Genomic DNA, 70,709 nt, shown 5'->3' with positions numbered 1-70,709 from the left:
GGGATGCAGAAGGACCCAGGTTCGAGACCCTGAGGTCGCCAGCTTGAGCGGCGGGCTCATCTGGTTTGAGCAAAAGCTCACCAGCTTGGACCCAAGGTCTCTGGCTCGAGCAAGGGGTTACTCAGTCTGCTGAAGGCCCATGGTCAAGGCACATATAAGAAAGCAATCAATGAACAACTAAGGTCTCGCAATGAAAAACTGATTATTGATGCTTCTCATCTCTCTCCATTCCTGTCTGTCTATCCCTCTCTCTGATTCTCTCTCTGTCTCTGTAAAAAAATAAATAAATAAAAAAGAAGGCATATGAAAAAATGTTCAACATCACTAATCATCAGAGAAATGCAAATTAAAACCACAATGAGATACCACCTCACACCTGTCAAAATGGCGCTCATTAACAAATCAACACACAACAAGTGCTGGCTGGGTGTGGAGAAAAGGGAACCCTCCTGCACTGCTAGTAGAAATGCAGACTGGTACAGCCACTGTGGAAAACAGTATGAAGTTTCATCAAAAATTAAAAATGACCTGACCAGCTGGTGGCGCAGTGGGTAAAGCGTCAGACTGGAATTTGGAAGACCCAGGTTCGAGACCCCGAGGTTGCCAGCTTGAGCGTGGGCTCATCTGGTTTGAGCAAAAATTCACCAGCTTGGACCCAAGGTCGCTGGCTCAAGCAAGGGGTTACTCGGTCTGCTGTAGCCCCATGGTCAAGGCACATATGAGAAAGCAATCAATGAACAACTAAGGTGTAGCGAAGAAAAACTGATAATTGATGCTTCTCATCTTTCTTCATTCCTGTCTGTCCCTATCTATCCCTCTCTCTGACTTTCTCTCTGTCTCTGTAAAAAAAATAATAAAATTAAAAATTAAAAATGGGTCTGCCGTTTGACCCAGCTATCCCACTTTTAGGAATATATCACTGATTCAAAAGAAGACATGCACCCCCATGTTTATTGCACCATTGTTTACAATAACGAAGGTATGGAAACAACCCAAATGCCCATCAGTGGATGAGTGGATTAGAATGCTGTGGTACATATACACAATGGCATACTACATAGCCATGAAAAAAAAGGAACTCTTACCTTTTGCAATAACATGGATGGGCCTGGAGGCTATTATGCTAAGTGAAATAAGGTAGGCCGAGAAAGAAAAATATCATATGACCTCACTCATATGAGGAATCTAATGAACACTGTCAACTGAGGAACAGAATAGAGGCAGGGGTGGGGTCAAAGAGACCAGGGGGAAAGGGGAAGAGAGGATGGGATCAGAGAGGGGAAAGAGATTAGTGAAATTATGTATACATAACACAGAGACAAAGAGAGCAGGACAGCCTGACCGGGCAGTGGCGCAGTGGATAGACTGTTGGCCTGGAATGCAGAGGACCCAGGTTTGAGACCCCGAGGTCGCCAGCTTGAGCGCAGGCTCATCTGGTTTGAGCAAGCTCACCAGCTTGGACTCAAGGTTGCTGGCTTGAGCAAGGGGTTACTCGGTCTGCTGAAGGCCCACGGTCAAGGCACATATGAGAAAGCAATCAATTAACAACTAAGGTGTTGCAAAGAGGAACTGATGATTGATGCTTCTCATCTCTCTCCGTTCTGTCTGTCTGTCCCTATCTATCCCTCTCTCTGCCTCTCTATGTTAAAAAAAAAAAAAAAAGAGCAGGACAGCCAATTCTGGAGGGAAGGAGGGAGGGCCTTGGGGGGAGAGGGCAAAGGGGGTAAGAAAGGGAACATGGGCCCTGGCTGTTTGGCTCAGTGGTAGAGCGTTGGCCTGGCGTGCAGAAGTCCCAGGTTCGATTCCCGGCCAGGGCACATAGGAGAAGCGCCCATCTGCTTCTCCACCCCTCCCCCTCTCCTTCCTCTCTGTCTCTCTCTTCTCCTCCCGCAGCCGAGGCTCCACTGGAGCAAAGATGGCCCGGGCGCTGGGGATGGCTCCTCGGCCTCTGCCCCAGGCGCTAGAGTGGCTCTGGTCGCGGCAGAGCATCACCCCCTGGTGGGCAGAGCGTCGCCCCCTGGTGGGCGTGCCGGGTGGATCCCGGTCAGGCGCATGCGGGAGTCTGTCTGACTGTCTCCCAGTTTCTGGCTTCAGAAAAATACAGAAAAAAAAAAAAAAAGAAAAGAAAAGGAACATGGGGGTAAGGGGAGAGGGAGATATATTCAATGGGACACTTAAATCTATGTAAACACTATAAATTTAAAAAAATATATATATATATTTGTGGGTATTAGAAGACCCTGACTGAATGAAGCATGTTTTCAACTTGGCTCATTTTTGCACAGCTTAAATGCATAGCAGAAGCCTCAATTCAAGCATCACAAAATGTTACGGCTGGACAAGGTTTTAGAGATAATCCTGTCAATCCTCTCATGTTGTGCATGTGAAACCTGGGCCCTAAGAAGGGAAAATGCCTGTCCAAAGTTATAGCACCAAAAAAGGCAGAGCATTGGCTCTGTTAATAACTCAACGTGTTTGTGGGGACTTCTGGAAAATTTCAACTTCTGGAAAGGAAGATCAGTTTTTGCATCTCCTCATTCAGTAATTTTTAGACCCTTAAAGACCTGCTTACTTTAATAAAGGTTAATTAATTAATTAATTAATTTAGACAGGGACAGGAACATTGAGTTGCTACTGTCTGTACCCTGACCAGGGAATTGAACCAGCAACCTCCATGCTCCAGAATGATGCTCCAACCAATCAAGCTATCTGGCCATGGCTTAATTTTTATTGATTTTTAGAAAGACAGAGAGAGGAAGGGAGAAAGGGAGGGGGAAGGAAAGCATTTGTTGTTCCATTCCGTCTGGTTGCTTTCTGTGTGCTCTCTGACCAGGGACCAAACCTGCAACCTTGTTGTTTAGGGAGGACGCTCTTAACCGATTGAGCTAACCAGCCAGGAACTAAACGTATGTCTACCCAGGAAAAAGATTCTCTACCTCCTCCACCTCCTCCTCAAGAAAACAAAAAACAACTCTAGCAGGGCGCTGCACACTAAAATATGGATCCCAGTGCTCAAAATGATTTTAAATGCAAGAGGCTGCACCTTCACCTCTAATTTTTTTTTTTTTTTTTTTTTTTTTTTTTTTTTTTTACAGAGACAGAGAGAGAGAGAGGGATAGATAGGGACAGACAGACAGGAACAGAGAGAGATGAATGAGAAGCATCAATCATCAGTTTTTCATCGCGACACCTTAGTTGTTCATTGATTGCTTTCTCATATGTGCCTTGACCATGGGCCTTCAGCAGATTGAGTGACCCCTCGCTCGAGCCAGTGACCTTGGGTCCAAGCTGGTGAGCTTTTGCTCAAGCCAGATGAGCCCGCGCTCAAACTGGCGACCTCGGGGTCTCGAACCTGGGTCTTTCCGCATCCCAGTACGATGCTCTATCCACTGCGCCACCACCTGGTCAGGCCACCTCTAATTTTTGTCCTTTACTACCACCACCTTCAACAGTAACAGCCACTGATTTTACTGTCTTACTATGTGTATGTGCTATGTATTATTTATTTCATTTAATCCTTATAACAATGTATCCACCTATGAGTTATATACTAGCTCCATTTTATAAGAGATTTAGAGAAATTAAGAAATGTGCTCAGCCTAGCAGTTAGCTCAGTCGGTTAATAGTGTTGTCTCAAAATGACAAGGTTGCAGGTTCGATTCCTGGTCAGGGCACACACGTGGAAGCAACCAAAGAAATGCACGACTGAATGCAACAACAATGCTTCCCTTCCCCCTCTCCACTCTCTCCCTTCCTCTCTCTTTCTAAAAATCAATAAAAATTAAGCAATGGCCAGATAGCTCGGTTGATTGGAGCATCATCCCAGAGCATGGAGGATACTGGTCCAATACCCCAGTCAGGACACATACAGGAGCAGCTTGATGTTCCTGTCTCTCCCACTTCTTCCTTCTCAGATATGTGTTACCTTAACCCTTTTTTCTCCTAAGCTCCAAGGACCCCTTTTATCTCTATAACTTGTCTTTTCTTTTTCTTCTTCTCCTCCTTTTCCTCTTCCTCCTCCTCCTTCTTCTTCCCCTCCCCCTTCCCCTTCTCCTCTTCCTCCTCCTCCTTCTTCTTTTTTTTCCAAGTGACAGGAAGGGAGGTAGAGACAGACTTCTGCATGCACCATCTACCTGGCAACCTCTGTCTGGGCAGATGCTCTGCCCATCTGCGACTACTTGCAACCAAGCTATTTTTAGCACCCGAGGCAAAGGTTACATGGAGTCATTCTCAGGGCAGGGGGCGGCGCGCTCAAATCAATTGAGCCATGGCTGTGGAAGGGGAAAAGAGAAAGAGAGAGAGAGAGAGAAAGAGACAGAAAGAGAGAGAGAGAGAAAGGGAAGGGGGAAGGAAGGAGATGGTCACTTCTCCTGTGTGCCCTGACCAGAAATTGAACCTGGGACATCCACATGCTGGGCTGTTGCTCTATCACTGAGCCAGCCAGCTAGGGCCTATAACTTGTTTCTTTTTTTTTTTTTTTTTCTGAAGCTGGAAACGGGGAGAGACAGTCAGACAGACTCCCGCATGCGCCTGACCGGGATCCACCCGGCACGCCCACCAGGGGGTGACGCTCTGCCGCGACCAGAGCCACTCTAGCGCCTGGGGCAGAGGCCAAGGAGCCATCCCCAGCACCCGGGCCATCTTTGCTCCAATGGAGCCTTGGCTGCGGGAGGGGAAGAGAGAGACAGAGAGGAAGGAGGGGGGGTGGAGAAGCAAATGGGTGCTTCTCCTATGTGCCCTGGCCAGGAATCGAACCCGGGTCCCCCGCACACCAGGCCGACCGCTCTACCGCTGAGCCAACCGGCCAGGGCCTATAACTTGTTTCTTGAACCCATTTCTTCTACAGCTCACATCTTCTATTTCTGTGACTTTTTTTTTAAGTGAGAGAGAGAGTGAAAGAGGGACAGACAGACAGACAGACAGGAAGGAAGAGAGATAAGAAGCATCAACTCATAGTTGTGGAACTTTAGTTGTTCATTGATTGCTTCTCATACATGCCTTGACCCCGGGGCTCCAGCTGAGCCAGTGACCTCTTGCTTAAGCCAGTGACCTCGGGCTCAAGCCAGCCACCTAGGGCTTCAAGCCAGCAACATTTGGGCTCAAGCCAGTGACCATGGGGTCATGTCTATGATCCCAGTCTCAAGCAGGCAACCCTGCACTCAAGCTGGATGAACCTGCACTTAAGTCAGTGACCTTGGGGTTTTGAACCAGGGTCCTCAGCATACGATGTCGACATTCTATCCATTGTGCCACTGCCTGGTCAGGCCTCTGTAACTTTCTAAATAAACTTTTTCAAGGAAGGAAGGGAAGGAGGAAGGAAGGAAGGAAGAAAAGAGGGAAGGAAGGAAGGAAGGAAGGAAGGAAGGAAGGAAGGAAGGAAGGAAGGAAGGAAGGAAGGAAGGAAATGTACTCAAGAGCCAACAGCTAGAAAACAAAAAAATCCAGAATCCAAATCAAGGTAATCAGTACTGCCAAACCTTTAAACATATTGTGGTTCCTCAAGGGCTATCTGCTTGAATTTGAGGCAGTAAAGAGTAAGAGGGAGAAAAATAAAGGTATTTTGTTAATCAATCATATGAAAACATACTCTAGAAGTAAAATGCCTATTATTTTCAAATTGTCACACTGAGCTGTTCTTATCAAGGTTACTAGTAATGTGGCTAAATCCAGTGGTCATTTAAAAAACTATTTTATTTATTGATTTTCTAGAGAGGAGAGAGAGAGAAAGGGGGTGAAGAGTAGTGTGCAACTTGTAGTTGCTTCCAGTACGTGCCTTGCCTGGGCAAGCCCAGGGTTTCAAACTGGCAATCTCAGCATTCCAGGTCGAATCTGCAACCTCAGCATTCCAGGCTTTATCCACTGGGCCACCACAGGCCAGTCTAAAATTTTTTTAACTGATTTTACAGAGAGAGGAAGGAGGGAGCGAGAAGCATCAACCCATAGCTGCTTCACCCTAGTTGTTCATTGATTTCTTGTTGCATGTGTCTTGACCAGGCAAGTCCAGGGTTTCGAACAGGTGACCCCAGCATTCCAGGTTGATGTTTTATTGACTGCACTGCAGGTCAGCCTATTAGTTGATTCTCGTATGTGCCCTGACCAGGGAGGGAACCCACAGCCTTGGCATATTGGGACCACACTCTAACCAACTGAGCTACCCAGCCAGGTCTTCACTGGTCATTTTCTTTTCTTTTAATTTTTTTAATTTTTTATTTATTCATTTTAGAGAAGAGAGGGAGAGTCAGAGACAGAGAGAGAAAGGAGAGACAGAGAGAGAGAAGGGGGGAGGAGCTGGAAGCATCAACTCCCATATGTGCCTTGACCAGGCAAGCCCAGGGTTTCGAACTGGCGACCTCAGCATTTCCAGGTCGACGCTTTATCCACTGCGCCACCACAGGACAGGCCATTTTTTTTAAATGAAGTATTTCAATTAGCAGGAATTTTATTTATTTTTTTTACAGAGACAGAGAGAGAGTCAGAGTGAAGGATAGACAGGGATAGACAGACAGGAACGAAGAGATGAGAAGCATCAATCATTAGTTTTTCGTTGCGCATTGCGACACCTTAGTTGTTCATTGATTGCTTTTTCATATGTGCCTTAACCATGGGCCTTCAGCAGACCGAGTAACCCCTTGCTTGAGCCAGCGACCTTGGGTCCAAGCTGGTGAACTTTGCTCAAACCAGATGAGCTTACGCTCAAGCTGGCGACCTCGGGGTCTCGAACCTGGGTCCTCCGCATCCAAGTCCGACGCTCCATCTACTGCACCGCCACCTGGTCAGGCTTCACTGGTCACTTTTGAATTCTTATCATACTTCACCTGTCAGCAGCATTTGACACTTCTGATCACTCCTTTCTTGGAATTCCTCCTAACTCACTTGGTGTTCCCTCTCGCTATCTGTCCTTTTTTTCTTTTTTGTATTTTTCCAAAGTTAGAAGCAGGGAGGCAGTCAGACAGACTCCCACATGTGCCCAACCGGGATCCACCCGGCATGCCCACCAGGGGGCGATGCTCTGCCCATCTGGGGTGTTGCTCTGTTGGGGCTGGAGCCATTCCAGCACCTGAGGTGGAGGCCATGGAGCCATCCTCAGCACCCAGGCCAACTTTGCTCCAATGGAGCCTTGGCTGCGGGAGGGGAAGAGAGAGACAGAAAAGAAGGAGAGGGGGAAGGGTGGAGAAGTAGATGGGTACTTCTCCTATGTGACCTGACTGGGAATTGAACCTGGGACTTCCACATGCTGGGGCTGATGCTCTACCGCTGAGCCAACTGGCCAGGGCTGTCCATTTTTTATTTTTAGGTTTTTTTTCTGTTTGTTTTTTTAAGTGAGAGGAAGAGAGATAAGAGAGATAGACTGCTGCATGAGCCCTGACTGAGATCTACCTAGAAACCCCCATCTGGGGCCAATGCTCAAATCGACCCAGCCATCCCCAGCACCTGAGGCTGACACTTAGACCAACCAAGCCACTGGCTTCGAGAAGGGAAGAGAGAGAGAAGGGGGAGAGGGAGGCTAAGGGAAGCAGATGGTCTCTTCTCATGTGTGCCCTCAGCATTCCAGGTCGACGTTCTATTCACTGCACTGCCACAGGCTAGGCTCACTTCCATGTTTTGAACCCTACATTGGCTCCCCCTGTTAGAGTAAAAGCCACAGGACTCAGTGGCTTACAAGAAGCGACAAGATCCAGCTCTCTCATCTCCTACTATTTATCTTTTCCAGACAGACTGGCCTCCCTGTTCTTCCTTCCAAGAGCTTTACTTTTTGCCTTTGCTCCAGCTGCTCACTGTTCTGGGACCATTCTCTCCCAGAGAGCCGCTTGGCTAACCCCTCACGACATTCAAGTCTTTGTTCAGCTCTCACTTATCATTAAGGCTAACCCTGATTGTTTTAGCTACTTGCAACTGTTGGAGCCCAAGGTAGGTCACCTCAAAATATCTCACAGTGGTATATTGATTATTTTGAATTAAAATCACTTTGAAGCAGCAGGAGCCAGAGGAGCTCTCAGACTTTCTGTTTAAATGCAGGAAATAGAAAAGTACCTTCCCTGCTATAGCTGGGTTAAGGAGCAATCAGACTAACAAAGAAACAGCCTTTTTACCAGAAGTAGAGAATTGAGAGCAGAGAAGTCTCTATGAACAAATCATTGTTAATTTTACTAACTTACTGCCCTAGCTTACATTCTAAAGCCATTTTTATTTTATTTTATTTTATTATTTTTTTTCAGGGACAGAGAGAATCAGAGAGAGGGATAGATAGGGACAGACAGACAGGAATGGAGAGAGATGAGAAGTATCAATCATCAGTTTTTCGTTGTTTGTTGTTCATTGATTGCTTTCTCATATGTGCCTTGACCGGGGGCCTTCAGCAGACCAAGTAACTCCTTGCTGGAGCCAGCAACCTTGGGTCCAAGCTGGTGAGCTTTTTGCTCAAGCCAGATGAGCCCGCGCTCAAGCTGGCGACCTCGGGATCTCGAACCTGGGTCCTTCCGCATCCCAGTCTGACGCTCTATCTACTGCGCCACCGCCTGGTCAGGCCCTAGCTTACATTCTAATTAAATTCCTTCCTAGCTCAGCTGCAAGAACTACAGAAGGGTACAAGGGGAAATTCCCTCTCCCAGACAGAACCTTCCTCCCACAAACCCCTCTCCTACAACTCTATTCCACTTTACCTTGCTCTATATTTTTTCTATAGCATTCTACACCTTCTTTTTATTTTCCACACCAACTTTTTTTTTTAAGTGTGAGAGAGAGAGGGACAGACAGACAAGAAAAGGAGAGAGATGAGGAGCATCAACTCCTAGTTGCAGCACCTTAGTTGTTCATTGGGGTTTTAAACATGGGTCCTCAACATCCTAGGTCGACACTCTATCCACTGCGACACCACCTGGTCAGGCTCTTTCCCCCTCACATAAAGATTTTATTTATTGATTTAACAGAAAGAGGAAGGCGGGAAGTGAGAAGCATCAACCCATAGCTGCTTCACCCTAATTGTTCTTTGATTGTTTGCTGTACGTACCTTGACAGGGGAAGCCCAGGGTTTAGAACCAGTGACCCCAGCATTCCAGGTCAATGCTTTATCCACTGCGCCAATGCAGACCAGGCAAAACGAGGCTCAGTCTCAAAAGAAAAAAACCCGAAGGGCTTCGACTTAAACCAGCTAAAGTTTGTTTTATAACTGTTTTTCACACAGTTCCAGCTGACCAGGAATAAGTTAAATATAGTTTTGCCACCTCAGCTGATGACAAAGTAGCAGCTTTCCAGAATGTGGGCCTAGCTTGCACTAGTTGCCAACATCACAGCACAAAATTACCAAAGGGGATTTCAGAACAGTTCCTATACCCTCACTCCTCTCAGTGGGAGGCCAGGCTTTACCCCGACCAAGATCAGTGCAGCACGCAAGCTTCGTTTATGTTTCTTATCCTGTGTGGTGGTAAACCAAGAGTCTAGAAACTTCTTGCTGCAGTATAACTTATTTTTTATAATGTTCATTGCCTTTTTTTTCTACCCTCTTCTAGAACATTCGCTCTGTGGGGCAGAGATCTGTAAACTATATTCTTTTTTTTTTTTTTTTTACAGGGACAGAGAGAGAGTCAGAGAGAGGTATAGACAGACAGGAATGGAGAGATGAGAAGCATCAATCATTAGTTTTTCGTTGATGACACCTTAGTTGTTCACTGATTGCTTTCTCATATGTGCCTTGACCACGGGCCTTCAGCAGACTGAGTAACCCCTTGCTCAAGCTGGCGACCTCAGGGTCTCGAACCCGGTTCCTCCGCATCCCAGTCTGATGCTCTATCCACTGCGCCACTGCCTGGTCAGGCTTAACTATATTCTTATACTTATTCCTAAGTACCTAGAAACTGTACTAAATATATTTGTGGAATGAATCTCAAAAGTGGAAAGGTCTACAAATTAAGACTAACATATTTAGCAACAAACTAAAATGCTAGTTATTCTGGATTTTAGAATACCCTGCCACACAATGGAAATTCCATAGCATATGATGAGTGAACTATGTGCTGTATTATAAAAAGGAATCTCTGTACATATTCTTCATGGCATCCATGTTGTGTATGTGAATTGGACTATGTCTCAAGTTCTGCCTATTCAGTACCCAAAACCCATTTTTGCTTTCACTTTGCCTTTTTCTACTTTAAGAAAAAGCCCTTTAACTTATATTCTGTATAGCAGTCACTGTTTTTCACTGAATATTTCCATAAACTTTATCACCTAGAGCTAGTTAAGGAATTTAAGAGCTAAGATAACATAATGAAATTACAGATAAAGACAGTTGAGCCCAACCAGGTGGTGGCTCAGTGGATAGAGCGTCAACCTGGGACACTTGAGGACCGAGGTTCAAAACCCTGAGGTAGCCAGCTTGAGAGCAGGTTCACCAGCTTGAGCATGAGGTTTCTGGCTTGAGCATGGGATCACAGACATGACTCTGTGGTCACTGGCTTGAAGTCCAAGGTCGCTGGCTTGAGCAAGGGGTCACTGGCTTGGCAGGTCAAAGCACATATGAGAAAGCAATCAATGAACAACTATGGTGCTGCAACTATGAGTTGATGCTTCTCATCTCTCCCTTCCTGTTTTTCTCTGTCTCTGTCTCTCTCTCTAAAAAAAAAAAAAAAGGAAATTAAAGAATGCTAAAGTGCTAAAGTCAGGGTGGGGAAACCTTTCCCTCACCCTGTCAGTTCTTCTGGCTGGTTGAATAATTCAAATGGCATATAGCTGATTAACAGGAGAAAATCAAATTTTAATATGAGTACACGGGGAAATCACAAAAGCATGAAAACTTCAAAGACAGTGAGGCAAGATGAGATATGTATGTCATTTTGGACTGAGTGGAAGGTTGGCAATACTGGTATACCAGAAAGAGCAAACATTTGTTAAACAAATTCTTGTAGAAACAATGGGATGCTGAGACCAGCTCGGCAATGGGGGTGCACAAAAGGAAGGTGCTGCAGGATTTAAGAAAAAACACACAAGACACAACATACAAAAAAGATGGATGGGTACAGGGGACTCCCAGCCTCTAGGACTGAGGGCCCGACTAACTGCAGCCCCATCACATTTATTCGCCTCTTTGCTCATTGAGCAAATTAGCAGAGCCTGGGTCAAATTAGTCTACATTGGATTCAGGTGCAGAGAAGGATGACCAACCGATGGCCCCCAGGCATGTAGGAAAATGGCTATAGGAATCTGCTGCTTCCTATAAACAATCATAGTAGTGCTTGCAACTGTCTGCCCCCGCAGGACTTGGCGTTCCAAAGTCCACACCAAGACTTGTCTCAAGGCTGCAGTTGAATCTCTCGGCCATTTTCCCACAATGGGATACAAAGGAAAATCAGCAAATTTGCTTTGATCCTCCCTGTTTCTCACAGTTTATTTTTGAAAAAAGATTTTATTTATTCATTTTAGAGGGGGTGGGAGGGGAGAGAAGGGGGAGGAACAGGAAGCATCAACTCTAGTATGTGCCTTGACTAGGCAAGCCCAGGTTTTTGAACCATCAACCTCAGCCTTCCAGGACCACACTTTATCCTCTGGGCCACCACGTCAGGCAGTCACACTAAAGTTTATGTGCTAAGGTGAATAGTCTAAGATTTCCTTCCAGAAGCAGGTTTTTCTATCTCAATATCTTTAGGTAGTAGTTAAGGGATAGGTAAAAACTCTTCTTTAGTTTGTTGGGCTTAAATTTTTGTTTGTTTTTTTAGCGAGAGAGGTGGGGGGCGACAGACAGGAAGAGATAGAGATGAAAAGCACCAACTCAGTTGTGGCACTTTTTAGTTCATTAATTGCTTTCTCAAATGTGCCTTGACCCCGGAGCTCCAGCGGAGCTAGTGATTCCTTGCTCAAGCCAGCAACTTCGAGGTTTCAAACCTGGGTCCTCAACGTCCCAGGCCGATGCCCTATCCACTGCGCCACCCCCTGGTCAGGCTGGGCTTTAATTCTCTTCAGCTCAAAATAATCTGCATGCCAGGTGGCACATTCTAGGGAAGACTCACTCCCCATCCCCACACTTCTGAGAAATAAAGGTAGCAGGGATGGTCCAGCTGTGGTGTAACCTTCAACTAGTTTAATAAGTCCTAGTTTCCTCCTCTGTAAAATGGGGGAAACTCACAGGGTTTGTTGCATGAATGAAATGTAGTTAAAACCAAAAAATGGGCCCTGGCCAGTTGGCTCAGTGGTAGAGCATCGGCCTGGCGTGCAGAAGTCCCGGGTTCGATTCCCGGCCAGGGGACACAGGAGAAGCGCCCATCTGTTTCTCCACCCCTCCCTCTCTCCTTCCTCTCCGTCTCTCTCTTCCCTTCCCGCAGCCGAGGCTCCGTTGGAGCAAAGATGGCCTGGGGCGCTGGGGATGGCTCCTTGGCCTCTGCCCCAGGCGCTGGAGTGGCTCTGGTCCCAACGGAGCGACGCCCCGGAGGGGCAGAGCGCTCCGGGGCAGAGCGTCGCCCCCTGGTGGGCAGAGCGTTGCCCCTGGTGGGCGTGCCGGGTGGATCCCGGTTGGGCGCATGCGGGAGTCTGTCTGACTGTCTCTCCCCGTTTCCAGCTTCGGAAAAAATTAAAAAATAATAATTAAAAAATAAAAAATTAAAAAAAAAAAAACCAAAATGGAAGCTATTATTATAATGAACTGGGGAAAAAACCCGCTTTTGCACTAAGGGAAAACGATTGTTGTTAGGAAGCCAAAGGTTCATTTTTTAAAGGAAGCAAGAAAACGAGTAGGGGAAAACAACTAAGAGGTTGAGGCTTCAGGCAACTGGTGGTAATGAAAACCTGCAAAGGACAACAAGCCTTCTCTCTTTCTTGGACATTCTTCAGGCCCCCAGAGCTCGGCGAGGCGGAAGCAGCCGGGCCGGCGGCTCGCAAGCCGGGCGCCTAGCTGGAGGCCACGCGTGCCCTCCTCGGGGGTCCTGGTCCCCGAGTGGGGCGCGCAGGGGGAGGCTCTGCGCTTCAGGTGCTTCCATTGCTTCTAGGTGGGCTCTTTGCTTTCCTACAATTTCCAGTCTCCACCCACTCTCGGGCCCCAAGATATCTCCTCCCCTTCCTACTTCTTCGGCTCCTTCCGAAAAGTTTCGTTTGAACTTTTGAACTCACCAATCAGCGGTGCGCGCCCTCCCTCTCTCCGCCGCTCCCGCCCGGGGCCACGCAGCTGGAGGCGGGGCCGCAGGGGCGGGGCGGCTTGGGTTTCCGCCCACCCACGCACTAGGCTGCTATATATTGTCCCGCGGGCGGCGAGTTGACTCACTTTTCCGTCGGATTCCTTGTGGTCTGTTAGGAAGAGGTTTTTGTTACTCTCCGTTCCGGTTTGCCTTCTCAAGCCCCTTGGAGCTTTACAAGTCGTAGTAATGGTGAGTGGGTGGTCCCGGCCGCGGGAGTGGGGTGGGGGGTGGTGGGGGGCGGTGAGTGGGAGAGTGAGCGAGTGAGCAGTCCGCGTGGGTGGCGGGCCCCGGGTTGCACGTGGAGCAGCGTCCCGGAGGTCTCTAGGCAAACTGGCTATTAGTGACTGAGCTGGGAAATCGGAGATCACTGGGCAGATTCCTCTTTGGGCCGGAAGACGCGAGCCGGCACTGCCATCGGTGGAAGTGTAAAATCCCTTTTTTTTTTTTTTTTTTTTTTTTTTTTTTTTTTTTTTTTTTTTATGAAGCGCTTTTAGTCCTAGTGACAGGGTATTTTTTGTCCTAGGGCCAGCCATCATCACCCAAAGGAGGCTAGCTCCCAAGGACTTGAAGAAACTAGAAATCCCTCCCCTCCCATATCCCCAATGACCTCACCTTTCCTTACGCAGTGGAAGCACCTGGACTACCTCTTGCGCTTCCGCACGGAAGGTGGAAGCACGAGCGCCTCTCCAGCGTCCTGTGTGACTCGCTGCTGAGTCACCTGTGGCCGGGCTCTGGGGAGAGGTTCCAGTTGCAAGCAATCCACCTGAAGGTTGGAGGCAGGCTCCTCCTCACGTTGTCTAATCCTGCATTTCTGGTGTTCGTTAAGGCTGGACCTTTCTACTTTAGCCAGGTTTTTGTTTTTTTTTTAAGTCCGTTAAAGGATATTTTCTTGTAAAGCCACAGAATAAATTAGTACTGACGGTGTATTCTTAGTTAAACATGAAATTATACACAGCTCGAGTGTGGTCTATATAGCTTCCATAGTTATTAAAAACAGCCTCTGTTGCTCTACCATGTTTTAAATCCATTGTGTACCAAATGTTTCAAAATAGTATCTTTCTTTTGAAAAAGAAATACCGAATAGTGAGCAAGTTACATTTTTCAGAGATAGCTAGTTACCAAAAGTATGTCTAACTGTAACAACTTGCTTGAGTGCTTTTCACCAAGCTAACCCCCAAATACTGGTAAAAGTGTGATTCAGAAAGTGTAACTGTTTCAAGCAGTGATTTTTCAACCGGTTTGCCCCAAGAATTTGTAAAACATTACTATTTAGTCAGGGGTACTCTTCCCTTAGATTGTACGATTTTAAAATGACAGCCAACACAACAGTCTGGTGTGAATGAATCAAAATTATACTTTTTTTCTGTCAGATCAGCAAAAAATAATGTAATGCCCAGAATTTAGCAACTTTTAAAATTTTCTTATTGGCTTTATTGGGGTGGTATTTGTTAATAAAACCATATAGATTTCAAGTGGTTAGTAAAGTTATTAGGTTTCAGGTGTACAATTTTATAATACATCACCTGTAAATTACACTGTATTCACCCCAAGTCTCCTTCCATCACCAGTTATTCCCTTTATCCTTTTCTACCCGCCCCCCTTGCAGTATGTTGTCTGTGTCTATGGAATTTTAGTAATTAGTTTGTGTGCTGTGAGATGGAAAAAGGCTGAAAATCTGGTTTAAAGTGCAGGAGAGGAGCTGCGGCAGACCTATTTCATCAATCACAGATGAGATTAAAAAAAAGGTTTTTGTATTGTATTTGTCGTTTTTTGTTGTTGTTTTTTACAAGAAACTGAGTGCTTATCCAGTTAAAGCTAAACTACAATAATTGACTCCACCTGTGTCTCTCCATCTCCCTAGAGATTGGAGAGCACAGTCTAAACGAGGAATCGGGTTGTTAGGCTGAAGAACAAAGAAAGTAAGTTTTGAGGCTCATAAATCTTCAATAGATTTGAGAGTATCTTCTCAGATACTTTATCTCCTCTGGTTTTCTCTAACTTTCTTCAGCTGTGGAATTTCCAAAGTCCATTTAAAGGCATGATGATGCAACGGTAAATAGTTAAGGGCTCATTAGAACAAACAACTCCTCTTTCTCCCACAGCCCTGGAGCTGGGCAAGTAGATGCAGGTGAACCCTGAGCTTACAATGTGATCAGGAGACCAATTGTTTTATGGGAAGTGTAGGTAGGAAGGAGGGGACCATAGTCAAAGGTTGTGAGTGATTAGGGTTTTATTATCTCAGGTTATGAAATTAGACTTCGAGATCTGAACTGGTGTTGAATTTTTTTAAACTAGTTTTGTATTGGTGGCTTTTAAAAACTTGAAGCCCTCTTATTTCAGGAGAATGGGAGATAATCAACATTTTTTTTTTTTTACAAGGACAGAGAGAGGGATAGGTAGGGACAGACAGACAGGAACGGAGAGAGATGAGAAGCATCAATCATCAGTTTTGCTTTGCGACAACACCTTAGTTCATTGATTGCTTTCTCATATGTGCCTTGACCCTGGGCCTTCAGCAGACCGAGTAACCCAAGTAACCCCTTGCTTGAGCCAGTGACCTTGGGTCCAAGCTGGTGAGCTTTGCTCAAACCAGATGAGCCCGTGCTCAAGCTGGCAACCTCAGGGTCTTGAACCTGGGTCCTCTGCATCCCAGTCCGACGCTCCATCCACTGCGCCACCGCCTGGTCAGGCGAGATAATCAACATTTTGAAAGTCTTGCTAATCTCCAAAGTAGCTGATCTGGTTTATAATAAAATACAATATATACCCTTTTATGTTTACCTCTTAAGTCTTGAGTATAGATGTTCATCGCTTTGTTTTTACTAAACAGGAATGAGTTTGGTACCATAAACTATTTTGTTCAGCATATAAAGGAAAACATTTTATCAATAGTATCATTAAATTATTGAAACTAGACTTTTTCGAGTGCCAAAGATAATACGAGCATTTTACTAGGAAATCACTAATTTCCAATATTAGTAGATTGTTGGTGACATTTCTAGCTTTTATTACCATGTGTCCCCACCCCCAACCTCGCCCTCCTTCTCTCAGGACTGTTGATGGTGAAGGAGAAAATGTTCTTTAAGATTAAACTCTTCCACAGGATTAAAAAGCTGCCTCTGACCAGTTTCTAAAACACTCACTGTACAGCTAACTGCTGCTTGGCTGGTGTTTTCTCCATGAGTCATACGCCTGTAGTTTGCTGGTTTAAGCTGGTTTTAAAGGGAGAGAGAGGCTCTTGTCTTCTAAAGAATAGAATTAGGGATCAGAATGAGCTCAGTAGTTACACAATCACACAGAATGAATCAGAAAAGAAAGGCGCCTGATCAGGCGGTGGTGCAGTGGATAGAGCATCGGACTGGGATGTGGAGGACCCAGGTTCAAGACCTCGAGGTCGCCAGCTTGAGTGGGGGCTCATCTGGTTTGAACAAAGCTCACCAGCTTGGACCCAAGTTCACTGGCTTGAGCAAGAGGTTACTTGGTCTGCTGAAGGCCCGGGGTCAAGGCACATATGAGAAAGCAATCAATGAACAACTAAAGTGCCACAAAAAACTGATGCTTCTCATCTCTTTATTTCTGTCTGTCCCTATCTATCCCTCTCTCTAACTCTCTGTAAAAAAGGAAAGAAAAGGCAAATTTTACATGCTTTAAGGCTCATCAAGTACATTTCTTAGAAGCTGGAGGGAAATGTTTTGCTATAGAGTAGCTTTGTCTCTCTAAGTGGTTGAAACCTGACCTTGAGGTCCTGGCTGGTTGGCTCAGTGGCTAGAACATCGCCCTGGCATATGGAAGTCCTGGGTTCAATTCCCAGTCAGGGCACATAGAAGAAGCAACCATCTGCTTCTCCACCCTTCCCCCTTCTCTCTGTCTCTCTCTTCCTTTCTTCCCTTCCCCTCCCCTCCTGCAGCCATGGCCTTGCTTTAGGAACTAAAAATAGTTTAGTTGCCGAACAACAGCAGCAGCCCCAGATGGACAGAGCATTGCCCTGTAGGGGACTTGCTGGGTAGATCCCAATTGGAGCACATGATGGAGTCTGTCTCTGCCTCTCTATACTGTTTTTTTTTTAAAAAAAGCTTGACCTTGAATACCTAATATGGCTACAACGTGAGGGTATGGTTTCTAGTCTGCCTAGTAGTTCATTAACATCATTGGTTTCCCCAAGCATTTTCTCTGAAGTAGTCTTCAACAATGTCTATTGCTTGTGCAATAGTCCCGGGTCAGGCCTTCAGAATAGTGGTTATCTATCCTGAAGTTTAGGCATTTAGGTGTGAATCATTCCTGAATGTCCCTGTCTGATGTGTCATATTCTGACATTTTCCTTTCTTCCTCCTATAGCGTGAGTGCATCTCCATCCACGTTGGCCAGGCTGGTGTCCAGATCGGCAATGCCTGCTGGGAACTCTACTGCCTGGAACACGGCATCCAGCCCGATGGCCAGATGCCAAGTGACAAGACCATTGGAGGGGGAGATGACTCTTTCAACACCTTCTTCAGTGAGACAGGCGCTGGCAAGCATGTGCCTAGGGCAGTGTTTGTAGACCTGGAACCCACAGTCATTGGTGAGTTGATCTCAGTAACCTGAGTGAGATCCCAGGGGTCTGAGACAGGAAGTAAGTCCTGGGGGCTCTGTGCCTGCCCTGGGGTTAGGCAGGCTGGTGCAGGTTGTTAGTGACAGGTGGCTGCCTGGCTTCCTTTTTCCAGATGAAGTTCGCACTGGTACCTACCGCCAGCTCTTCCACCCTGAGCAGCTCATCACAGGCAAGGAAGATGCTGCCAATAACTATGCCCGTGGACACTACACCATTGGCAAGGAGATCATTGACCTCGTCTTGGACCGAATTCGGAAACTGGTAAACAGTACTTTTTTTTTTAAATGAGAGGAGGGGAGATAGACTCCTGCATGCACCCTCACCAGTATCTACCTGGCAGCCCCCATTTGGGACTGATACTTGCATCAGTCAAACCACTGGCTGCGAGAGGAGAGGGAGTGGAAGAGAAGCAGATAGTCACTTCTCCTGTGTGCCCTGAACAGGGATCAAACCTGGGACATCTGCACCCCAGGTCAATGCTGTGTCTAATGAGCCTGCTGGCCAGGATCACAGTACTTTATTTAAAAGTGGAATTAGGCCCTGGCCGGTTGGCTCAGCGGTAGAGTGTCGGCCTGGCGTGCAGGAGTCCCGGGTTCAATTCCCGACCAGAACACACATGAGAAGTGCACATCTGCTTCTCCACCCCTCCCCCTCTCCTTCCTCTCTCTCTCTTCCCCTCCAGCAGCTGAGGCTCCATTGGAGCGAGGATGGCCCGGGCACTGGGGATGGCTCTGTGGCCTCTGCCTCAGGCGCTGGAATGGCTCTGGATACAGCAGAGCGACGCCCTGGAGGGGCAGAACTTCACCCCCTGGTGGGCATGCTGGGTGGATCCCGGTCGGGCGCATGCGGGAGTCTGTCTGACTGCCTCCCCGTTTCCAGCTTCGGAAAAATGAAAAAAAAAAAAATTAAAAGTGGAATTAGAGTTTTAAGAGACCAAACTACAAGAATCATTCTTTGCACACTAAAATAGGCCTTGGGCTGCTTATTAAATAACTAAACTTCTAAACCAGACAGTCCTGGGTTATGGGACAACTGTTTGGGGGAGGGGTAAGTGCTCTTTCGCTTATTTCTACAGCCTCGGGGCAATTGCTTACTCTGTGAGGGTAGTTTACCAGGAGTCAGAGTGAGAACCAGCAGGCTTGCCCTTAACAATTTGACTGACATAAGATCATTAAACAACTTGTTCTTATTAGCTTCCCTGCTTCAAGCTGAGACACATCCCCTTTTAGGTTATCTTAGTTATACTGAGTAAGTAGTTGACTAGAAAAATCTGGATTGGTGCTAAATCTTATGTTAGTACAAAAAGTTCAGAGCTCAAGAAGCCAGTATAATACTGATTAGAAATGGCCAACACTAGAAACTTGTTCTTTTGTTTGTTTCAGATTTTATTTATTGATTTTTATGAGGGGGAGAGGGATGGGAGCGAGAAGTATCAACTCAGTTACTTCAGTTCAGTTCATTGCTTGCTTGGCGTATGTGCCTTGACCAGGCAAGCCCAGGGTTTTGAACCATCAACCTTAGCATTACAAGTCGACAGTATACACTGTGCCACCACAGGCCAAGCAATACAGGAATCTTTCAACAACACTGAAAATGGAGTCAGGGGAGCTCCCTTTTTATAGAAGTAAGTATTGGTCATTGAAATTTGGAAGACATTAAGATCTAAGCACGCCTGACCAGGCGGTGGCACAGTGGATAGAGCATCGGACTGGGATGCAGAGGACCCATCTTTGAGACCCCGAGGTCGCCAGCTTGAGCACGGGCTCATCTGGTTTGAGCAAAAGCCCACCAGCTTGAACCCAAGGTTGCTGGCTCCAGCAAGGGCTTACTCGGTCTGCTGAAGGCCACGGTCAAGGCACATATGAGAAAGCAATCAATGAACAACTAAGGTGTTGCAGCACGCAACAAAAAACTAATGATTGGTGCTTCTCATCTCTTTCCCGTTCCTGTCTGTCTGTCCCTGTCTGTCCCTCTCTCTGACTCACTGTCTCTGTAAAAAATAAATAAAATTAAAAAAAAAATCTAAACACAAAGCAATACGCTTACTTTTCTACTAGAGTTCAGAGCAGTGGGGACTGGCACCTTGGCAAAAAAAATCTCAGGCACTTGTATTCACATTGCTGAAGTTAAGTGTTCCGTATGGGTCATTTTTCTTATTTTAAAGATTTTACTTACTTTTTTTACAGAGTGGTAGAGTATGAAGTATCAACTCGTAGTTGCTTCACTTTAGTTGTTCATTGATTGCTTGTTGTATGTGCCTTGACCCGGCAAGCCAGGGTTTCAAACTAGTGACCTCAGTGTTCCAGGTCAACTCATTTTCCACTGTGCCACCACTTGACCCATACATGGAAAATGTATGGGTCATTTTCATTCAGAGTCTGGCAATCATTAATTGTATGTATGACTCTTATAAGTAATTAACCCCAAATCAAGAATGAATACTTGGGTAGAGTAGCTTGTTGGGAAAACCGCATTACCTTAAGCCTAGCCACAACTGGCCTATTTCAGAAAGAATGGCCTTGCATCATTCATGGCTTCATACTTTTCCAGATGTTTATCATAGTCTCCCCAGCAAAGTTGGGTTAATGGTTCCTATGTTAGCAAATCAAGCTTCAGCTACAAGTACTGACTTAGAGATCAGGACCTGCCTCTAGAGACAAATAAGCCTAGTAAAAGCCACTGAGGTTTTAGGAGTGAAGTTCATTACCAAAACAATTGCATTTGTCCTTGGTGTTACTGTGTCCATGTGAAGTTTAATGGATATACAGTAATTGGTAGACTGGGATCTGCTTTGTACATTGATCTCATTCAGTGTGTATGGACCCACTGAAGAATTGAACCCTATGAGGGGTTGGGACTCAATGTCCACAAAACTGGCACCTTTCAGAAGTGAGTTGTCAACAGTGTTTTGTTTGAAAGGTCAAAAGTCTTTTTTTTTTTTTTTTCAGAGACAGTCAGAGAGAGGGATGGATAGGGACAGACAGACAGGAACGGAGAGAGATGAGAAGCATCAATCATCAGTTTTTCCTTGCGAGACCTTAGTTGTTCACTGATTGCTTTCTCCTATGTGCCTTGACCGTGGGCCTTCAGCAGACCGAGTAACCTCATGCTTGAGCCAGCGACCTTGGGTCCAAACTGGTGAGCTTTGCTCAAACCAGATGAGCCCGCACTCAAGCTGGTGAACTCGAGGTCTCAAACCTGGGTCCTCCGCATCCCAGTCCTATGCTCTATCCACTGTGCCACTGCCTGGTCAGGCAAAAAGTCATCTTTTAATCGAGTTGCAGTTTGCTAACTGGAATAGCTCAAGTTGAATAGTGGAATGCCCAAAAGGTCTTATGGAATTGTGATAGTAAGTCATCTCTCCCAGAGTGATTGGGCTTCTGGGTGACTAGTACTTACTGTGCCAAGCACTGTTCCAAGTACTTGTAATTGTCAACAACTTGAGGTAGATTTCTATCCTTACTTACTAAACAAGAAAACTGAGATTGAGAAGTGATGAATTTGGTCAAAGACACAACAAGGAACTGGTAGATCCAGACCCAGCCTGACTCCGATGCCAATACTAGGGCATTCAACTTGGCTATTCTGTTGTATTCCAGCTCAGAAAGCAGCTGCCAGATCTTTGTAAAACATCCATTGTATGGAGCTGGTGGTCCTAGGCCTGCCCTTGGTAGTTCTCCAACTGATAAGTTGTCCTTGTTTTGTGGTCACAGCAAGGGCAGCAGAGGTTGCCCTCCCAGTTTTTAAAACTTGGGCCCTGCAGCTATTCCAGACCTTGTGATTCTTTTGCCTTTCAGAGATGAAAATAGTTCATTGTTAAATAGACTTTTAGCAGACTCTCCTCTCACCCTGGGAGTTGATTATGAAGTTCCTCTGAATCACTTAGCACTTCAGAAACTTTTTTTTTTTTTTTTTTTTTACAGAGACACAGAGAGAGAGAGGGATAGATAGGGACAACAGATGGGAGCAGAGAGAGATGAGAAGCATCAATCATCAGTTTTTTGTTGCAACACCTTAGTTGTTCATTGATTGCTTTCTCATATGTGCCTTGACCGTGGGCCTTCAGCAGATCGAGTAACCCCTTGCTCAAGCCAGCGACCTTGGGTCCAAGCTTTGCTCAAACCAGATGTCCTTCACATCCCAGTCCGACGTTCTATCCACTGCGCCATCGCCTGGTCAGGCCAGAAACTTTTTATGACTGCTTTCTTAGCAAACATTCAAAAGATTTTTCAAATCTCAATGTAGTAATTAATGGATTTAATAAAGATATCATAGCAGGCCCTGGTCACTTGGCTCAGCGGTAGAGTGTCATCCTGGTGTGTGGATGTCCAGGTTTGATTCCCAAGTAGGGCACAGAAGAAGCGACCGTTTTTCTCCACCCCTTCCTGCTTCCCCCATTTTTTCCCCCTCTTCTCCGCAGCCATTGCTCAAGTGGTTTGAGTGCATTGGCCCTGGGCGCAGAGAATGGCTCTGTGTAGCTTCCACCTCAGGCGCTAAAAATAGCTCGGTTGCAAGCATGGCCCCAGATGGGGGTTGCTGAGTGGATCCTGGTCAGGGCACATGAAGTTGTTGCAGTTTTCACCAAGGCTAACATTAAAACTTTTCTTTTCCAGGCTGACCAGTGCACAGGTCTTCAGGGCTTCTTGGTTTTCCACAGCTTTGGTGGGGGAACTGGTTCCGGGTTCACCTCCCTGCTGATGGAACGTCTCTCTGTCGATTACGGCAAGAAGTCCAAGCTGGAGTTCTCTATTTACCCAGCACCCCAGGTTTCCACAGCTGTAGTTGAGCCCTACAACTCCATCCTCACCACTCACACCACCCTGGAGCACTCTGACTGTGCCTTCATGGTTGACAACGAGGCCATCTATGACATCTGTCGTAGAAATCTTGATATTGAACGCCCAACCTACACTAACCTTAACCGCCTTATTAGCCAGATTGTATCCTCCATCACTGCTTCCCTCAGGTTTGATGGAGCCCTGAATGTTGATCTGACTGAATTCCAGACCAACCTGGTGCCCTATCCCCGCATCCACTTCCCTCTGGCCACATATGCCCCTGTCATCTCTGCTGAGAAAGCCTACCATGAACAGCTTACTGTAGCAGAGATCACCAATGCGTGCTTTGAGCCAGCCAACCAGATGGTGAAATGTGACCCTCGCCACGGTAAATACATGGCTTGCTGCCTGTTGTACCGAGGTGATGTGGTTCCCAAAGATGTCAATGCAGCCATTGCCACCATTAAGACCAAGCGTAGCATCCAGTTTGTGGACTGGTGCCCCACTGGCTTCAAAGTTGGCATTAATTACCAGCCTCCCACTGTGGTCCCTGGTGGAGACCTGGCCAAAGTGCAGCGAGCTGTGTGCATGCTGAGCAACACCACAGCTATTGCTGAGGCCTGGGCTCGCCTGGACCACAAGTTTGACCTGATGTATGCCAAGCGTGCCTTTGTCCACTGGTATGTGGGTGAGGGCATGGAGGAAGGAGAGTTCTCCGAGGCACGTGAGGACATGGCTGCCCTTGAGAAGGATTATGAGGAGGTTGGAGCAGATAGTGTCGAGGGAGATGATGATGGTGAAGAATATTAACCTGTTTTAATGTTACTTTCTATTCTCTTGGAACTGTTTTTCTGCAAAGTCCATTTTTATCCTAAATTTGTCAATAAAGGTGATTTTAAATGTAAACTGGCTGCTTCTGTATCACTTCTGTAAACACTTGTTTCACTTATTCAAGGCTCATTGGGGATGGAGGCCAGCAGATGATCCACCTGATCATTTGATCCACATTTCCTAGTGGCTTCTGTGTGCCGTGTATTGTGTAAGTGGTTGTCTGTTTCACTTAGACCTCAGTAGATGGCGATAAATTCATTTCTTAAGTGAGGCAACAGGCTCAGACTTGGTCAATGTTTCTTCAACTCCTATGTGAGTGGGTCACCTGTACGTATGAAAATACAGATCCAAATCTGGAGGTCTGAGGTAAGGCTTCAGCTACTGTTTTTCAACCACTTTTCAGGTGATTTGCCTGGTCTGCAGTGACCACATATGAAATAAAGAAGGGGAAGTAAAATAGGTAGTAAATGGTGGGAGCCATAAAATTCAAGTAAACAGCCAGATTGTTATGACTATTACCAGTATTTAATTAAATATTAAATGGGAAGGACTTGGAATTGTGCTGATATACTCCACACCTAGCCAAAACTTTCCATGTTAAATAAGATTGTAGAGGGCCAGGTCTTCTTGTGGGCTGCCACAGCAGCCTGGAGCACAGAACAGCTGTGCCATCTGCTTAGAGATCTACCTCCATCGCCTACAGCAAGCCGGCCATCCATACACCCATCTATTGGCATCTGTGGTCACGTGTGAGTGCGCCAGCCTCAGACCAGGGTCTGTGTCCAGGTCTATGGCCACCCAGCACAGCAGGGGAGCCAGGCCTCGATAGGGCTCAGAGTAGGACTAAGGCAGAGGCCACAGGGCAATCTTGGCAGTGCTGGCCCTCCCTGCCTGGCACACTCATCAGCTTTAGCCCAGGCTCCTCCAGCCCCAGGCACTGGACCCGAAACTTTTTTTTTTTTTTTAATTTATTCATTTTAAGAGAGGAGAGAGAGAGAGAGAGAAAGGAGAGAGAGAGGGGGGAGGAGCTGGAAGCATCAACTCCCATATGTGCCTTGACCAGGCAAGCCCAGGGTTTCGAACCAGCGACCTCAGCATTTCCAGGTCGATGCTTTATCCACTGCGCCACCACAGGTCAGGCCTGGACCCGAAACTTTACAGGCACATTAGGGGACCTGCAAGCTGCCCTGTCTCAGAGTCCTAGGGTCCCCTGAGCTGCTGATGGCCTCAGTGGGCCACCCTGGGTACTCAGAAGGCAGCAGGCGTGACCTCTGCACCAGTCGCCTTGGATTTGGTTTCGTGGAGACTGGTGTGCCTTTTGCTGTCAAAAATAAGTTACTGCCTGACAAGGCAGTGGCGCAGTGGATAGAGCATTGGACTGGGATGTGGAAGACCCAGGTTCAAGACCCCAAGGTCTCCAGCTTGAGTGTGGGCTCATCTGGTTTGAGCAAAAATCACCAGCTTGGACCCAAGGTCGCTGGCTTGAGCAAGGGGTTACTCAGTCTGCTGTGGCCCCAGTCAAGGCACATATGAGAAATCAATCAATGAACAACTAAGGTGTTGCAAAGAAAAACTGATGATTGGTGCTTCTCATCTCTCTCCGTTTCTGTTGATCCCTATCTATCCCTCTCTCTGACTCTCTGTCTCTGAAAAAAAAATAAGTTACAGCCAAGTGAAGTTGGCTGAGACACAGGTTGTAAGTTACAGGTGGTTTTAACATTGGTACTTGACTAAATGTCAGGAATATTTGAAGTAGAGGACTAATAAGGAAAATTGGACAATGATGTGTATGCAGGAAAGCTTGGACAGAGGAGTTCCCGCATCGGGATCCTCTCGCAAGCACCTGGTGGAAGCAGTGTGGTTCTTTTTTCTTTTCTTTTTTTTTTATGAATGTGAGATGAGGGGAGATAGACTCCTGCATGTACCCTGACCAGAATCCACCAGGCAACCCCCATTCTGTGGAAGATGCTCAAATCAACAGAGCTGGGGGTTTTTTTTGTTGTTGTTTTTTTGTATTTTTCTGAAGCTGGAAACAGGGAGAGTCAGACAGACTCCCGCATGCGCCCGACCAGGATCCACCCAGCACGCCCACCAGGGGCGTCGCTCTGCCGCGACCAGAGCCACTCTAGCGCCTGGGGCAGGGGCCAAGGAGCCATCCCCAGCACCCGGGCCATCTTTGCTCCAATGGAGCCTTGGCTGTGGGAGGGGAAGAGAGACAGAGAGGAAGGAGGGGGGGTGGAGAAGCAAATGAGCGCTTCTCCTATGTGCCCTGGCTGGGAATCGAACCCGGGTCCCCTGCACGCCAGGCCGACGCTCTACCGCTGAGCCAACACCCAGAGCTGTTTTTAGCACCTGAGGCTGATGTGCTGTTCACTGGGACCAACTGAGCTATTCTCAGCCCCATGCTCCAACCAGTCACCAATGGAGCCAATGGCTACAGGACAGGAAGAGCAAGAGAAAGGAGAGAGGGAGGAGGGAGAAGCAGATGGTCACTTCTCTTGTGTACCCTGACCAGGAATTGAACCCTGGACTTCCATACTCCTGGCCAGTGCTCTGTCCACTCAGCCAACTGACCAGGGCCATGCAGTGTAATTTTTGAGGGGGGCAGGAGGGAGCCACTAGGTTAACGTGGGGGAAGAAGGGGCATTGGCTGGAGAGCTTGGTTGGCTGGCACTCAGGTACGAATTGTGTGGTCTATAAGGTTGAGCTGAGCAATGGAGAAGAGCAAGGATGACCAAAAGGCCAGGCCTTACGCAAAGGGAGGAACTGGTTTTGGTGCTTGGGTGCTGGACTGAATGAAAATGCCACACAAGTGGCAGGAGATGGAGGCAGGTGCAGAGCTGCAGATGTGTTCACCTTTTCTCCCTGACCGACCTTATTTTGATGCTGCTCAAGAGTAAAAATATTTCAGTAGACCAGAGCCTGGGGAAGAGCAGAGTGCTGGGGCTTAGGGAGGAATTTCTCCTTGAAGTGAATAAAAGTTAGCCAGCAGCAAGAATAAATTATACTCCAAGGTCTAGGTCACTGCTTTGTGGCTGACAACCAAATCTGATCTGCCCTTGACCACAAATAGAAAGTCTGGACTCAGAACTGCAGCCATTGCTGATGCCTCTGAGACTCGATGGGGATAAATGGAGAAAGCCTAAGAGGGTGCAGGCTCCAAGATAGGCCAGGGCCCCAGATGCTGGCTATGCGGACCCAGGGCGTAGGCTGCCCTCCCCTGACAGATGAGCAATCTGCTTCTACCCCATGGCGGCCACTGGACACTGAGGGCCCAGTGGGCCCAGGCATAGCTGCTTTGCGCTGGAATGAGGAGGAGAGAATGGCTGTGAGGGACCGGTGTGCTGGCCTGTCTACCTGTCATGCTAAGTGTTTGGGAAGCAGCTGGCTAATGCCTCTGCTCCCGTGGAGGTTGTCAAACAGGCCACTGTCTGGGCAGAGGTAGCCAGGTATATTTGAGCTTTGAGAGAGCCTCAAATTGAGGCCTCAGAGTTCTGGAAGGTGTGTGGCAACCCTGAGTGGGGCTGTGGGAGGAAGAGGAGACCCCATCATCATGGAGGTGTTCTGGGATCTTCACACCTGTGAGGAAATGTCGTACCCATTTCCACAGCTGAGCAAGTCAAAGTTCAGAGAGAGTGAGTATCCAGCCTAAGACTACAGAGCAAGAGGATGAAATGGAATTTGACCCCTGAACTCTGACTTCACTCTGCCCAGCAGCCTCCAAGCAGGACCACAGAAAGTGGTCACAGCACTTGAGGCCTTTCCAGTTCTGGGTGAGGAGGGCCACATCCTGGGGTGAGTCAGGCATGAGGCCCACAGAAGCCAGACCTTGTGTGGAGCACTGGATGCGGCCACAGCCACCGAAAGGAGATCTTGTTATGCTATTGACTGTAGGATTACCTCCCAGGGGCCCCATTCTGGTGTCCAGGTGACAGCACATTAGTCCAAAGGAACAAAGCCAGGTGGTCCCACTAGCCAGGCTGTAGCCTTCCTAGTGAGGGGGCTTTCTTGTCCAGGCCTCCCTCTGAACTTAGTAAATCAATTCTCAGATCATGGAGATGATAGTTTCCTTTTAGGGTAGCTGTTTCCATCTTCCTGGACTCCTGCTGACCAGACAACAGCCATGGGTCAGAGAGGACAGCTCACATCTGGAGCATCACTACCCTAGGCACAGGGGCCAGAGTGGTAGCCTCCTGTCAGCCAAGGCCACAAGGTGAAACTGGCAGAGATGGTCCAGGCGGCTGATGGCTCCTGCAGTCCAATGCCAGGACAGCTGTTTTGGCAACATAGGGTGGTATAAGGAGGAGAAAACAGACAGGTAGGGAAGGTCCCCACCTTCAGCCCCATGGAGCAAGTCCCCCTTTGCTGACATCTCATTAACCGATCACTGCCCCATTCATTCCAAGAGCCTGTGTCTCTGAGTTCATTAGTCCTGAGAGCAGGATCTGGAAAAAGGGTTCTTCCTTCCTCTAATGCTCCTCGGAGTCAAGTCTGCAGCAGCAGAGAAATACTCAGCAGCAATGAACCTCCAGAACTAGAGACATGTCTTCTTTAGTCATAAAAAAGAAAACGCTCTGAAAACACTTGTCTCACCACTATAAGACTTTTTTTCTCTTAAAAAAATAAGAACAAAGTGTCGACCTGAGAATGCTGAGGTCACCGGTTCAAAACCCTGGGCTTGCCTGGTTAAGGCACATATGGGAGTTGATGCTTCCAGCTCCTACCCCCTTCTCTCTCTCTGTCTCACCTCTCTCTCTCTTCCCCCTTCTCTGTCTCTCCTTTCTCTCTCTCTCTCTCTTTTTTTTTTTTTAAACATTTTTTTTTTATTTATTCATTTTTTCAGAGAGGAGAGGGAGAGGCAGGGAGAGAGAAAGGAGAGACAGAGAGAGAAGGGGAGGAGGAGCTAGAAGCATCAACTCCCATATGTGCCTTGACCAGGCAAGTCCAGGGTTTCGAACCGGCGACCTCAGCATTTCCAGGTCGACGCTTTATCCACTGCGCCACCACAGGTCAGTCTCTCTCTCTCTTTATCTCTCCCTCTCCTCTCTAAAACAAATGAATAAATAAATAAAAATAAATAAATAAATAAGAACAAGCCTGACCTGTGGTGGTGCAGTGGATAAAGCGTTGACCTGGAACACTGAAGTCACCAGTTCAAAACCCTGGGCTTGCCTGACTGGGCGATGGCGCAGTAGATAGAGCATCGGACTGGGATGCGCGGAAGGACCCAGGTTCGAGACCCCGAGGTCGCCGGCTCACCAGCTTGGACCCAAGGTTGCTGGCTCGAGCAAGGGGTTACTCGGTCTGCTGAAGTCCCGCAGTCAAGGCACATATGAGAAAGCAATCAATGAACAACTAAGGTGTCGCAATGAAAAACTGATGATTGATGCTTCTCATCTTTCTCCGTTCCTATCTATTCCTCTCTCTCTCTGTAAAAAAAAAAAACAACACAAAAAAACAAAAACAAAAACAAAAAAACCCCTGAGCTTGCCTAGTCAAGGCACATATGGGAGTTGATGCTTCCTGCTCCTCCCCCCCTTTCTCTCTCTCTCTCTTTCTCTCTCTCTCATTCTAACTCTCTCTCCTCTCTAAAATGAATAAATAAAAATAAAAAAAAAATAAGAACAAAATATTAAACTTTCCTAATTACACAAGAGTTGTCGACATTCACAAATTAATTTAATTTACTGGGGTGAATATAACTCCAGTCTCACCCCTGTCACCCCTCCGTCCCCACACTCTGTTCTTATCAAATCTCACTTGGCTCACGGGAGATGCCCAGCGTGACAGAAAACTAATACCAAAATGCCCTTGGCAAAAGTAATCATGTCCAATTATACTATTATGACAATCGTTTCAGTTTTTAAGTTTCATTCATTCACTATTTTGGGAAAACCTTTTTTTTTTTTTTTTTTTTTTTGTATTTTTCCGAAGCTGGAAATGGGGAGGCAGTCAGACAGACTCCCGCATGTGCCCGACTGGGATCCATCCAGCATGCCCACCAGGGGACGATGCTCTGCCGTAACCAGAGCCATTCTAGCACCTGAGGCAGAGGCCACAGAGCCATCCTCAGCGCCTGGGCAAACTCTGCTCCAGTGGAGCCTCGGCTGTGGGAGGGGAAGAGAGAGACAGAGAGGAAGGAGAGGGGGAGGAGTGGAGAAGCAGATGGGCGCTTCTCCTGTGTGCCCTGGCCGGGAATCGAACCTGGGACTCCTGTACGCCAGGCCGACGCTCTACCACTGAGCCAACCGGCCAGGGCGGGAAAACCTATTTGGTGCAAGCACTCTGCCAGGTAATACAGGGAATATATTTAGTTTCTTTGTCCCCCTCAGAGTATAGAGACAGATAATCTAGGTACAACCCTGATTCAAGGCAGTATATGCCACATGTCAGGAGGGGAGTTGGTCACATGTGGCAGCCACTATTGCATATCTACCCCAAAGCCATCCCAGCTGGTTGTTTTACCTGCCAACACAAATTGGTTTTGTTCAGCTGCTGCAACCATGTGAATCAGGGGAGGCTGGTCCACCCCACCACCAGGATGAATCTTAGTCTGAGCTGATCAAAGTAATTCCTTGCCAGAGATTGGTTGAGGAAATATCATGTGATGCAATTATGGAAATGAAAGTGAGGTAATGTCTGCTGGTTGTAGACTAGAGGGGAAGATGTTCTTGGGAAATTTTTCTTGCTCTTAAAAGGGAATGCAGGAAAAGGATTTTCTGATTTGCAACCCTTGGATATTATTGTGTGTGCACATGATGCTTGAAGTTGCTGTAGTCATCTTACGACTACAAGGGGACAAACATGAGGACAAAAGCTAACACTCTGGCCTGACCTGTGGTGGCGCAGTGGATAAAGCATCAACCTGGAAATGCTGAGGTCGCCGATTCGAAACCCTGGGCTTGCCTGGTCATAGCACATATGGGAGTTGATGCTTCCAGCTCCTCCCCCCTTCTCTCTCTCTCTGTTTCTCTCTCTCCTCTCTAAAAATGAATAAATAAAAATTTTAAAAAAGCTAACACTCTGAGTGTGGTACAGCAGAAAGATCAAAAGAACCTGGGTCTTTGATAGGATGTTGAGCATCTGAATTAACCAGTCCTGAAATTCCTCTGCTTCTGGGTTTTCCATTATGTGAGATTATAAATCACCTTTGACCGAGTGGTGGTACAGTGGTAGACCATAGGCCTGGGATGCTGAGAACCCAGGTTCAAAACCCCAAGATGGCTAGCTAGGGCGTGGGCTCATTCAGCTTGAGCACAGACTCACCAGCTTGAGCTCGGGATCACCAAAGCTTGAACATGAGATCATAGATATGACCCCATGGTTGCTGGCTTGAGTCCAAGGGTGAAGCCCAAGGTCTCTGGCTTTAGCCCAAGGTCACTGGCTTGAGCAAGGGATCACTGGCTCAGGTGGAGCCCCCTGATGAAGACACATATGAGAAAGCAATCAATGAACAACTAAGGTGTCATAATTACAAATTGATGCTTCTCATCTCTCTCCCTTCCTGTCTGTCTGTCCCTGTCTTTCTTCCCATCCCACCTCCCCACTAAATAATAATAAACAAACAAACAAATAAATCCCGTTATTGTTTAGAACATTTTGAGTTCGGTCTTCTATTGCTTCCTGCCAAAGCATTTTAACTAATATAAAAGCCTTACGATAGTTCATAGAAACGTTTAGTAAAATAATAATAAAAACATTAAGGCCCATTTCAATCTGTATAACCCTCTGGAGGGCAAACATTGCCCCAGGAGAGATTCCATGCACCCTTCCTCTCCTTTGTTTTTGGCCTTCCTCTGGCAGCAGTTCCTAGTCCAGCAACTTCATCTGCTTCTTCTTGTCAGCGTTCCCAGGAGTATGGGCTAGACTTAAACTATAAATTGAAACCACACAGAGAACATCTGCAGGGCCAAAAAATGTCCTGTCTTCCTTTTTACATGACACTGCAAGTGGAGCCAGAGTCGGATGTGCGGAGCGCAAAAGAGCAAGAAGGCCCTCTGAGAGAGTCGCCCTCCCAGAAAGCCTGATGCCAGGATGGTCCCAAATCTTCCAGAGCCTGAGGAGCTTTAAGCTGCCCTTGCAGACAAGGAGATGGTGCCAGGTCACTCTTGTGACAACCAGACCAGACTTGTGGCTCTAGGGAGAAAGGGTCACTTGACTCATTGTTCCCCTGTGTAGGGGCACTTGGTCCTTGAGAGGAGAAAGCCTGAGAGGCCTTTTCTCCTTTTTTGGCCCATTTGGTTTTCTCTACTTTTCCTCTCTTCTCCATTCTCTGCCCCACCCCTCATCTTCTCCTCCCTTCACTTCCATTTTTCTCTCTTTGCCCTCCCTCACTTATCTCCCCCTTCTCCCATCTCCATTGTCACTATCACGTCCCTTCCCTTCAGCCAGGCACCAGCACAGCATGCGCTGCCTGCCGAGAGAATGCACGTTGGGCGTGAGGCCGTCCCGCAGAAGCTGACAGTTGGTCCTCCCTGGCTGAGAGACCCACTGGCCTTGGCCAGGCCCAGATGTTAGGCGAGGGCCCACGTGGCTGGCAGGCAGAGGGCACTCAGGGCAGTTTGTAGGGTATCAGACTCTTTGAACTTGCAATTCAGCTGTCAGCCTGCCTCCCCCTGCAGGAGATGGGATGAGATGAATGGCAGAGGGTCATGATTGCAGAAAAGAACCTCCTGGCGGCTGGCCCAATGGGCAGGAGTACTGGTCCTGTCTCATCTCATGCTCATGCCCCTGCCAGCATCAGAAGGGTGATCAAGGCCCCTCTAATAGGGACCATGAGCCAGGCCCTATCTCTTCACAGCCCACAGAATTGTAAGTAGTTGTTTGGCCAGTAGCCATGGCCACCATCACAGCTGCCTGGCCCATGCAAGTTCGCATTTGATTCGGACAGACAGTAATGAAACAACAGAGCCAAGAACTGGTGGGCCATTACCTTTAATCCTAGCTCACACCCGGTGGGTAAGAAATACACACAGTGGGAAAACACTTCCCTTTCTATTCAGGGCTCCCAAAGCCACTGACTCATCTGAGTTTCTGAGAACCAAAGGTTTCTACCTCACCAGCCTTATTCACCTCTGTTCCCCATCTCCTTCTCTTTACACAAACTCTGCACAAACTGGCTTCTCCTTCAGCACTCCATCATCTTGGCTGCCTCTTCTCTGCAATGCTGATGGCAGGATCTGAGAGAGAGAGCCCCCAGTCTGCCTCATCTTATAGTGTAGAAATTAAAGCCTATAAGCCAATATACAAATAAGGAAGTCTCTGATACAAAGCCACTTATCTGAGGCATAAATGGGATTCCTCATAAGAGTGCACCACCCCACATCACACAACAGTCAAAGGTGTGGGGAAAAGCTTAGTTTTGAGAAGACCTCAGTATTCGAAGGAAGGGAAAGGCTTAGTCTTAGAACTAAGCCTTAGGGTATAATGACTTTGCCGGCTTACAGCCTGTCTCCCACACCCAAAGCAAGCAAACATATACATCATATTCACAAACTAATTTGATCAACAGCAGTCCTTCCCATCTCAGCATCTTCGTTAGGAAAATGAGGAAGGGTGCCTGGGTGATCCCAGAATTCCCCACCTGCTCTAACTTTCTGGGGTTCCAAGCTGAGGGGCTTAAGGCCATGCGTAAAGAGAGGGAGGGGGTCTGCCATATGGGCCAGCGTAAAGTCTGCATCTCCTTTGGGAAGTCCTAGTAAGTAGAGTTGAGGAGGAAATTCCTGCCCTCCTTGGATTCCCTGATTATGGTCTACTCTGACCATGAACCCTTCAACTGGGTTGAGATCACATGGATGTTCCAGCTCAGAACGTTCCAGGACAAGTTGCTGCTTCCCCTACTCCTTCCTTCCCACTTGTTTACAGGAACTGCCACTTGTCCCTGCCTGGAGGATCTTGGGGAATCACCCTGTGAAGGGAGAGCTCAAAGCTCCTACAGTCCATCTGCTCTGAGACCCATCACAATCTTTTCTTTTTTTTTTTTTTTTTTTTTTTTTTTTACTGAGACACAGAGAATGTCAGAGAGAGGGATAGATAGGGACAGACAGACAGGAATGGAGAGAGATAAGAAGCATCAATCATCAGTTTTTTGTTGCGACACCTTAGTTATTCATTGATTGCTTTTTCATATGTGCCTTGACCACGGGCCTTCAGCAGACCGAGTAACCCCCTTGCTCAAGCCAGGGGCCTTGGGTCCAAGCTGGTGAGCTTTGCTCAAACCAGATGAGCCCACACTACAGCAGGTGACCTCATGGTCTCGAACCTGGGTCCTCCACATCCCAGTCCAACGCTCTATCCACTACGCCACCGCCTGGTCAGGCCCATCACAATCTTTTTTTTCCCATCACAATCTTTAATAAATGCTTTTTTTATTATTATTACTTAGACCCCTACTCAACAACTGATATGCCTGGAAAGAATGTCAGAGAGCATTTCATCTAAGCCCTTTACCAATGAGGAAAGCAGGCCCAGTGACTGACCCAGGCCTGGGACCAGGTTTCCTACACATCCTATGCTGGAGGGTGAAGAGAAACCCTCACCAGGCAGTTTCTTATAAGATCCCTGCAGGCTCAAGTAGGAACCAGGATGAGAACCCTGGTTCTAATTTGATAAGCCGTGTCACTGCCTCTGCAAACGCTCCTTCTTGGTCTCAATAGCCAGAGCCATTGCCTTGCACCACACAATGAAGAAGACAATGAGACTGACCCACTGTAGTACTCCAGCCTGCCGGGAACTACCAGTGTGGCATGGAAGAAACCTACTCAAGATGGAAATATATGTAAAAAAGAAGAGGGGAAGCCTGCCAAGGGAGGCAAAGAGGATATTCTGAATTTCCTTCTCCCTTAACTTTTATTGATTAGAAACAGAACAGAGGAAACATGATTACAAGGGAGGAGGCCAGGTGATAAGGGTAAAGAATGACTAATGGCCATTTTGCTGACAGGGAAAAAGGACTCATTTGGTCAGAACATTCTTTTTCTTTTGCTAATTAACAAGGGCAAAGGAAGGGGCAATCTAGAACCTCGAGGCTAGTTTTCTACAGCCTGTTCACAAGCGTTCCTTTGTGTCTGCACAAAGGTCACTCACACAGCTTCTTGGTGTTTGCATTCAAGAGAGATTCACTGAGGGCTTTTAACTAAAGTTCCCCAATCCAAGGCATAGAGGGTTCAAGGTTAGGTGGATGATTCCCTACAACCCACTAGGAAAGGTCACACACAGCATGACTCTTCACCCCTAAATGCTCCTGCAGGCACCTCTCAAGAACAAGAACATTCCCTTACACAAACATTCCTATCTTCATACCTAAAAACAGGAATAAATCATTCTATAGCATACAACACAAATTTCTTCAGTACTCTTTATTTTTCTATGAACCCAGGATCCAATCTAGGTTTCAACATTGCATTTAGTTGTTATAGCTGTTAGTCTCTTTCTTGTCTAGAACAATCTCCCAACTCTAGTGGGTTGAATGGTGACCTCCCTAAAAAGATATGTCCTTATTCTAGAACCTGTGAATGTGACGTTATTTGGTAAAAGAGGTCTTTGCAAGATGTAGTTAAGAAACTTGAGATCATCCTAGATAACCTGGGTCTCTATTGGTCAAATAAGTTTTTTTTTTCTTTTTTCTTTTTTTTGTATTTTTCTGAAGTTGGAAATGGGGAGACAGTCAGATTCCAGCATGCGCCCAACCGGGACCCACCTCACACACCCACCAGGGGGCAATGCTCTGCCCATCTGGGGAGCTGCTCTGTTGCATCCAGAGCCATTCTAGCGCCTGAGGCAGAGGCCATGGAGCCATCCTCAGCGCCCAGGCCAACTTTGGTCCAATGGAGCCTTGGCTGCAGGAGGGGAAGAGAGAGACAGAGAGGAAGGAGAGGGGGAAGGGTGGAGAAGCAGATGGGCGCTTCTCCTGTGTGCCCTGGCCAGGAATCGAACCCGAGACTCCTGCACACCAGGCCAACGCTCTACCACTGAGCCAACCGGCCAGGGCCCAAATAAGTTTTTAAATATGATATATATGTTTGCTCGCTTATAGTTTGCATTGGGTCTGGGGGACAGGCTGTAAGCAGGCAGGGTCATTATAGCCTAAGGCTTAGTTTTAAGACTAAGCTTTTCCCCACACCCTTAACTGATTGCATGATGTGGGGTGGTACACTCTCATGAGGAATCCCATTATGCCTCAGATACGTGACTTTGTATCAGAGACTTCCTTATTTGTATATTGGATTAAAGGTTTTGATTTCTACACTATAAATAGGGGCAGACTGGGAGCTTGCTCTCTCTCAGTTCCTGAGATTAGCATTAGAGGAGAGAGCAGAGAAAGAAGAGCAGAGAAAGGCCATGTGGAGAAGAGGAGAAGCAGCCAAAATGGTGGAGTGCTGAAGGAAAAGCCAGTTTGTGTAGAGTTTGTGCAGAGAGAGGGAGATGGGGAACAGAGGTGAATAAGGCTAGTGAGGTAGAGACCTTTGATTTTAGGAAACTTGGATGAGTCAGTGGCTTTGGGAGCCCTGAATGGAAAGGGAAGTGTTTTCCCACTGTGTGTATTTCTTGCCCGATGGGTGCAAGCTAGGATTAAAGATGATGGCCCACCAGTTTTTGGCTCTGTTGTTTCATTACCATCTGTCCGAATCAAATGCGAACCTGCATGGGTCAGGCGGCTATGATGGTAGCCGTGGCTACTGGCCTTACAGTCTCCAAATCCAAAGACAAATGTCTTTATAAAAAGAGGATCTTCCCTCGAATATCGCTGTTGTGGGTGTTGATAGCCCTATGTTCTGCTGCTTCTCTTAATATATAGTATTTCCTTTATCCCTCCTATCTCAATGCCCCACTCATATTTCAGGCTGGGACCTACTCCTAATTTAGAGCTCTCTGTCCCCCTTTTGCCAACTTCTATTATGAATCTACCTTTGCCACCCAGCTTAGTGTATCCCAAGGTTCTCTTTACCATGCCACAGTCGCAGAGCTCCAGGGAAAAGCTACCTGGTCTCATCTCCCCAGGCAGAGGAGAACAGAAGCTCCATATCCACACATGCTGCAAATGGCTTCTCCAGTCCACCTGAATCATTACCAGCTAGAAGCAGCGGTCACTGGGACTTGGATATGAGCTGCAAAGTATAGAATGGTGACAACAATTCCAGTGTCATGCGGACTTTTCCTGGATGTGGACTTTTCCTGGACTCCTGCTCCCTGTGACAGATCCTACAGACTGAACTGTAGTTGGGTTGCATTTTTCAGGGATTTGGCATGGTGATGGGGCCAACTTGGACTTGGTGAACATGTTAAGGACACTATTCTTTTATGGATTCTTGCTGTATTGGCCAAGAGTTTGCTTAAAGGCTTTTAATCACTGTAAAAAAAAAAATAGAAGGCTGGATAAAGAAGATGGGGCACATATACACCATGGTATACTAGTCAGCTAGAAGAAATGATGACATCGGATCATTTACAGCAGATTGGTGGAATCTTGATAACATTATGCGGAGCGAAATAAGCGAATCAGAAAAAAACAAGAACTGCAGGATTCCATACATTGGTGGGACATAAAAGTGAGACTAAGAGACATGGACAGGAGTGTGGTGGTTACGGGGGGTGGGGGGAGGGAAGGAGGGAGAGGGGAGGGGTACAAAGAAAACTGGATAGAGGGTGATGGAGGACGATCTCTCTTTGGGTGATGGGTATGCAACAGAATTAAATGACAAAATAACCTGGAAATGTTTTCTTTGAATATATGTACCTTGATTTATTGATGTCACCCCATTTAAATAAAAATTTATTTATTAAAAAAAAAAGAAGAAGAAGAAGACAACCTGACCTGTGGTGGTGCAGTGGATAGAGCACTGACCTGGAAATCTGAGGTCGCTGTGTTGTAAAGTACCATACCCCAGATTCTGAAAAGTACCGTACCTCACTTCAGCGGGTTTACATAGAGACATCAAGTCCAAAAAAAATGATTTTTGAGGAGTTTTATTGATTAAGCCGGCAGCACACACAGGGGATTCTTCAGACCCAAATCATGCAGCCCCAAGTATATTTCAGAGGCTGGTTGTGTATCCTTTGACCACATACAGGTTTGGGGGGCATGACAGCATGACACAATCATTAACAAGATTATAACATTTGTCTAGGGGATTTACAGTAACATTAAAACTTTCAAGGTGCCTGACCTGTGGTGGCACAGTGGATATAGCATCGACCTGGAAATACTGAGGTCACCGGTTCGAAACCTTGGGCTTGCCTGGTCAAGGCACATATGGGAGTTGATGCTTCCAGCTCCTCCCCCCTTCTCTCTCTCTGTCTCTCTCTCCTCTTTCTCCCTCTCTGTCTCTTTCTCTTTAAAAAAAAAAAAAAAAAAAAAAAAAAAAAAAAAAACTTTCAAGGTAATACAGTCAAAGACATCCATAAACCTTTTAGTGTCTATCTCTCCTCGTTTGCCTAGAGGTACACGTTAATCTCAGGACTCCAGGAAAGGAGGGAGAGCCAAAATCAGTGTAGGGTGGTATGTAAATTTTGCCTCTTATTGAAAGGGAAAGGGAGTTCTTCAGATAACCTTAATCCTTTCAGAGAACTTAAAACCAAATGACCCTAGTCGTCCTTGTAAGTCAGGAGATTTCTATATTCTTTTCCCTCCATTTTCCAAAGAAAGGACAGGACAGAAAGCCTGACTTTTCCTCTTTAAAATGGTGTTGCCTAAAGCGTCGACCTGGAACACTGAGGTCGCCGGTTCAAAACCCTGGGCTTGCCTGGTCAAGGCACATATGGGAGTTGATGCTTCCTGCTCCTCCCCCTTCTCTCTCTCTCTTTCTCTCTCTCACTCCTCTCTCTCTAAAAATCAATAAATAAAATATTTTTAAAAATAAAATAAATAAAATAAAATGGCGTTGCCAATATTAAGTTTTACAGTTCTCTGGCACCTTACCACAGCTGGTTCAAAACCCTGGGCTTGCCTGACCAGTGGTGGCGTGTAAAGCCAGGAGCCGCCATCGGGGCCATTCACATGCAGGTTCGCATTGGATTCGGACAGTCGGTAAAGAAACAACGGAGCCACAAACTGGTGAGCCATAGTCTTTAATCCTAGCTTGCACCCGGCAGGCCAGTAAAAACACACACTGGGCTCCAAAACCCAATCACATTCAGTGCTCACAAAGCCACTGACTTATCCGAGTTTCCTAGAATCAAAGGTTTCTAGCTCACCAGACTTATTCACCTCTGTTCCCCATCTCCTTCCTTATCCCAAATACAAACTCTACACAAACTGGCATCTCACTCAGCACTCCGCCATCTTAGCTGCTTCTCCTGGCCTCCTCCACGTGGCCTCCTTCCGCTGCTGGCTCTACTCTCTCATGCTAATCATCCCAGGAGCCAAGAGGGCAAACTCCCGTTTTGCCCCCACTTTATACTGTAGCTTCACAACCTCTAATCCAATATACAAAGTAGTGAAGTCTCCAACCCAAAGTCACCTTCTGAGGCATGATTGAATTGCACCACCCCACATCAAAAAGGGTAGGAAAGGCCCTGGCCAGTTGGCTCAGCGGTAGAGCGTCGGCCTGGCATGCGGGGGACCCGGGTTCGATTCCCGGCCAGGGCACATAGGGGAAGCGCCCATTTGCTTCTCCACCCCCACCCCCTCCTTCCTCTCTGTCTCTCTCTTCCCCTCCCGCAGCCAAGGCTCCATTGGAGCAAGGATGGCCTGGGTGCTGGGGATGGCTCCTTGGCCTCTGCCCCAGGCGCTAGAGTGGCTCTGGTTGCGGCAGAGCGACGCCCCGGAGGGGCAGAGCATCGCCCCCTGGTGGGCAGAGCGTCGCCCCTGGTGGGCGTGCCGGGTAGATCCCGGTCGGGCGCATGTGGGAGTCTGTCTGTCTCTCCCCGTTTCCAGCTTCAGAGAAATACAAAAAAAAATTAAAAAAAAATAAGATGGAAAAGGCTTAATCCCAAAACCAAGTCCCAGGCTACAAGGATTCCGCCTGCCTTTAGCCCACCCCAACACACATTAATATCACCTAGGCAATGGCCTCCTCGTGTTATCTTTAACAAAGTGAGCATAATATATTTTATCTGCCCAACATGGCGCAGTGGATAAAGCGTCAACCTGGAAACACTGAGGTTGCTGGTTCAAAACCCTGGGCTTGCCTGGTCAAGGCACATATGGGAGTTGATGCTTCCTGCTCCTCCCCCCTTCTCTTTCTCTCTCTCCCTTCTCTATAATGAATAAATAAAATCTTTAAAAAAAAAACACAAAAAACCCTGGGCTTTCCAGGTCAGAGCACATATGACAAGCAACCAATGAATAGCTAGAGTAAAGCAACTACTTCTAGTACCCCTACCCCCCTCTCTATAAAATCAATAAATAAAATTTTTAAGAGGAAGAGGAGGATGAGACATCCCCACCTGTGGTGGTGTAACCCAACCCCAGGCTTGCCAGGTGTGAGTCAAATAAGTTTGCAAATATGATGTATATGTTTGCTCGCTTATAGTTAGCATTGTGTGTGGGAGACAGGCTGTAAGCAGGCAAGGTCCTTATAGCCTAAGGCTTAGTTTAAAACTAAGCCTTTCTGTTGGGCAGATAAAATATATTATGCTCACTTTGTTAAAGATGGTGCTGCCCACGTGGAAGCCCATCGCCCAGGTGATAATATTAGTTGCCCTTCTTGCTTGGGATGGGTGTGATAATGTTAATCTGTGTTGGGGGAAGGCTTTTGCGCCAAAAGGTTTTAAAAGGAAGGGCGATCACATTGTTCTAGGGAAGAGTGATTAAGTTCTAGGAGAGCAGGGAGAGGAGAGCAGAGAAAGGCCTTGTGGAGGAGAGGAGAACCAGCCAAGATGGCAGAGTGCTGAAGGAGAAGCCAGTTTGTGCAGAGTTTGTACAGAGAGAAGGAGATGGGGAACAGAGGTGAATAAGGCTAGTGAGCTAGAAACCTTTGATTCTAGGAAACTCGGATGAGTCAGTAGTTTTGTGAGCACTGAATGGAAAGAGAAGTGTTTTCCCACCGTTTGTATTTCTTGCCCACCGGGTGCAAGCTAGGATTAAAGGTAATGGCCCACAAGTTCTTGGCTCCGTTGTTTCACTACCGTCTGTCCGAATCAAATGCAAACCTGCATGGGCCAGGCGGCTGTGATGGTGGCCGTGGCTACTGGCTTTATACTTTCCCGCCCTTTTAATACTGTATGGCTACTGGCTTTACACTTTATCACTCTTTTAATACTGTACGGCCAGTAGCCACGGCCACCATCACAGCCACCTAGCCCCTGCAAGTTCGCATTTGATTCGGACAGATGGTAGTAAAACAACGGAGCCAAGAACTAGTGGGCCATTAGCTTTAATCCTAGCTTGCACCCATTGGGCAAGAAATACACATAGTGGGAAAACACTTCCCTTTCCATTCAGGGCTCCCAAAGCCACTGACTCATCCAAGTTTCCTAGGATCAAAGGTTTCTACCTCACTAACCTTATTCACCTCTGTTCCCCATCTCCTTCTCTCTGTACAAACTCTGCACAAACTGGCTTCTCCTTCAGCACTCTGCCACCTTGGCTGCTTCTCCTCTCCTCCACGTGGCCTTTCTCTGCTCTCCTCCAGCATGGGCTCCTCTGCCCCATTTTACAGTGTAGAAATCAAAACCTTTAATCCAATATATAAACAAGGAAGTCTCTGATACAAAGTCACTTATTTGAGGCATAATGGGATTCCTCATGAGAGTGCACCACCCCACATCATGCAACAGTCAAGGTTGTGGGGAAAAGCTTAGTCTTAAAACTAAGCCTTAGGCTATAACGACCCTGCCTGCTTACAGCCTGTCCCCCAGACCCAATGCAAACTATAAGCGAGCAAACATATATATCATATTTACAAACTTATTTGACCAACAAATACATACTAAGATATTATCAACAGTAAGCTTTTTGCCACACCCTTGACTGTTGCATGATATGGGGTGGTGCACTCTTTTTTTTTTTTTTTTTTTGTATTTTTCTGAAGCTGGAAACGGGGAGAGACAGTCAGACAGACTCCCACATGCGCCCGACCGGGATCCACCCGGCATGCCCACCAGGGGCTACGCTCTGCCCACCAGGGGGCGATGCTCTGCCCCTCCGGGGCGTCGCTCTGTTGCGACCAGAGCCACTCTAGCGCCTGGGGCAGAGGCCAAGGAGCCATCCCCAGCGCTCAGGCCATCTTTGCTCCAGTGGAGCCTCGGCTGGCTGCGGGAGGGGAAGAGAAAGACAGAGAAGAAGGAGAGGGGGAGGGGTGGAGAAGCAGATGGGCGCTTTTCCTGTGTGCCCTGGCCGGTAATCGAACCCAAGACCTCTGCACGCCAGGCCGACGCTCTACCACTGAGCCAATCGGCCAGGGCGGGTGGTGCACTCTTATGAGGAATCCCATTTATGCCTCAGATAAATGGCTTTGTATCAAAGACTTCCTTATTTGTATACTGGCTTAAAGGCTTTAATTTCTACACTATAAAATAAGGGAGCTGGGGGGGGTGCACTCTCTCTTAGTTTTTGAAATTAGCATTGCAGAGGACAGGCAGCCAAGATGGCGGAGTGCTGAAGGAGAAGCCAGTTTGTGCAGAGTTTGTGCAGAAAGTTGGAAGAAGGAGATGAGGAACAGAGGTGAATAAGGCTGGTGGGGCCTTTGATTCTAGGAATACTCGGATGAGTCAGTAGCTTTGTGAGTGCTGAATAAGTTGGTTTTGGAGCCCAGTGTGTGTACTTTCTTGCCTGCCAGGTGCTAGCTAGGATTAAAGGTAATGGCCCACCAGTTCTTTTTTGTGTGTGTGACAGAGACAGAGAGAGACAGAGACAGAGAGAGGAACAGACTGGAAGGGAGAGAGATGAGAAGCATCAATTCTTTGTTGCAGCACCTTAGTTTCTCAGTGATTGCTTTCTCATATGTGCCTTGACCGGTGGGGGGGGGGACTACAGCAGACCAAGTGACCCCTTGCTCTAGCCAGAGACCTTGGGTTTAAGCTGGTGAGCCTTGCTCAAACCAGTTGAGCCCATGCTCAAACTGTCAACCTCCGGGTTTTGAACCTGGGTTCTCCGAGTCTCAGTCCAACGCTTTATCCACTTTGCCACCGTCTGGTCAGGCTTTTCTTTTCTTTCTTTCTTTTTTTTTTTTTTTTTTTGGTAATGGCCCACCAGTTATTGGCCCTGTTGTTTCATTACTGTCTGTCTGAATCAAAGGCGAACCTATATGGGCCAGGCGGCTGTGATGGTGGCCACAGGTCAAAGCCAGAAGGAACTACGACTTGGTGCTTCCTGCTTGTCTCTTTCCCCTCCCACCTTTCTCTCTCTCTCCTCTCTAATATCAATAAAATTTAAAACATATTTTAAAAAGGGGGGGAGACACAGGCACAGAGGAGGAAAGGATGTGTGAAGACAGATGCAGAAAGAGATTAGAGATGCAGCCACAAGCCAAGGAAAGCCCAGAGCCACCAGAAGCTGGAAGAGGCAAGGAAGGATTCTCCCTTAAAGCTGTGGAAAGTACAGCCCTGCCAGCATCCTGATTTTGGACATCCAGCCCCAGAACTGTGAGAGAATAAATGTCTGTTGTTTTAAGCCACCAAGTTTGTGGTGATTTCTTATGACAATCATAGGAAACAAATACAACCACTATTTTTTAAAGAAAATGACAGACTTCTCAAAGAGTCTAGGAATCTTTGTCTTATAAAATATCCCAAATCTGAAATTGTCCTCATATTGATCTTTTTAAAGTCATAAATCAGATCAAGTCAGCCCTCTGCTTAAAACCCTCCAGTTTAGCTGGTAGGTAGCTTAGTGGGTTATATCATCGTTGTCCCAGTAACCAAGGGTGTAGGTCTGATCACCCTTCAGGGCACATACAAGAACAAGGAATGCATAAATAAATGGAACAACAAATTATCATCTCTCTTTCTCTAAAAAATCAAAACTTAAAAAAGCAAGAAACCCCCTCCAATTTAAAATAAGCTCTAACTCTTTACTCTGACTTACAAAGCCCTATGTGGTCTGACTCCTTCCCGCTGCTCTAACCTCACAGTTCCCCCCCTCCTCCTCCACCTCCACCTCACTCCAGCTCACGGCCATTTCTTCAATTCCTCAAACATGCCAAGCTGATCCCAGCCTTACCCCTATGCTCTGGCTCTTCCCTCTACCCAGGTGACAACCAATTACAATTCTTTCTTTTTAAATTTTTTTATTTTGAGAATACATTTATTAAAGCTAGGGACAGTATAAACAGGGAAGGGTCTAGGATAGGAGAAGCAACAGGAGAGAGCCTGCATGGGTCCAGGAGAGTCAGAGAAAAGGGGGCCTTGGAGACAGGTTCAGGGGATTAGCCCAGGACAAGGAGGAGCCTTACAGTTTAGGAGAAAGAAAATTCACTTGAAAAAGGAGATTAGGGCCCTAGCTGGTTGGCTCAGTGGTAGCACATCAGCCTGGCGTGCAGGAGTCCTGGGTTCGATTCCCGGCCAGAGCACACAGGAGAAGCGCCATCTGCTTCTCCACCTCTCCCCCTCTCCTTCCTCTCTGTCTCTCTTCCCCTCCTGCAGCCGAGGCTCCATTGGAGCAAAGTTGGCCCAGGCGCTGAGGATGGCTCTATGGCCTCTGCCTCAGGCGCTAGAATGGCTCTGGATGCAACAGAGCAACGCCCCAGATGGGCAGAGCATCACCCCCTAGTGGGCATGCTGGGTGGATCCTGGTCGGGCGCATGCTGGAGTCTATCTGACTGCCTCCCTGTTTCCAACTTCAGAAAAATACCAAAAAAAAAAAAACTAAGCTAAAAGAAAAAGAAAAAGGAGATTAGAGTGGGTGTGCCTCAAGGAAGGCATGCTTACAATTCTTGATCTTTGAGTCTGGGTTGAGGGGGAATAGCTATAAAGGACATTATTGGGATAATTGGGGGAATTTAAATGTGGACGGTATATTGGGCAAATGAGTGGGTTAATAGTACCATGGTATGTAAGAAAAGAATACCATCCTCATTCTTTTTTTTTTTTTTTTTTAAGTAATTCCCTTGGATTTTTTTTTTTTTTAAGAGAAAGACAAGGAGAGACACAGGAACATTGAGCTGCTCCTGTATGTGCCCTGACCAGGAAATGGAACCAGCAACCTCTGTGCCCTGGGACAACACTCCAACACTCCAACCAACCAAGCCATCTAGCTAGGGCTCATTCTTGTTCTCTTTTAAAAATGTATTGATTGATTTTAGAGAGAGAGGAAGACATTGAGCTGTTCCTGAATGTGCCCTAGTCAGAGATTGAACCCACAACCTTTGCATATTAGGATGATGCTCTAACCAACCAAGCTATTCCACCAGGGCCCATCCTTGTTCTTGAGAGCTGTATGATCAAGTATTGAGGGGTGAAATATGCTGTTTGAAACATACTTTCAAACAAATTATGGCAAAATATTGACAATTGATAAATCTGAGTGAAGGGTATATTGGCATGTACTGCAGCATTCTTTGAACTTTTCTCTGGGTTTGAAAATCACAATAAAATGGAGGGAAAGATGGACAATTTAAAGAAAAAAAAATTAATCCAGGTAGTCTCAATCTCCTAGGAAGTTTGCTAAAATTCAGATTCTAGGGATTCAGAAGATTTTAGTGGGGACTGGAATCCGCTTTCTTTCTTTTTTTTTTTTTTACAGAGACAGAGAGTGAGTCAGAGAGAGGGATAGACAGGGACAGACAGACAGGAATGGAGAGAGATGAGAAGCATCAATCATTAGTTTTTCATTGCGCGTTGCAACACCTTAGTTGTTCATTGATTGCTTTCTCATACGTGCCTTGACCGCGGGCCTTCAGCAGACCGAGTAACCCCTTGCTGGAGCCAGCGACCTTGGGTTCAAGCTGGTGGGCTTTTTGCTCAAACCAGATGAGCCCGCGCTCAAGCTGGCAACCTTAGGGTCTCAAACCTGGGTCCTCTGCATCCCAGTCTGACACTCTATCCACTGCACCACCGCCTGGTCAGGCTGGAATCTGCTTTCAAAAGGCCCCTCCCGGTGATTCTGAGTTGGGTCCATAGGCCACACCACAAGAATTTCACCTAGCATTCTGAGGCCACAAGCTGCTTTCCGTTCTCCAGTTGAGGGGTTGCTGGATGGAGATGCGATATTTAAGATGATGGCAGGGCCTGACCAGGCGGTGGTGCAGTGGATAGAGCGTCGGATTGGGATGAGTAGGACCTAGGTTTGAGACCCCGAGGTTGCCAGCTTGAGCACGGGTTCATCTGGTTTGAGCAAAAAGCTCACCAGCTTGAGCCCAAGGTCGCTGGTTTGAGCAAGGGGTTACTCTGTCTGCTGTAGCCCCTTAGTCAAGGCACATATGAGAAAGCAATCAATGAACAACTAAGGTGTTGCAATGAAAAACTAATGATTGATGCTTCTCATCTCTCTCTGTTCCTGTCTATCTGTCCCTATCTATCTGTCTCTCTGACTCTCTCTCTGTCTCTGTTAAAAAAAAAAAAAAAAGAAAGAATAGCAGGCCTGACCTGTGGTGGCGCAGTGGATAAAGCATTGACCTGGAAATGCTGAGGTCGCCGGTTCGAAACCCTGGGCTTGCCTGGTCAAGGCACATATGGGAGTTGATGCTTCCAGCTCCTCCCTTCTCTCTCTCTCTCTCTTTCTCCTCTCTCTCCCTCTCTTCTCTAAAAATGAATAAATTTTAAAAAAAAGATGGGCTTGACCTGTGATGACGCAGTGGATAAAGCATCGACCTGGAAATGCTGAGGTCGCCGGTTCGAAACCCTGGGCTTACCCAGTCAAGGCACATATGGGAGTTGATGCTTCCAGCTCCTCCCCCCTTCTCTCTCTCTCTCTCTCTCTCCTCTCTAAAAATGAATAAATAAAATTTTTAAAAAATGATGGCAGGACTAGAGATTGTGGACATAGTACAGGACACTGGGGAGTGGAGGGCAGGTTTTGTTCTCCTTTTCTGGCTTTTGGCTTCTGCGGGTGGGGTGGAGACAGAGGGAGCTCTTAAAGCCGACAGGAGTAAAATCAGGGGTCTGGAATCATAATTCCAGTGATGCTATTATATTTTACACATGCTTGGTCAATTCTCCTTATCTGTAAAAAGGACATGGTAATAATTTTGAAGCATCTCCAAATTCCAACGTTTCTTTAGCATTGAGTCTTAAACACCTGCCTATATGCACTCAGGCTGCAGACGTGTCATTCTGGCTTCTGGCCAGAAGATGGCAGCAACACATCTCTCTTTCTTTTCCAGACTGCCACTCAAGGGAGTTTTTCAAGTGCCTACCACTCAGTTTAACCAACACTTGTTTGACCAAGGTTCTGTGCTAGATACCATGGACACAAAGGTGAATAATACCTGATAGCTGTCATCAAATACCATATTGTTAGGGAGGGAGAAGTCAGATATATAAACATTACTAGTTTACTAGTTGTGTGACTTGGGTAAAGTTGCTTAACCTCTAAGTGCCTCAGTTTATTCAACTGTAAAATAGGAATTGTAATAGTACCTATGTATAGGGTTATTGTGAAGATTAAAAGTAGTAACATATAGCCTGACCAGGCAGTGGCGCAGTGGATAGAGTGTCGGACTGGGATGCAGAGGATCCAGGTTCAAGACCCCGAGGTCGCCAGCTTGAGTGCGGGTTCATCTGGCTTGAGCAAAAAGCTCACCAGCTTGGACCCAAGGTCACTGGCTCAAGCAAGGGGTTACTCAGTCTGCTGAAGGCCCATGGTCAGGCACATACGAGAAAGCAATCAATGAACTAAGGTGTCTCAATGAGAAACTAATGATTGATGCTTCTCATCTCTCTCCGTTCCTGTCTGTCCCTATCTATCCTTCTCTCTGACTCTCTCTCTCTGTCCCTGTAAAAAAAAAAAAGTAGTAACATATAGCCTGGCCAGGTGGTGGCACAGTGGACAGAGCATCAGACTGGAACATGGAGGATCCAGGTTCAAAACCTCAAGGGCACTAACTTGAGCACAGGCTCATTCACTTAAGTGTGGGGTCATTGGCTTGAGCATGGGATCATAGACATGACCCCATGGTTACTGGCTTGAGCCCAAAGGTCACTGGCTTGAGCAAGGGGTCACTTGCTCTGCTGTAGCCCCCCCCCCCGGTCAAGGCACATATGAAAAAGCAATCAATGAACAACTAAGGAGCTGCAACAAAAAATTGATGCTTCTCATTTCTTTCCCTTCCTGTCTTTTTATTTTTATTTTTATTTTTTTTTTACAGAGACAGAGAAAGAGTCAGAGAGAGGGATAGATAGGGACAGACAGACAGGAATGGAGAGAGATGAGAAGCATCAATCATTAGTTTTTCATTTTGACACTTTAGTTGTTCATTGATTGCTTTCTCATATGTGCCTTGACTGTGGGGCTACAGCAGACCAAGTAACACCTTGCTTGAGCCAGCAACCTTGGGTCCAAGCTGGTGAGCTTTTGCTCAAACCAGATGAGCCTGCGCTCAAGCTGGCGACCTCGGGGTCTCGGACCTGGGTCCTCCGCATCCCAGTCCGACACTCTATCCACTGCGCCACTGCCTGGTCAGGCTCTCCCTTCCTGTCTTTTTTTTTTTTTTTAATTTTTTATTTTTTTACAGAGACAGAGAGTGAGTCAGAGAGAGGGATAGACAGGGACAGACAGACAGAAACGGAGAGATGAGAAGCATCAATCATTAGTTTTTCATTGTGCGTTGCAACACTTTAGTTGTTCATTGATTGCTTTCTCATATGTGCCTTGACTGTGGGCCTTCAGCAGACCGAGTAACCCCCTGCTGGAGCCAGCGACCCTGGGCTCAAGCTGGTGGAATTTTGCTCAAACCAGATGAGCCCGCGCTCAAACTGGCGACCTTGGGGTCTCAAACTGGGTCCTTTGCATCCCAGTCCGACGCTCTATCCACTGCGCCACCGCCTGGTCAGGCCCTTCCTGTCTTTCTGTCCTTATCTGTCCCTCTCTCAGACTCTTTCTGTCTCTGTAAAAAAAAAAGTGGTAACATATATAAGATGCTTGGCACATAGGAAATATTAGCCATTACTGTACAATACAATGAGAGAAATGATGAGATAGATGATATCCAGAGTGTTCCGTAATGGGAAGAGTAGAACCCCAAAATGGAGATAATGGGAAAAGAATTCCCTCTGTGGAACCACTCTGCCGGTGGGGACCCTGTACCTGGACCAGCCTAGGACAGCCCACCTTGAATGGAGCTGCACTCCTGGCTGAAGTCCATCTGACCCACAAGACAAGCCTTCCTGGAACGGGAGCTGTCATTATCTCACTGTGTAACCTCAGACAGACAAATCCATTCCTCTGAGCTTCAGGTCCTACCTGTGATGAGGAAGGTGATCATGGGAACCAAGGGACGGTATTGAGTTCTGCAGCTGAGACACTGGTAAGTGAGCTGTAAAGTCAGCCAATTCAGGAGCATCAGGGAAGGGGAGACAAAAAAGAAGAAAGCACCAGAAAGACAAGTAGACCTTGGGGAGCACACTGAACTTTCCCCAGGATGAAAAAGGGAGGTTGAGCCAATCTTAGACCTCAAGGGGCAGGGAGACCCCAGCTGGCACTTAGTTACAAGTAATTGAGGTTAGGTCCTTGCTCCTCTGTGTCTGTTTCCTCTCTGTCACATGAGAGAGGAAGAAGACCATCAATAGCAGGGGTCCCCAAACTTTTTACACAGGGGGCCAGTTCACTGTCCTTCAGACCGTTGGAGGGCTGGACTATAAAAAAACTATGAACAAATCCCTATGCACATTGCACACATCTTATTTTAAAGTAAAAAACCCAAAACGGGAACAAATATAATATTTAAAATAAAGAGCAAGTAAATTTAAATCAACAAACTGACCAGTATTTTAATGGGAGCTATGGGCCTGCTTTTGGCTAATGAGATGGTCAATGTGCTCCTCTCACTGACCACCAATGAAAGAGGTGCCCCTTCCGGAAGTGCAGCAGGGGCGGATAAATGGCCTCAGGGGGCCACATGTGGCTCGCGGGCCATAGTTTGGGGACCCCTGGTCAATAGTGTTGAGCATCTACAGCGAGTCTCACCACAGGCTTATTGTTTCATGTACAATATCTCATATACTATAGATCTCACAATAGCCCTAGGAGGAAAGCGTCATCCTCCCAATTTTACAGATGAAAAAATGGAAACTCAGAGAAGACAAGTGGCTGGCCAGGGTGATAGTCAGTGCCCGGGCTGCTGCCCTCTGCTCTCCTCCTCCGACCTTTTCCTCCAACCCACCTTAGCCTCAGCTGCCCACTTTCTTAAAAATGCCCTGAGAATCTTCTATTCAATTAATAACCCAGCTCCAGAACCACAAATTCTGGCAAATTTGTGCATGCATCCTGCTCTCTGAAAACAATTTCCTACTCTTTCAGTGACTCTTTCAATTTCTTTGTACTATGATTGTTCCTTGGCCCTGTCTGGGACCCACCTGTGGACATCTTTACTCTGCCAATCTCCCACAAACCTCCACTCACCCAGCGTTGCGTACATGGACTGTCATTCAATAGCACTCTTGCTAGTGACCTAAACTTCATTTCTCACCTTCTTTGCAAACTATTGAATGCATCCAATTGTCATTCCTCTCCAAGCCTTCACCAGAGCAGCCAAGGGTGGCAGAAGGAAGAAGGGAAATACTAACACTGGCTAATACTTATACAGCATGTCTGCATGCCAAGCACTAAGTGCTTCAGATACTGTAACTCATTTCAGCCTCCAACACTACAAGGGAGGTACTATTATTATCATCCCCACTTGTGGATAAAGACAATGGGGTGAAGTGAGGTTAAATCATTCACCTAAATCCAAAGCACATAGCTAATTAAATTGAGGAGACCTGATTGAACCCAGGCAGTCTTCATCGAACTCAGTGTCCATGTCTTAATCAGTATACCATTTGCCCAGTACAGAGGACGATGAGGCAGGCCACTTTCCTCTTCTCCTTTAGCGGGTAAATACTTGACAGCCACTAGTGAGGATAATTTAAAAGAAGTCCAGATCCTCACTGCACTGAAGGGCTGACAATGTCACTCAGAAGATCAATGATAATAATAATTATAAAAGTAGCTTACATTTTCTTTCTTTTTTTAACTTTTTTTTTTTCTTAAGTTGGAAACGGGGAGGCAGTCAGACAGACTCCCGCATGCGCCCGACCGGGATCCACCCGGCACGCCCACCAGGGGGCGATGCTCTGGGGCGTCGCTCTGCCTCAATCAGAGCCATTCTAGCGTCTGAGGCAGAGGCCACAGAGCCATCCTCTGCACCAGGGCAACTTTGCTCCAGTGGAGCCTTGGCTGCGGGAGGGGAAGAGACAGACAGAGAGGAAGGAGAGGGAGAGGGGTGGAGAAGCAGATAGGCGCCTCTCCTGTGTGCCCTGGCTGGGAATCGAACCTGGGACTCCCGCACACCAGGTCGACACTCTACCACTGAGCCAACAGGCCAGGGCCTAAAAGTAGCTTACATTTTCAACAGTTACTATGTTTATTCAAGCTGTTTTACACATAATTATTCATTTAATCCTCCTAATAACACTAATAGGTGGAAACTACAATTATCCCCATTTTACTGAAGGATTTGGAAGAACATAGTATCAAACGTAAATTCATACAATAGAGAGTATTGAATCAGATGGGAAGCTTGGCACCTGAATGAAAGAGTGAGCCCTGACTTTTTTTTTTAATTTTATTTATTTATTTTTAGAGAGGGGAGAGAGAGGGAGAGAGAGAAACAGAGAGAGAGAAGGGGGGAGGAGCTGGAAGTATCAACTCCCATATGTGCCTTGACCAGGCAAGCCCAGGGTTTTGAACCGGCGACCTCAGCATTCCATCCAGGTCGACACTTTATCCACTGCGCCACCACAGGTCAGGCATTTTTTTTTTTTACAGGGACAGAGAGAGAGTCAGAGAGAGGGATAGACAGGGACAGACAGACAGAAACGGAGAGAGACGAGAGGCATCAATCATCAGTTTTTCGCTGCGAGACCTTAGTTGTTCATTGATTGCTTTCTCATACATGCCTTAACCGTTGGCCTTCAGCAGACTGAGTAACCCCTTGCTTGATCCAGTGACCTTGGGTCCAAGCTGGTGAGCTTTTGCTCAAACCAGATGAGCCCGCGTTCAAGCTGGCAACCTCGGGGTCTCAAACCTGGGTCCTCTGCATCCCAGTCCAACACTCCATCCACTGTGCCACCGCCTGGTCAGGCAAGAGCCCTGACTCCTAACTGTATCCTTCCCTATGTTTCTTCTGGCCTCAAGATCTCCTGGACCTGGCTCTTTCTGAGGACGGGGGACGAGTCTCCTCTGCCTTGCCAGCCGGCCTGGTTTCCCCATCGAAGCCCTGGCCTTACTCACTCCACAGTGTTCCTAGAGCCCTGCTGAGGAGGCCCTGGCCCCCCTCCACTCTAAGATATCTGGGTTGTGAGCTGGAAGCTCAAGCAGGAGAAGGGATGAGAAACACACCCGGAACATCCTGGGCCCAGCCCAAGGGGCCTTGACTCTCAAAGACCCAGGCCTACCAGCAGCTCCTTATGAAGACAGAGCCTAGGCTGGTTCTCCCAGAACTTGTCTGCCCCTCTACATGCAGTACCAGCTCAGACTTCCAGTTTGCTCCCTGAAGACAGCAGGCAGGGGCAGGGCAGGGCCTCGGCTGGAGTAAATGGGGCTCCAGCCCAATGGCAGTGGGGGCTGAGAGCGTAAGGCTGTGGCAGAAAGCACCAAGGTTTCCCCAGCTCCCTCCTCACACCTGCCCAGTCCCCTACCCCCAGCCCTGGCAGGACCCTACCCCTCTCTATTTCCAGGAGTTAGAGGGGACAGGCCCTAGTTTATCCATCCCTTCTCTCCCATCCTCCCTCTTCCCATTCCCCTGGCAACAAGACCAGACCCATCAAGGAGAAGGACCTGGCAGCTGTACAGGGAGAGACTAATGGCCCGGAAGGAAGGAGGGGCCTGGAACGGGGGAAGAGGCGGTAGGGATGTCAGCCGGCAGTCGGGCGTGGCCCATCTCAGAGGACACACAAAGGGGGAGGCTGCTCTGCCCTGCAATGCTGAAGGAGTTGGCTGCCAGGGAGCCGCCCTCCTTCCTGCCTCAGCCAGAGATCCAACCTGGAGCCCCAAACTGCTTTCCCAGATGCCCACCTTTTGTCCTCAGAGTCAATGGAAGGCAGACTTTTCGCTACTGGAGAGCCCTGGAGTCCTGGTGGCAGCTGTCCCGTGGCTCCTGCCAAACGCTATTTCAGCACTCTGGACCCTGCAGACCATCCGAGCTGTCTCTGATCACTCCTGGGCAACCTGGGTCTGTGTTCTAGAAGCAACTTGACAAGCAAAGGCCAGACATCAGCCTTCCAGCTAATTCTAGGGTGGGAGAGGGTAGGAAAAGATGTGCAGTGTCTGTATGTGTGTTTGTGTAATGTGTGTGTGCACATAGGTATACAATGCTATTATATGTATGCATCTCTGTGTGCACAGGCTGTGGATCTGTTCTATGGCCTTCTTTTTCCTCTTTCTGTCCCTGAACCATTGGGGATAGAGACCTTCTCTTCTCTCATCGCTTCCCCATCCAGCCCCACCCATCCTTTGGTATCTGCAACTCCCCAACCCTGGAAATTAATTCTTGCCAGTCCATCCATCTCTCAGCCTTGGCAGCAGCTACCACCCTTCAGCCCCCTCCTCTTCCTACCTCAGGACTCACCCTGGTTCCTGTAAGGCCCATGACTGAGCAGCAGTTGGTTGGGGGAAGGGAGAATCCAGTAAAGCCAGGCAGCATACACTGGCTCACTCAGCTCAGCTTCCTGCAGGGTACAGACCCTGCCTAGTGGGACCCAGAGCTGGGCCCAGTCACCCACAGCCCCTTCTGATGTGCCCACCATGTTGGGACCTAGAGTAGGTCCAGGTTTGAGAGCTGTGTCTTTAAAGCTGAGACATCAGCCAGCAACCCCCTGGCCAAGTGTCCAGGGGAGGGGGAGGGGAAGTGGCCAGTCCATTAGCCGCAGAGCTGGCGCCAGAAAGCAACCCTGCACAGAGCCCTGGGGATTACAGAGAGATCAGCCTTCCCCCCCCCCTCAGCTGCTTCTGCCCTCCTGTCCCCCATATTTCCCTGGGTGTGGTGACAAAGGTGGTAACTGACAGCAGGTAAAAGCAAAGTATAGCCTTCAGGGGAAAAGTGGAGGCACAGGATCTGGGGCCTAAGCCGGGCCAGCTCTCCATCTCCCAGAGCCACCTCCTCCCTACTCATGTGCCAGAAGTCTGTCCTTTAACCTCCAGTCCTCCTATCCCCCAGTTTTTACCAGCTCTTTCAGTCAGGTATTCCTGCTCAGAACAGGTCCTCCCATCCTAGGCTTCAGCTCTGGATGCTTGCTGAAAGGCGCTGACCTCCAACCCCGCCTGCTTGTGGCCTGTAGACGCCATCCCTGCTGTCTTCCCCACCAGCAACAGGGGGATCCAAGCAGGCAGGGCGCCAGCAACCAGGGAGGGAGGGTATGGAGCTCCTGCGGCTCCGCAGGGGTGGGGCGTCCCCCTCCCCACTTAGCCGCACAATCAGGCCAGTGGGAGGAGCTGCCCGTGCCCCCCCTGAACCCGCAGGACTATAAAGCTGCCTTGCAGCGGTCTGCGACTCCGGGACCAGCTCTGCTAACGGTGACTGCCCATCTTCTGCCGCCATGAGCCACTCGTCGGGCCTCCGGGCCAACGTCAGTTCTACCTCCTACCGCCGCACGTTTGGGCCACCGCCTTCACTGTCCCCCGGGGCCTTCTCCTACTCGTCCAGCTCCCGTTTCTCGGGGAGCCGGCTGCTGGGCTCGGCGTCCTCCAGCTCCTCGGTGCGTCTAGGCAGCTTCCGCGGTCCCCGGGCGGGCGCGGGCGCCCTCCTGCGCCTGCCCTCGGAGCGCCTCGATTTCTCTATGGCCGAGGCCCTCAACCAGGAGTTTCTGACCACGCGCAGCAACGAGAAGCAGGAGCTGCAGGAGCTCAACGACCGCTTCGCCAACTTCATTGAGAAGGTGCGCTTCCTGGAGCAGCAGAATGCGGCCTTGCGAGGGGAGCTGAACCAGGCCCGGGGCCAGGAGCCGGCGCGCGCCGACCAGCTGTGCCAGCAGGAGCTGCGCGAGCTCCGCAGGGAGCTAGAGCTGCTGGGACGCGAGCGCGACCGGGTGCAGGTGGAGCGCGACGGGCTGGCGGAGGACCTGGCTGCGCTCAAGCAGAGGTCAGGGGGCACGGCTGGGCGGTGGCCGTCGAGGCGGCTGTTCTTCTCTTCCATTTCCTCCCCACCATTTACCCGTGGGAGTTGCTTTCCCAGCCAACGCGGGAGGGCGTGTGCTGGCAGCATCCTTGCCCTCCCTCTACCACTTCGCTGAGTCTCTGGGGAGGCGAAGTGACTATAGCTCTTCGTGAATTAAGGGGCCCAGCTCAGCTCCCAGCCCATTAGACAGAAAACGAGGCCTGTCCATCAGGCAGCCTGAAGACCCCTCCTGGGAGTCCTGTACTACCCCAGACCCCGGGGGTGGGAGGGACGGTGACCCCGTAGTTCAGCCTCTGCCCACTCCTCCCACCAGGCTGGAGGATGAAACACGCAAGCGGGAGGACGCTGAGCACAATCTCGTGCTCTTTCGCAAGGTGAGCCCGGGCCTCGCGTGGATTTCTGTTTCCCTACCCCTAATCGGGCTTGCGTGTCCAGGGTGGCAATCTGTGGGTACGGGGAGGTCACTAGACCTCTTCAGAGGCCGACAGGGAGGGCCTGAGTCTTCCTCGCGCTGAACAGCTCCTCCCTACTCTTGAACCCTTACTGCCACCCCATGCAGGATGTGGACGATGCTACCCTAGCCCGCCTGGAGCTAGAGCGCAAGATTGAGTCTCTGATGGATGAGATTGAGTTCCTCAAGAAGCTGCATGAGGAGGTGGGTGGACCTGGATGTCAGGCGAGGCTTGGGAGGTTGGGGTGATCTCTTGGGAGCTAGGAGACAAGCTCTGGAGGGGACTGGCGGGAGGAGCGGAAGAATAGTCCTAGGGAAGCGAAGTGAGGTTCTCCGGCAGACGCGGCCCCTCAACCTAGATCTACAGGTGGTTTGCCTCCCGCCCCTGCGCCACCAGGTGGCGAGCAGCGGAGCTGCACCCGGAAACCTGGCCTCGCGGCTCGGTGAGCGCCCGGCGCAGGCTGTGCAGTCCTGCGCGCGCTGCACTGCCTGGAGCCCCCTTTGTTCACTCAAGTGTTTCTGCTCTTTTCTGTGTGTGAACTGCGCGGCCCGCGTGTATTTGCGCGGCGAACTCGACGTCCTGTTATCCTGGGCGGCAGGAGTTGCGAGACCTGCAGGTGAATGTGGAGAACCATCAGGTGCAGCAGATCGAAGTAGAGGCGACCGTGAAGCCCGAGCTGACAGCAGCGCTGAGGGACATCCGCGCGCAGTACGAGAGCATCGCAGCGAAGAACCTGCAGGAGGCAGAGGAATGGTACAAGTCCAAGGTGCGAGCGCCCGGAGGGTTTGGGAGGGCCTTAGAGGGTTGGGCGCTCGGGTGAGGGTGCATGCCGTCTGCTCCCGTCTCGGTTGCCCTCCATCCGGCAGTACGCGGACCTGTCCGATGCAGCCAACCGGAACCACGAGGCCCTGCGCCAGGCCAAGCAGGAGATGAACGAATCCCGGCGCCAGATCCAGAGCCTGACGTGCGAGGTGGACGGACTGCGAGGCACGGTGAGTACCAGGCTACACCACGGGCTGGGGATAGACCGTGAAGGCTGTTCGGTCTCTGACCCACGCTTTCCCCACCCCCATCCCAGAACGAGGCGCTGCTTAGACAGCTGCGGGAAATGGAAGAGCAGTTTGCCCTGGAGGCCGGCGGGTACCAGGCGGGCGTTGCACGCCTCGAGGAGGAGCTGCGGCAGCTAAAGGAGGAGATGGCGCGACACCTGCGCGAATACCAGGAGCTCCTCAACGTCAAGATGGCCCTGGACATCGAGATCGCCACCTACCGGAAGCTGCTGGAGGGCGAGGAGAGCCGGTGGGGGCGGGCTGCGGCAGGGTGGTAGGGCGTGACCAGGGAAGGCGCGGCCTGGGCACAGTAGCTAACCATTTGCTTCACCCCCAGGATCTCGGTGCCCGTCCATTCCTTCACATCCTTAAGTATAAAGACAACTGGTGAGTCTCCTACACCTGACCTCCAACCTGTCTTTCCCCTTGTCCTCTTCTGTCCTGACCGGACTCTTGCTATGGCTCTCCTCAGGGATTGATTCCTTTTGTGAACGTGTGTGTGTGTGTGTGTGTGTGTGTGTGTGTGTGTGGCAGAGACAGAGAGAGTCAGAGAGAGGGACAGATAGGACAGACAGACGGGAAGAGAAAGAGACGAGAAGCATCAATTCTTCCTTGCAGTTCCTTAGTTGTTCATTGATTGCTTTCTCATATGTGCCTTCACGGGGGTGAGGGGGTAGGGAGGTGACGGGTGGGCTACAGAAGACTGAGTGACCCCTTGCTTAAGCTAGGGACCTTGGGTCCAAGCTGGTGAGCTTTTACTCAAACCAGATGAGCGCGGGCTCAAGCTGGCGAGCTTGGGGTCTTGAACCTGGGTCCTCCGCGTCCCAGTCCGACGCTCTATCCACTGCGCCACCGCCTGGTTAGGCTATTTTGTGAACTCTTGAGTCTTGGTCTACTCTCGCCCTCTCCTTAAACTCTGCCCCTCCCTTACCCTTCCCTCATACCCTTCTGTAGAAGGTATGAGGGCTTAAAAGAATATAAATGCCAAGCCTTCTCTCTTCCACCCCTCACCTACATTTTCCAGTGCCTGAGGTGGAGCCTCCCCAGGACAGCCATAGCCGGAAGATGGTTCTGATCAAGACCATTGAGACCCGGGATGGGGAGGTGAGATGGGACACTTCAGTCTAGGACCCCATCGTTTCCAACATTATTTCTGAGCCCCTGCTTGGCTGTAGCTGCTTGGCTCTAAGAGTATTATGGGTTAGGGGTTCTTGGAGTGGTACTGAGACAGGAAAATAGAGAAGGTGGATGGAGAGACTGGAGCCTCAACTGGTTATGCCAGAGGAGAGACCCATACCCCAAAGGAGCTTGAAGGAGGGTGGTGCTGAGTGGTTTGTGCCCTTCACATGCCTTTCCCCCTACAGGTGGTAACAGAGTCCCAGAAGGAGCAGCACAGTGAGTTGGACAAGTCCTCTACTCACAGCTATTGAACCTGTTGGTCCAGACCTCCCTGATCCTGCCCTAGTCCTATTCTAAGCCCACACCCCAACACCCATCGTGAATTAATCTCCTCTCCATCTGCATGTGTCTTGGGGATGGTACCAGTCACCCCTTCCCTGGCCTGTAGCTAAGCCCTACCCAACCAGCAGTAGCTGGGCCTCTCCCTGCCCTGATATATAGACACGACCCATATGTTGCCCTTTTCTGATCCTGGTAAGAGACCAGTGATCCCCGAGTTGAGCCTATTCCTGCCATAAACCGATGATCAGTGGATGGACCAGGGTCTGAGTTTAACTTTTGAATCAAATAAAACAGCTGTCAAGAAAAACCTCTCCAGTGCATTTATGTCTGTGGATGTGGTGGTACCTGTGAGGAGGAGGTTCAGCAGTATTTTCTCCTTGTCTCTAGTCATTTATTTTCTTTTTAAATTATTTTTTATTGCCTGACCTGTGGTAGTGCAGTGGGTAAAGTGTTGAACTGGGACACTGAGGTCGCTGGTTCTAAACCTTGAGCTTGCCTGGTCAAGGCACATATGGAAAGCAACTACAAGTTGATGTTTCCCACTTCTCTCCCCTCTTTCTTGATCTCTTTCTCTCCCTCTAAAAATCAATAAAAATTTCTTTCTTTCTTTCTTTCTTTCTTTCTTTCTTTCTTTCTTTCTTTCGAGAGATATTGACAGACAGACAGGCAGAAAGGGAGTGAGATAAGAAGCATCAATTTATAGTTGTGGCATCTTAGTTGCTCATTGATTATTTTCTCATATGTGCCTTGACCAGGGGGCTACAGCAGAGTCAGTGACCCCTTGCTCAAGCCAGCGTTCTATGATCCCACACTCAGGCTGACAATCCCATGCTCAAGCTGGTGAGCCTGTGCTCAAGCCAGTGACCTTGGAGTTTCAAACCTGGGTCCTCAACATCCCAGGCCAAGGCTTTATCCACTGCTCCACCACCTGGTCAGGCTATTGATTGATTTTAGAGAGAGAAAAGAAGAGAGAGAGTGAGAGAGATTAGAACCTAGATCTGTTCCTGTATGTGCCCTGAGTGGGAATCAAACAGGCAACCTCTGTACTTCTAGACAATGCTCTAACCCAGTGGTCGGCAAACTCATTAGTCAACAGAGCCAAATATCAACAGTACAATGATTGAAATTTCTTTTGAGAGCCAAATTTTTTAAACTTAAACTATATAGGTAGGTACAGTCGTTATCGAGGTAGCGCCTGCACGTGGTATTTTGTGGAAGAGCCACACTCAAAGGGGCCAAAGAGCCACATGTGGCTCGTGAGCTGCAGTTTGCCAACCACTGCTCTAACTAACCAAACTATTTGGCCAGGGCTTAAATTTTTTTTTTTCAATTTATTAATTTTAGAGAGAGAAAGGAAGAGAAAGAACCAGGAGTCATTTCTGAATCCCACTCTCTTGGCATCTATTATTCCTATTTACTCTTCTGCTTTTTTTCTTTTATTGTTCTCAACTTCAGTTCTCCCTCTGCAGCCCTGAATGTCCAGATACCTCTGGGTGTCTCATAGGTCCCTCAAATTCAATATGTCCAAAACAGAGCTCCTCATCTTTCTCTCTACCATCTGTAATCATGTTCTTTCTTCTAGATTCCCCGCCCTAGAAGAAGTCACCACTAGGACCTCTGTTACCCAAATTAGAACTCACCCCATATTACACCCTTTCTTTTCTTCACCTCACCACCCCAAACAATTCTGTTAATTTTACTTCTTAATTCGTTTAAGTCTGTTTGGTTCTCCCATCCACACTGCCAGGAAGTACCCTGAGTCAGGCCACTGTCGTATCTCGACTGGGTTACACTGTCTGCCTCAGTAGTCTTTTCCCTGGCCCGGCCCTGCCACCCACCTAATCTTAGTCAACACTTAGCCAGCAAATCAGATTCAGCTGCCGCCACCCCTCTCCCTACTTAAAAATGTACACTTCCACTCTGTCCCCTAACTCTATTCCTTCTTACTCTTGCCTCCAAGTCAAAATCTGCTTCTGGAACTTAAGTGATCTTCTTCACTCAGTTACGGGTCTAGGTACAGGAAATAAGTCAGAGTCCCCTCTCAAGAAGCTCACAGTCTGAGGTCGGGGAGATAGATAGATAAACAGACGATTTCAACCTGGTAATAAGTGCTATGACTGGGATAAGGACATGGCTTCGTGGGAACATAAAGAAGAGCACCAGGCCTGACCAGGCGGTGGCGCAGTGGATAGAGCGTTGGACTGGGATGTGGAAGACCCGGCTTCGAGACCCTGAGGTCGCCAGCTTGAGCACGGGCTCATCTGGTTTGAGCAAAAAGCTCACCAGCTTGAGCGCAATGTCGCTGGCTCAAGCAAGGGGTTACTTGGTCTGCTGAAGGCCCGCGGTCAAGGCACATTAAAAAAAAAAGAAAGAAAGAAAGGAAGAAAGAAGAAGAGCACCAAACCCAACCACAGGGCAAGGATGGTGTCCAAGGGAGGTGCCATCACACTGAGCACTGAAGAACAAGTGGGAGTTATTCAGGTGGAGCAGGGAGAGGAGGAGGACTTCTAGGTAGACAAGTCAGCCATGATCTAAGGAAGCAAGTTTGGAAATTAAAAATAATTCTGACCTGACCAGGCGGTGGCGCAGTGGATAGAGCATCAGACTGGGATGTGGAGGACCCAGGTTCGAGACCCCGAGGTCGCCAGCTAGAGCGCGGGCTCATCTGGTTTGAGCAAAGCTTACCAGGTTGGACCCAAGGTCGCTGGTTCAAGCAAGGGGTTACTCAGTCTGCTGTGACCCCACAGTCAAGGCACATACGAGAAAGCAATCAAAGAACAACTAAGGTGTTGCAACGAAAAACTAATGATTGATGCTTCTAATCTCTCTCTGTTCCTGTCTGTCTGTCCCTATCTGTCCCTCTCTCTGTCTCTGTAAAAAAAAAAAAAAAAAAAAAAGTTCTGTAGCACTATAGTGGATGGATACAGAGAAAGGAAAGAATTGTGTTGAGGTTGGAAAGATGAAATGGGGGCCAATCATAGAGGACGTTACAAGCCATATTAAGGCATTTGGAACTTATCCTAACAAAAAGGGCAAGAAGATTTAATCAGAAGGTTTGTGTTTAGACTTGGCCTGTAATGGATAGAGCATCAACCTGGAATGCTGAGGTCACCAGTTCAAAACCGTGGGCTTGCCTGGTCAAGGCACATATGAGAAACAAGCAATGAACAATCAAAGTGAAGCAACTATACTTCTTGCTTCCCCCTGTAAAATCTTCTCTCTGTAAAATCAATAATTAAAATCTTAAACTTGAAAAATGCTATCTTATATATTCTGAATAAACTATAAATAAATAAATAAAAAATCTTAAAATAGGCCCTGGCCAGTTTGCTCAGTGGTAGAGCATCGGCCTGGCATGCGGAAGTCCCTGGTTCGATTCCCGGCCAGGGCACACAGGAGAGGTGCCCATCTGCTTCTCCATCCCTCCCCCTCTCCTTCTTCTCTCTCTCTTCCCCTCCTGCAACCGAAGCTCCATTGGAGCAAAAAGATGGCTTGGGTGCTGGGGATGGCTCCGTGGCCTCTGCCCCAGGCGCTAGAGTGGCTCTGGTCACAACAGAGCGACGCCCTGGATGGGCAGAGCATCGCCCCCTGGTGGGCATGCTGGTGAATCCCAGTCGGGCGCATGCGGGAGTCTGTCTGACTGCCTCCCCATTTCCAGCTTAAGAAAAAAAAAATCTTAAAATAAAAGTAAAAGAGCCTGACCTGTGGTGGCGCAGTGGATAAAGCGTCGACCTGGAAATGCTGAGGTCGCCGGTTCGAAACCCTGGGCTTGCCTGGTCAAGGCACATATGGGAGTTGATGCTTCTAGCTCCTCCCCGCTTCTCTCTCTCTGTCTCTCTCCTCTCCCTCTCTCTCCTTTCTATAAATGAATAAATAAAATAATAAAATAAGTTAAAAAATATTAGGACATTAAAAAAATAAAAATAAAAAATAAATAAATAAAAGTAAAAGAGGCCTGACCTGTGGTGGTGCAGTGGATAAAGCATCGACCTGGAAATGCTGAGGTCGCCGATTCAAAACCCTGGGCTTGCCTGGTCAAGGCACATATGGGAGTTGATGCTTCCAGCTCCTTCCCCCTTCTCTCTCTCTGTCTCTCCTCTCTCTCTCTCTCTCTCTCTCTCTCTCTCTCTCTTCTCTGAAGTTAAAAAATAAAAAATAAATAAAATTAAAAAAAATTTTTTTTTAAAGTAAAAGAAAGTTTGTGTTTAGCTATGCATTTTATCTTATTTATTTATTTATTTTACAGAGACACAGAGAGAGAGAGTCAGAGAGAGAGAGAGAGATAGGGACAGACAGACAGGAATGGAGAGATGAGAAGCATCAATTATTAGTTTTTTTGTTGCGACACCTTAGTTGTTCATTGATTGCTTTCTCATATGTGCTTTGACCGTGGGCCTTCAGCAGACCGAATAACCCCTTGCTCAAGCCAGCGACCTTGGGTCCAAGCTGGTGAGCTTTTTGCTCAAGCCAGATGAACCCGCGCTCAAGCTGGCGACCTTGGGGTCTCGATTCTGGGTCCTCCGCATCCCGGTCCGACACTCTATCCACTGCGCCACCTCCTGGTCAGGCAAGCTATGCATTTTAGAAAGATCAGTCTAGCAACAGTGTACAAAAACAATTGCAAATAGATGAAGGTGCAGTACAGAGGCTGTTGCAGTGAAACATGCAAGAGGAGATGGTGGGCAAAGAAGTGGAAGGAGCTGAATCTCCTTCAGGGAGTAGAATCTGCAGTACCTAGGGAGGAACTGGCAGGTGAGAGAAAGGGAAATAGCAAAGATGACCCAAGGTTTTGGCTTGAATGACCAGGTAGATCAGGGGTAGTCAACCTTTTTATACCTACCGCCCACTTTTGTATTTCTGTTAGTAGTAAAATTTTCTAACCACCCACCGGTTCCACTGTAATGGTGATTTATAAAGTAGGGAAGTAACTTTACTTTATAAAATTTATAAAACAGAGTTACAGCAAGTTAAAGCATATAATAATAATTACTTACCAAGTACTTTATGTCAGATTTTCGTTAAGTCTGGCAGAATAAATCTTTATAAAACAACTTACTATACTTAAATCTATCTTTTTATTTATACTATGGTTGCTCCGCTACCGCCCACCATGAAAGCTGGAATGCCCACTAGTGGGCGGTAGGGACCAGGTTGACTACCACTAAGGTAGATGGTGGACCTTTCACTGCGACAGGAAAGATTAGAGTAAGGGGTGGAGGGAGCTCAAGACAATACTTAATAGACTTACTACTTTTTTTTTTTTTTTTTTTTTTTTTTTTACAGAGAGAGGGATAGACAGACAGGAATGGAGAGAGATGAGAAGCATCAATCATTAGTTTTTCGTTGCGACACTTTAGTTGTTCATTGATTGCTCTCTCATATGTGCCTTGACTGTGGGGCTACAGCAGACCAAGTAACCCCTTGCTCAAGCCAGTGACCTTGGGTCCAAGCTGGTGAGCTTTGCTCAAACCAGATGAGCTCACGCTCAAGCTGGCAACCTCGGGGTCTCGATCTGGGTCCTCCGCATCCCAATCCGATGCTCTATCCACTCCGCCACTGCCTGGTCAGGCAATAGACTTAATACTTATTGAGTGTGAGGAACTATGGAACAATCAAAAAGAAGGGATGGCAGGCAGTTGGATCCACAGGTCTGGACTTCAGGTGTAATGGAATATTTTGAGATACTGAATCTAGCAGTATCTTTCTGCTTTGATGCTTTCTGCTACAAGTAGCAGATACATAACCTCATGAAAAAAACAAACAAACAAAACAAACTAAAGAATTATATAATATAACAAGAGCCAGAGGTAGGCAGACATTGAGCATGGTTGATTTGGCAGCTCAGTGATGTCATCAAGGCCCTGGCTCTCTCTCCTTGGAGGGGAGGTTTGTCCTTGGGGCGGTTCTCCTCATGGTCCCAGGATGATTGTCAGAAGCTACTGGGTGATGTGTCTCTCTCCACATCCAGTGGAGGACAGAGGAAAACCTCCTCCCTTTTCTTTAGGCTATCTGGCTAAGGTCATTGGTGTGTCCATTCCTGGAGCAATAACTGTTGCCAGGGGAAAGGCACTGATTGGCTTTAGCTAACTGGTGTGGAATAGGCACCAGGAACCGACCACAATGTCCACTACAAATATTGCTCAGGATCCCCACCACCATCACCCTTCACACACAGGCACACATATACTCACATTCTTACTTCCTTTTTGTTTAATTAAATTTGGGGGGGGGTAACATTGGTTAACAACATAATATAAGTTTTAGGTCTACAACTTTAAAATACATCATCTGCATATTCCATTGTGTGCTCACCACCTAAAGTCTAGTCTCTTTTCGTCACCATAATTTGACTGTCTTCACCCTGTTTATTCTCCCCTGCCCCCTTCCCCTCTGGTAACCACCATACTATTATCTGTGTCTATGAGTTTATGAGTTTGTTTTCTCATTTCCTACTTTTTGTTTACTATCCCATATATGAGTAAAATCACATGGTTTTTGTCATTTTTCCATCTGACTTATTTCACTTAGCATGATACTCTCAAGATCCATCCATGTTGTTGCAAATGACAATATTTTATCTTTTTTCTTTTTTTTTTTTTTTTTTTTGTATTTTTCCGAAGCTGGAAATGAGGAGGCTGTCAGACAGTCTCCCGCATGCGCCCGACCGGGATCCACCCGGCATGCCCACCAGGGGGCGATGCTCTGCCCATCTGGGGCTTCGCTCTGCCGCAACCAGAGCCATTCTAGCACCTGAGGCAGAGGCCACAGAGCCATCCTCAGCGCCCGGGCCAACTTTGCTCCAATGAAGCCTTGGCTGCGGGAGGGGAAGAGAGAGACAGAGAGGAAGAAGAGGGGGAGGGGTAGAGAAGCAGATGGGCGCTTCTCCTGTGTGCCCTGGCCAGGAATCGAACCATGGACTCCTGCACGCCAGGCTGACGCTCTACCTCTGAGCCAACCGGCCAGGGCCTATTTCATCATTTTTTATGGATGTGGACTCACATTCTCTCTTTTTTTTTTTTTTTGTATTTTTTTTTTCTGAAGCTGGAAACGGGGAGGCAGTCAGACAGACTCCCGCATGCTCCTGACCGGGATCCACCCGGCACGCCCACGAGGGGGCGATGCTCTGCCCATCGGGGCGTCGCTCTGTCGCGACCAGAGCCACTCTAGTGCTTGGGGCAGAGGCCAATGAGCCATCCCCAGCGCCCGGGCCATCTTTTTGCTCCAATGGAGCCTCGGCTGCGGGAGGGGAAGAGAGAGACAGAGAGGAAGGAGAGAGGGAGGGGTGGAGAAGCAGATGGGCGCCTCTCCTGTGTGCCCTGGCCAGGAATCAAACCCAGGACTTCTGCACACCAGGCCAACACTCTACCACTGAGCCAACCGGCCAGGATTGGACTCACATTCTTTATACCACTTGCCTTCTCTCCCTTTCATTCAGTGGAAGTTATCTCAGGAGAAATATTAATACAGAAAAGCAGACAAAAGCTTTAGAGTTTCAAAGGTTTAGGTTTCCAAGTGAGCAAAATGTCAAGTTTGGACAGTTTCCTTTCAGTCTGTGGAGTGATTTATATTGCATACGAGGAGACTGAGCTGAAGGGAAGGGCATGGGCCTCTCAGGTGTATCACATGAGAAGAAATGAAACTACCTAAAGATGATGGATAAAGTGAGAAAAGAGAAGGGTCTTGGGAGACTCCTAGAGTAGCAGCAGAAGATAATCTTGAGAATTAACCAGCAGAAATGTAGAAGGAGAATTAGAGTATGGCCTCAGGAGACAACTGCAAGAGAAAGCTCTTGGGAAGGAGGAGCTGGAAGCCCAGGTTAGACAACAAATGGAAAATTTGGGGGTTACCAATGAGAAAGATGTTAGAGACTTCAGTGAGGGCAGCTTCCAGCTGGGGTAGGGTCAGAGACAAAACCTGCTCAGTGGAATGGTGATTAGGAGATGAGGAAAGGGAGAATAGACCACTACTCAAGATGTTTGACTGTTAAAAGAAAGAATCAGAGCAAAGACTGTGTTTGGGGAATGAAACCTTAAAGAAAAGAAAAACTGCCTGACCTGTGGTGTCACAGTGGATAAAGTGTCAGCCTGGAATGCTGAGGTTGCCGGTTCAAAGCCCTGGGTTTGCCTGGTCAAGGCACATATGGGAGTTGATGCTTCCTGCTCCTCCCCCTTCTCTCTCTCTCTATAATGAATAAATAAAATCTAAAAAAAAATTAAAGAAAAGAAAAACTAAACATGTGTGTGTGTGTGTGTGTGTGTGTGTGAGAGAGAGAGAGAGAGAGAGAGAGAGAGAGAGAGAGAGAGAGAGATAGTGAGGCAGATTCTGCATGTGCCCCAACCAGGATCCATCCAGTAACCCCATCAAGGACCAATGCTTGAGTACCGAGCTATTTTTAGTGCCTGAGGCTGATGTGCCCCAACAGAGCTATCCTCAGCTCCCTGGGCCATGCTGGAACTAATTGAGCCACTGGTTGTGGAAGGGGAACAAGTAGAGAAGGGGGAGTAGGAAGAGGAGAGAAGCAGACAGTCATTTCTCCTGTGTGCCCTGACTGGGAATTGAACCAGGGACGTCCAGGCTGACACTCTATCCACTGAGCAACCAGCCAGGGCCTAGAACAATAATTTTTTAAAGATTTTATTTAGGCCTTGGCCAGTTGGCTCAGTAGTAGAGCTTTGGCCTGGCATCTGGAAGTCTTGGGTTTGATTCCCAGTCAGGTCACACAGAAGTGACCATCAACTTCTCTCTTTTTTTTTCTTTTTCTTTTTGTATTTTTCTGAAGTTGGAAATGGGCAGTCAGACTCTCGCATGCGCCCGACCGGGATCCACCCGGCACGCCCACCAGGGGGCGATGCTCTGCCCACCTGGGGCTTCGCTCTGCCACAACCAGAGCCATTCTAGCGCCTGAGGCAGAGGCCACAGAGCCATCCTAAGTGCCCGGGCCAACTTTGCTCCAATGGAGCCTTGGCTGCGGGAGGGGAAGAGAGAGACAGAGAGGAAGGAGAGGGGGAGGGGTGGAGAAGCAGATGGGCGCTTCTCCTGTGTGCCCTGGCCAGGAATCGAACCCCGGACTCCCACACACCAGGCCGACGCTCTACCACTGATCCAACTGGCCAGGGCACATCAACTTCTCCGCCCTTTCCCCTACCCTTTCTCTTTCTCTCCTCCCCTTCTGCAGCCATGGCTCAATTGGTTCAAATACATTGGCCCCGGGCACTGAGGATGGCTCCATGGAGCCTCTGCCTCAGATGCTAAAAATAGCTTGAACCTGACCATGGTCCCAGATGGGCAGAGCATCAGCTCCAGACAAGGATTGACGGGTGGATCCTGGTCAGAAAGCATGTGAGAGTCTGTCTCTCTATCTCCCCTCCTCTCACTTGGAAAAGAAGAAAGAAAAAAGAGTTTAAAAAGATTTTGTTTATTGAATTTTTTTTTTTTTTAGAGAGAGAGAGAATGGGGGCTGGAATGGGAAGCATCAACTTGTTGCTTCTCGTGTGTGCCTTGATCAGGCAAACCCAGGGTTTCGAACCAGCAACCTCAGTATTGCAGGTTAACACTTTCTCTGCTGTGCCACCCCAGGTCAGACTGGACCAATAATTTTTAAACTGTGAGTAATGAAACAGTGTTATCAAATTATTGTGTTGATATCAACATTTTTAAGAAAAAAATTGAAAAATTTAGAGTGTGGTAAAACCGATTTTCGATGTATTTATATATGTGTGCACTGGGTTGCCATATACAATTTATTTTTTTAATCTTGGATTTTGGTAAAGAAGAAAATGAAAAGAGAGAAAGTGACCAGACTTGAACATGTGTAAATGCTGGGGAGAATTAGAAAGATCAAGTTGTCACAAATGGGCCCAGCAATCTACAAACATGACACCACCTCAGACTTGGCTGTGATTGAAGAGTTTTAGGAAAGCTCAGAATCCAATTCTAATCAAGAGGATCTGATGTTAACCTCAAGAAGACAAGTCTGGGATTTGCCTGTAATTAAGAAAGCTTATAGCACATTGATTTTATTGTACTCTGCTTGTTGAGAGAAAGGATATAGTTTTGAGGACACCTATAAGAAGGTCATCTCAAAAGCAAGAATGTGGCCACATTTTTTTTTTCCCGAAGCTGGAAATGGGGAGGCAGTCAGACAGACTCCCGCATGCGCCCAACCAGGATCCACCCAGCATGCCCACCAGGGGGCGATGCTCTGCCCATCTGGGGCATTGCTCTGTTGCAACCAGAGCCATTCTAGCGCTTGAGGCAGAGGCCATGGAGCCATCCTCAGCACCCGGGCCAACCTTGCTCCAATGGAGCCCTGGCTGCAGGAGGGGAAGAGAGAGACAGAGAGGAAGGAGAGGGGGAGGGGTGGAGAAGCAGATGGGCTCTTCTCCTGTGTGCCCTGGCTGGGAATTGAACCTGGGACTCCCACACGCCAGGCCAATGCTCTACCACTGAGCCTACCGGCCAGGACCCACACTTATTTTATACTCTTCCTAGAGAGGATCATACTGTGGCAGGCAGCTGTACCCTGTGCCTCAGGGAGATGCCCACTGTGGTAACAGAGCTAATTCTTCAGGGGCCACTTGAAGTGGGTAGAAGAGGGAGTTCAGTTCTCTGAGTTGCAAAGAATAAAGACTAACCAGCCTGACCTGTGGTGGCGCAGTGGATAAAACATCGACCTGGAACGCTGAGGTCGCCGGTTCAAAACCCTGGGTTTGCCTGGTCAAGGCACATATGGGAGTTGATGCTTCCTGTTCCTCCCCACTTCCAAAAAAACAAAAAACAAAAAAACAAAAACAAAAAAGACCAACTATCTCAGGCAAGGGAGAATTCATTGTGAGGTTACACACAGAATTATGGGGGACAAGAATTGTAGCTGGCTGGGGTGGGGAGGGAGTTGCTTTTGCGGGAACCCAGAAACACCTGGTTGACCGAGCCTTACAGGAAGAATGGGCTCTGCAGCCCCATCAGGCCTCACAGAGGCTCAGGTCAGGTGCACACTGCTCCCACCCTAGGGTCCTGCTGTTTCTACTGCTCCTGTCATAATGAGCAAATGAGCTCACCCTCTACCCTGGTTTTGTTTACTCATAGTTTCTTATCCTTGTGGCTTCAATTGTCCAATGGCTTCTATGCCTGATAGCAATTGAATACCAACTTCTTGGGCTTTCTTTAGTTCTGCTCTCACTTCCTGTCACAGAATATGCCCAGTTTACTAGCCTTGCCAGATTAACTGACACCCTCCATTCCTTCTGTGAGACATAGCAGCAGATGTTCAAAGAACTGAGCTCTTTTGGGGCTGACAGACTGCTTTGTTCCCTGTACACTTCCATTTCCACCAGTTAACTAATTCCCATTAGTTATTGTTAAATGCACAACTAATATTGTCTGTATTTGTTCCTAAACTTGTTTTGAACACCTGTTATAAATTTCAGAGTTCAAGCAAATATTTTTAAACAAATGAAGAGTGTAAAAAGGACAATTTTTATTTAACACATGGCTTAGTGGTTAAAATCTTTATTTAAATCTTGGAATCTTTGCTTGGCCTGTGGTGGTGAAGTGGATAGAGCATCAACCTGAAATGCTGAGGTCACCAGTTTGAAATCCTGGGCTTGCTCAGTCAAGGCACATACAACAAGCAACCAACAAACAATTAAAGTGAAGCAACTATAAGTTGATACTTCTTGCTCCCTGCCCCCTCCTCTCTCTGTAAAATCAATAAATAAAATCTTTAAAAAGGAAAGAACCAGCCTGGTGGTGGAGACATAGTGGATAAAACATCGACCTGGAACACTGAGGTTGCTGGTTTGAAACCCTGGTCTTGCAGGGTCAAGGCACACATGGGAGTTGATGCTTCCTGCTCCCCCTTCCTCCTCTCCCTCTCCCCTCTCTCTAAAAATAAGTAAATAAAAGAAAATCTAAAAAAAAGATGCCACTGAACTGCTTTGTCAGATTAGTGGACTCTGAAAAAAAAAGAAGGAAAGAAAAGAAAAGAAAAGAAAAGGAAGAAAGAAAGAAAAGGAAGAAAGAAAGAAAGAAAGAAAGAAAGAAAGAAAGAAAGAAAGAAAGAAAGAAAGAAAGAAAGAAAGAGAATCAGCCTGACCAGGCGGTGACACAGTGGATAGAGCGTCGGCCTGGGATGCAGAGGACCCAGATTCTAAACCCTAAGGTTACTGACTTGAGCCCAAAGGTCTCTGGCTTGACAAAGGGGTCATTGGCTTGCCTGTAGCCCCCAGTCACGGCACATATGAGAAAGCAATCAATGAACAACTAAGGTGCCACAATGAAAAACTGAAGCTTCTCGCTGACCTGTGGTGGCGCAGTGGATAAAGCGTCGACCTGGAAATGCTGAGGTCGCCGGTTCGAAACCCTGGGCTTGCCTGGTCAAGGCACATATGGGAGTTGATGCTTCTAGCTCCTTCCCCCTTCTCTCTCTCCCTCTCTCCTCTCTCCTCTCTCTCTCTCTCTCTGTCTCTCCCTCTCCTCTCTAAAATGAATAAATAAAAAAATAAAATAAAAAAAAGAAAAATTGAAGCTTCTCATCTCTTTCCCTTCCTGTCTGTCTGTCACTGTCTGTCCTTCTCTCCACCTGTCTCTCACACACACACACACACACACAAAACAGAAAAAAAAACTCCCATTAAAAAATACTTGGGCCTGACCAGGTGGTGGCGCAGTGAATAGAGCATCGGACTGGGATGTAGAGGACCCGGGTTTGAGACCCTGAGGTCTCCAGCTTGAGTGCGGGCTCATCTGGTTTGAGCAAGGCTCATCAGCTTGAGCCCAAGGTCATTGGCTCGAGCAAGTGGTCACTCAGTCTGCTGTAGCCCCCTGGTCAAGGCATATATGAGACATCAATCAATGAACAACTAAGGAACCACAACGAAGAATTGATGTTTCTCAACTCCTCTCCTTCCTGTCTGTTTCTATTTATAAATAAATAAATAAATAAATAAATAAATAAATAAATAAATAAATCTTGGGATCTTCTACTTATTAGATATATGACTTTGGAAAAGGTATTTAACTTCTCTTTGCCTCAGTTTTCTCATCTGCAAAATGGAAACAATAGCAGCTACTTTATAGGATTGTTGTGAAGATTAAATGAGATGATTCATGAAAAGGTGAGTAAATGGAAAATTACAAAGCATTGATAAAAGAAATCAAGGAAGATACAAACAAGTGGAAGCATATACTGTGCTCATGGTTAGGAAG

The 70,709-nt window shown here is 47.8% G+C and overlaps 2 protein-coding genes across 2 annotated transcripts; both read left to right on the top strand.

Moving 5' to 3' along the window:
• The first annotated feature begins 13,223 nt into the window (after positions 1-13,223).
• On the top strand, positions 13,224-23,426 carry LOC136324694 (tubulin alpha-1C chain). Its single transcript, XM_066257930.1, has 4 exons — positions 13,224-13,343; positions 17,490-17,712; positions 17,855-18,003; positions 22,356-23,426. Exons 1-4 carry the CDS (start codon positions 13,341-13,343, stop codon positions 23,328-23,330), a joined length of 1,350 nt encoding a protein of 449 aa, XP_066114027.1. The 5' UTR covers positions 13,224-13,340; the 3' UTR covers positions 23,331-23,426.
• Positions 23,427-53,912: 30,486 nt separating this feature from the next.
• Positions 53,913-57,797, top strand: PRPH (peripherin). The gene is made up of 9 exons (XM_066254813.1): positions 53,913-54,505; positions 54,855-54,915; positions 55,101-55,196; positions 55,592-55,759; positions 55,860-55,985; positions 56,072-56,292; positions 56,380-56,429; positions 57,067-57,146; positions 57,407-57,797. Exons 1-9 carry the CDS (start codon positions 53,964-53,966, stop codon positions 57,470-57,472), a joined length of 1,410 nt encoding a protein of 469 aa, XP_066110910.1. The 5' UTR covers positions 53,913-53,963; the 3' UTR covers positions 57,473-57,797.
• Positions 57,798-70,709: the final 12,912 nt, after the last annotated feature.

The sequence above is a fragment of the Saccopteryx bilineata genome, chromosome 2, assembly GCF_036850765.1.
Source record: "Saccopteryx bilineata isolate mSacBil1 chromosome 2, mSacBil1_pri_phased_curated, whole genome shotgun sequence".
In the NCBI taxonomy this organism is placed as follows: domain Eukaryota; kingdom Metazoa; phylum Chordata; class Mammalia; order Chiroptera; family Emballonuridae; genus Saccopteryx; species Saccopteryx bilineata.
The sequence above is the reverse complement of the archived record's forward strand: the minus strand, read 5'-3'. Positions and strand labels throughout refer to the sequence as shown.

Coding starts and splice junctions, on each gene's coding strand:
- PRPH (XM_066254813.1), top strand. CDS start 53,964: ATGAGCCACTCGTCGGGCCTCCGGGCCAACGTCAGTTCTACCTCCTAC. Junction 55,760..55,859: donor AGGAATGGTACAAGTCCAAG/GTGCGAGCGCCC, acceptor TCCATCCGGCAG/TACGCGGACCTGTCCGATGC. Junction 56,430..57,066: donor CTTAAGTATAAAGACAACTG/GTGAGTCTCCTA, acceptor TACATTTTCCAG/TGCCTGAGGTGGAGCCTCCC.
- LOC136324694 (XM_066257930.1), top strand. Junction 17,713..17,854: donor CCTGGAACCCACAGTCATTG/GTGAGTTGATCT, acceptor TCCTTTTTCCAG/ATGAAGTTCGCACTGGTACC. Junction 18,004..22,355: donor TGGACCGAATTCGGAAACTG/GTAAACAGTACT, acceptor TTTCTTTTCCAG/GCTGACCAGTGCACAGGTCT.